The 67,497-nt window shown below is 43.8% G+C and overlaps 3 protein-coding genes and 1 pseudogene across 3 annotated transcripts; 3 read left to right on the forward strand and 1 right to left on the reverse strand.

Moving 5' to 3' along the window:
* Window positions 1–17,034: 17,034 nt before the first annotated feature.
* LOC112890540 lies at window positions 17,035–23,718 on the forward strand (annotated as a pseudogene).
* Window positions 23,719–26,581: 2,863 nt separating this feature from the next.
* LOC112888783 (kinesin-like protein KIN-14L) lies at window positions 26,582–40,382 on the forward strand. The gene is made up of 23 exons (XM_025955105.1): window positions 26,582–26,791; window positions 27,587–27,710; window positions 27,972–28,058; window positions 28,161–28,331; window positions 28,793–28,899; window positions 29,690–29,821; window positions 29,946–30,124; window positions 30,491–30,652; window positions 30,814–30,905; window positions 31,227–31,378; window positions 32,024–32,197; window positions 32,886–33,032; window positions 34,629–34,814; window positions 35,528–35,599; window positions 36,316–36,371; window positions 36,467–36,683; window positions 36,792–36,983; window positions 37,100–37,318; window positions 37,632–37,982; window positions 38,059–38,157; window positions 38,402–38,542; window positions 38,629–38,787; window positions 39,776–40,382. The coding sequence occupies exons 1-23, from the start codon at window positions 26,582–26,584 to the stop codon at window positions 40,205–40,207; spliced, it is 3,861 nt and encodes a 1,286-aa protein (XP_025810890.1). The 3' UTR covers window positions 40,208–40,382.
* Window positions 40,383–41,669: 1,287 nt separating this feature from the next.
* Window positions 41,670–44,551, forward strand: LOC112888556 (mediator of RNA polymerase II transcription subunit 6). Its single transcript, XM_025954789.1, has 5 exons — window positions 41,670–42,095; window positions 42,181–42,355; window positions 42,565–42,634; window positions 43,789–43,898; window positions 44,159–44,551. Exons 1-5 carry the CDS (start codon window positions 41,839–41,841, stop codon window positions 44,315–44,317), a joined length of 771 nt encoding a protein of 256 aa, XP_025810574.1. The 5' UTR covers window positions 41,670–41,838; the 3' UTR covers window positions 44,318–44,551.
* Window positions 44,552–56,951: 12,400 nt separating this feature from the next.
* On the reverse strand, window positions 56,952–57,960 carry LOC112890541. Its single transcript, XM_025957417.1, has 2 exons — window positions 57,613–57,960; window positions 56,952–57,524 (listed from the first exon to the last, which is right to left on the reverse strand). The coding sequence occupies exons 1-2, from the start codon at window positions 57,958–57,960 to the stop codon at window positions 56,952–56,954; spliced, it is 921 nt and encodes a 306-aa protein (XP_025813202.1).
* Window positions 57,961–67,497: the final 9,537 nt, after the last annotated feature.

The following is a 67,497-nucleotide window of genomic DNA, read 5'->3' on the forward strand; positions in this document are numbered from 1 at the left end:
AAATGCCTTTTCCAAATCCAGCTTGAGGACTATTAATATCTTTTTGGAATGATGACAGAGATATAAATGCTCCAAAGCCCAGGCCACACAGTCTTGTATTATTCGACTTTTGATAAATCCATACAGGTTTTGGTGGACAATTTGTGTAATCACTTTCTGCAGTCTGTTGGATAGAAGTTTGGTCAGGATTTTCATGGAAGTGTTTAGCAAAGAGATAGGCCTGAAATCTGAAGCATGAGAGGGAGCATCAACTTTGGGGATTAGAGTAATATGGGATCCATTGATACTCTGCAAACATAGAGAACCAGCATGGAACGCATGACAAAGATGATAGAAGTCCTCCATAATTATTGGCCAACATTTTTTTCACAAAATCTGTATTGAACCCGTCTGGACCCGGTGACTTATCAGATGGTAAAGCCAGGACCACCTGGTCAATTTCCTCATGAGAAAAAGGATCTTCCAAAATGGACAGGTTTGGATGCTGCTGCAGAAGCTGAAAAATCTCTGAATCCAGGGAGCATGGTTCAGAGATACCCAGCCTGTCTTTGAATGCCTCCCATAAAATGGTTGCCTTCAAATGGCGTTCTTGTACCTCTTGGTCATTTGCATCCACCAGTGTGGTGATTAAGTTTCTCCTGTGTCTAATTGTTGTATTAGCATGAAAGAACTTTGTGCCCTCATCTCCAAATTTAACCCATTTTATTGTGCCTCTCTGTTTCCAATAAATCTTTTGCTGATGCAAAAGGTCCAAAAGCTTGTCCTCTAGGATGGCTTTAAAGTTCCATTCTTCCATAGAAAGGTCCCTTAATTCTTCCATAACTTCCAAAAGATGTAACACCAGCTTTAGATTGGATATATTTGCTTTAAGGCTGGAATGTTGTGCTTGCCAAGTTCTAAGGACTCTTCTCAAAGTCTTGAGTTTGGCTGAAATTAATTTTGCTGCATCTGTATGCTCTGTTGGGACATTCCAAGCATGTTGTACTACAGTCATAAACTGTTCATGCTCCATCCAATAATTTTCAAACCTGAAGATCCTGCTTTTTGGAATATTGGTGCCAATTGAGATTACATAGGGAACATGATTTGAGGTTTCCATCACCAGAGGAGAGACTGAAGTATTTGGGTAAGAAAGGGACCAAGAAACCGAGGTAAAGAACAAATCTAAACGCTCCAGCAGTGGCTCAAATTGTCTAATTGTCCAAGCGAACCTCCTTCCCTGTAAAGGCAGATCCACCAGCCTTAAAGCACTTATAGCCTCATTAAACAAGAACATTTCATCATAAATAAATGATAACAAAAGAACTTTTTAGCCAAAGATGACCCCTCCAACCGAGCACTACTTCTTAGACTTCTTCTTTGCCTGCTTATCCTTGTCATCATCATTGGGAGCTGGTTTCTTGACAACTTGTTTCTTCCCACCAGGGGGAGGTAACTTCTTTTTCTTCTTCAGATTCTCTTCTGTTAATTTGGAAGGTTCCACTTTACAGAATTCAGCACCCAAATTCTTAATCACAGTGGGTGACAATATGGGTGGCTCAGCTGAGCAGCCAATGCAGTTCTTGTCAGGGCAAGTAGACTTCCTAAATCCCTTTTTCTGGTTTTGCATTCTGATAGTTCTTCTAGAGGCATTGTCCTTCTCTTTCAGCTTACCAGCTTGGGCTAACAGCTCCTTTGACCAGGGGCCAGTGGAGGGAGAAACATGCTGGGGTGAGCTGGGGGTGGAAGGAGCAGAGAGGGAATCTATATCAAAGGGAGCAACTTTTGAAAGCTGGCCTGGTGATTCAACTTCATTGAGGGTTCTTTCAACTTGAGTGAGGTCCGTCTTGTCCAAGTGTGAGAGACAAGTTGGTGAATCCGGGCCTGTTTAGATCAAAATGCAAAAACGCAAAATTTCACTGTAGCAAAGGAATCTTGCTAATTTGAAGTACTAAATGAAGTCTATTTACAAAACTTTTTGCATGGATGGGTTGTAAATCACGAGACGAATCTAATGATGCTAATTAATCCATGATTAAGCAATAATTACCGGATGATTACTGTAGCATCACTGTTGCAAAACATGGATTAAGTAGGCTCATTAGATTCGTCTCGCGATTTACAACCCATCCATGTAAAAGGTTTTGCAAATAGACTTCATTTAGTACTTCAAATTAGCAAGATTCCTTTGGCATCTTTGCGTTTACAGCTTTTTTGCATTTTTGCGGTAGGAACTAAACAGGCCCTCCATTTTAGGACAAGCAGATGGCAAGCTGTAATTGAGAGTTGCCTCCCCACTTGAGGGACCAGCAGACTGAGCAAGGAGATTGACAACATCAGATGAGAGAAAACTATTAGCCCATTCAATGCTACCAGGATTCATGAGCATGGCTGTGAAGAAGGGGGCCCAAAAAGCAGGCACTTTTATAGCTGGAGACCCAGGACCAGGGGCAAAATGCTGGGCCCATGACTTGTAAATGGTTGCAGGAAGCCCATCTGCCACCTTTTGCTTGGACCTGCTGAAGAACACAGGGTCCGCCTCAGGTTTAGAAATTTCAACAAAACCCAACTGCATCTGCTGATCAGGATTGCCAAAGTTTTCTTGTTCCAATTCCTGGTTTTCTAGATCCATTAGGTCATGTTCCTGTATTTCATCAGGCATGATCTGGACATCTAGGATAAAAAATCTGAACATCATTAATATTTTGCTAGTCATTGAGATCTATATCAGACTTGGGGCCACGGGACTACGCACATGGTATAGACTTTCTAGAATAAGGGATGAGATATATCTCATACCTTATGCTTGTTGTAAACTACTCATACGAAAGTAGGACATCCGAGTAGCACTTAGGTAGGAGTCTTAAGCTCATATCTAGCTAGGATTCTTTGTAACCCTATCCCTCCAGACTAATAAGGGCGGGCAGGGACCCCCTCCAAACGAATCAACCCACATCAAACCCTAAAGCAATACAAACCACCACACAGGATGTAGGGTATTATGCTCCTTGCGGCCGAACCTGTCTAAATCTTATGTTCCTTGCACCTTCGAGTTCCTGATCTCGGTGGCACCTCACTTGAAACATACCATCTCGGGCTATCCCTCGGTGGGCTTGGAGGTAAAATACCGACCGATGGCGCGCCAAGTAGGGGTGCTCGTCGACGATCCGCTGGAGAACTCGATGGCATCTTTCAGCTTCGCCAGCATCGTGCTCCATGAGGGCACGACTTTCGTCTTCGGCTCCTAGGTCTGCATCGCCAATGGCTCAGGTAGCTTCCACAACCACCTGGCCAACCCTAGGAGCCGGAGGCATCTGCAGCAATCCCATGCAGTGATCTCGGTGAGCTCGTCGACAACTTCGCCGAGATGCTGCTTCCTGACCTCGCCAGGGAGATCGAGGAGGAGTCCGCTTTTGACGCGACTTTAACTCATGCTACACCAGGTTTCCTCGGATTAGATCTAATCCAATCTGAGAAACAGCGTACCCGACTCCCACTCGGGCTACATAACGTGGCCTCCGTCTACCAGGGGGCATACGGTTCGAGTCTCTTTTCTCATTGGAGGAGGACTTGGATCATCTTCACAAGATCGGAGGAGGAGCCACCGCTTGCCGGGGGGCGTCCTCGATGAGTACTCGGATTCAGATGACGACCCTGAATCTTTTTCGGGTAGTCATCTGGTTCTGACCATTACCTCAATGCCGCTGGGCCGGTTCGTGTACTGGAAGGGCATGGAGCCCTCCGAACTACTAGACCACGACTCCCGCCTTATGGCCTACACACAATAGTTGCCTTTTCAAGAAGGCAAGCCCCTCTCTCCCATCGTCGAGGAGGAAGGGGACAAGACCGAGCTAGTCGAGTGCTCCTCCAACGGTGAGTACTAGTCAGATTGCGACGTCTACATGGCTTCCATCCACGACCATGTGGACGACGACGAGCCTGGAAGAGAGTACGACGACGAACTACTAGCTTAGTTCTCCGCCGACGAGCACATAGCAGAAGGATCCAAAGGGCGAAGAACGCCAAGCGTGCCAAGCGCAGGCGGAACGCAGAAGCCCGCGCACAGAACCCACCTCACCGTAGGAATCTCCACGATGCTTTCGCCGCAATCGACGATTGTGAGTACAATACTCCGATTGGGAACATCGCTGAAGCAGCTCTCCTAATCCAGCGGCTACCCCAACTCCTAATCCAGCGGCTACCCCAAAACCTAGAGACTAAAAGGCTGATGCAGCTAACTTAGCATGCCATCGTCCAACAGGACCAGCGGGATCACATGCCATCGATGCAGCGCAGCCGCTCAAGATCTGAGCGCCACGTGAGCACCATCCCTGCGGTCAACAACACCCTAGGAGGTGGACCTCACCCTCAGGGGGACGACAATCGCCAGAACCAAGGTGTTCAAGAAAATCAGAACGCTCGACCATCCGTGCGCAACTAGAATGAACAAGAAGTACAGCAGCCTCCGCGTGGGCGAGGCAACCGCCGGAACGTGGGAACTGTCGGTGTTTTACCGCCATGCCCACCGAGGGATACCCCCGAGGTGGTGAGTTTGTAGGTAGGGTGTCGCCGAAATTAGGAACTCGAAGGTGCAAAGGAACACAAGGTTTTAGATAGATTCAGGCCACTGAGAGCGTAATACCCTACGTCTTGTATAGTTTGTATTGCCTTTGATGATTATTGTCCCCGAGGGGGTTGCTGTCCGCCCTTATATAGTCCGGGGGCAGGTTTATATGGAAATCCTAGTCGGCTACAAGCCCAAGAGTCCTACCCGAGTACTTTTCGGATAGTCTCCTACCGTGTTCGACTAGTCTAACTACTGTACGAGTAATCCTACTACATTACGAGTAGTTACAACAGATGTAGAGCGTGGGTCATGTCTCATCCCGTATCCTAGGAGAAATGTGCCATGTGGACGGTCCCGTGTGCCCGGATCTAACAAGCCCCGAACTCTTCGTAGCTGAGTAGTGCAGGTATCCGAGTACTTCTGAAGGCGTCTTCGAGTTCTCCTGAACTCCATCTTAAAGGTGCCCTTCGAGTACTTCTTTGGCTGCGTCGAGGCTGTGAGGTGCTCATGCCCCGAGTAGTTGTCCAATCTTCTTCATATGGGGTGCGATTGAACTCGCACTCCATATGGAGTAGCCCCCGAGCCTTAGGTTGACTCGTAGAATCAGGCTGAGGGTCAATTTAATCTTCAGTCTTCTGTCCTTATCTTCCAATATATTTGAAAAATAAGTCGCTGATGACACGTGTCCTGCAGCCCCCAAGCCTTTGAATCCAAATCCCTAAGGTTTTGGAATAAAGGATCCAAAAAATCGTGGCATGCAATATGTGATGGCAAAGATTTGATGGTAAATATGGGCAGATTGGTATAGTAAATTTGAAAACCTTTTCTTTCGGGATAAGTTCCCTGAAAAAAGGGTGAAACAAATAACATCCCCAACAAACACCCAAAATACATCTCGAACCAATCTTTATACCCTGATCAATGATTAAATAAGACATCTGGGTAACAGATTGAACAAACCCCTTATTTCGGAACAAAATCCCTAAAATAATGTTAACAGGCCCATACCCAAGATAAATCTTAAAAAGCCTTTTGATCGGACATTGTCAAGTAGATGTACAGCATCCAACATGTAAGCATGAGAGCTATCTCTCAAGGCAAACTGAGTGCCTTGTCGCATTAAGCCCCCGAGCTAGGAACATAAAGTAGTCATAGCATTATGGTGACGCTAGCCCCCGAGGCCAGGCATTGAGCAAGTAGATGCTGGTGCTTGAGCAGTCGATGAAGCCATCTAGTCGGAATTGATCCTGACTAGAATTTTAGTCAAGATAAGTAGTCAAAATAGTTGAACAGGTGTGGAACCAATCGTAAAAAAGTAAAGTTCTTGTCATGGGAGCAGATCGCTTTCAATAACATAGTGTACAAGTCGAAAACAAGTAATATGTTACTGAAAAATAAGGGAGCGAGGTCCCGTCAGCAAACTTGCGCGTCGTACCAGTTGTAAACTGGTAAAATGATGCAATACTGGAAGTATTAGCACAAAGGCCCTGCAGTAATCCAAGAAACTAGTCATACACTAGTAATTAGGTACTGGAAGTATGGGAGCGAGGCCCCTTCAGTAAACTTGCGCGTAGTACCAGTTGTAAACCGGAAAAACGGAGTTGTACTGGTAGCATCAATCTCTAGGCACCAATAGAAAGTGTCCCCAGTTGATCAAGGGTGAAACCGACGTAGATGTTCAATATTCCATGAGTTTGGTACCTCCTGGTCATCCGAGTACTGTAATCAATAAGATCCAGGGCCTGTGACCTTGTGCACAATGAAAGGTCCTTACTATCGTGAGTTAAGCTTGTGAAGCCCTGTATCATTCTGGATACGTCGAAGAACCATATCTCCAACATTGAAACAGCGTCATTGAACGTTCCTGTCATGGTAACGACAAACTCCTTGTAGGTAGCGGGCCGACTGCATCAATGCATTGCATCGGATTTCCTCAGTTGAATCAAGTTCAAGATGTCTTGCACTGTCAGCCTCGCCTTCCTCAAACATCTCCAGTCGTGGGGACTTCCACATCACATCAGCTGGTGATACGGCTTCAGACCCGTATATGAGAAAGAAAGGTGACTGGCCTGTGGCTTTGCTTGGTTGTGTGCGAAGCCCCCAGACTACTGATGAAATCTTGTTGATCCACTTGCCGCCCTTTTTGCTGCTCTCGTCATAAAGTTTTTTTCAGTCCATCAAGAATCAAGGCATTGGCGCGCTCAACCTAGCCATTGGCCCGCGGATGAGCCACCGATACATATTTGACTTCAATGGAGCTGCGTTCACAGAAATCCCAAAACTCGTGCGAGTGGAAATTGGATCCCAAATCTGTGATAAAAGTGTTGGGGAAGCCAAAGCAGTGCAAGATGTCGCAGACGAAAAGTAACCACTCGATCAGCAGTGAGCGTTGCGATTGGTTTGTACTCGATCCATTTTGTAAACTTGTCATGGCCACCAACACGTGCGTGAAACCTCCTGGCGCAGTTGTGAAAGGTCCAATCATGTCCAAGCCCTAGCTTGCAAGTGGACATGAAGGTGGTATGGTGATAACGTTATGAGCCGGAACATGGGGCTGTTTACCAAAGAATTGGCAGTTGGTACACCGGCGGACGAGTGCTTCGGCATCTGCCAAAGCAGTCAGCCGGTAGAAACCAGAACAAAATGCCTTGCCGACTAGTGTGCGAGAAGCCACATGGTTCCCGCACATTGCCTTGTGAATCTCTTGGAATATCTCTTTGCCTTCCTCTGTGCTGACACACTTTATGAGTATGCCTGAAGCTGATCTACGCTTATGCAGATTGCCTCCAACTAGAACATACCCTTTACTAAGCTGTAGGATGCGAGTAGCTTCAGCGCTTTTTGGGTTGATGCCGGGGGGTAGTTTGTGCTCCTGGATGTAGTCGATGAAGGCCACCCTCCAGTCGACCTCGATCATCATGACCAGGGGCGGAGGACGCGACAAAATCAAGGTATTGCCGAGACAACGAGCTAAGAAAATATCATTTCATTGTTACTGCCTTTTTGTCAAACACCACAATTCCTTTTGCTAATATGTAGCCAAATGCACAATTGGTCCTCGAAGTTCAGATCCAATGATTCAATTTGAAATTTGGATATAACCGGAAAAATCAAACTATCGTTTCATTCTTTAAAACAATGCCTGTATAAGTCTAAGTACCTTATTTAATAAACTTTATGATGTTGGGGAGATAAAAGCTTGAGAATAAATTATATCTTCTCAAGCAAAACTTAATTTTTAACTGATCCAAGAAAAAAGACTATATTCTCAGTTTTTGGGAGCACTTACGTATTGCATAGACAGGCAGATGCACTTTATAAACAAATGTAAAGATCTTAGTTGGAAGCACAATGCGGAATCACACACACCTGCAGCCACCGCCGCCTCTGCGAGTCTGCGTGCAGCCGCTCGTCCAGCAGCCCGTCAAGCGCGTCCCCTTGGCTGACCTTCCTCACGGGTCGCGGCCACCAGCGGGAACTGGAAGTACCCCGACAGCGATGGCTCCTGCTTGGTGTCCGGCCAGCACCACGCGTTCCGCCGGCCGGAAACAATCTCCAGAGTCTGGGTCGGCGGGTCCTCGAGGTCCACGGGCACGAGCGTGCCACCGAGCACCGGCGGGCGGTGGCGTCGTAGGCCCGGCCTCCGCCGGTGGCGTTGCTCCAAAGCCTCCGCGCCTCGGCCGGTCCTTGATCGCCTTGTAGACAGCGCCGGCAGCGGCGTGCGAGCCTGCGAGGTCAGGACGGGAGCACGGGAGCAGGGAGTCACGGTGGGGATTGGGGAATTGGATAGGGTTACTTTTTTTTTAGTTGGGCTGGGCCGAGCCGAGGTATTGCCCGGGCAATACCTGGCAATACCAGGCCCTCCGCCACTGATCATGACCTCTCGATTGGGTTTCTTGGGACTGACCCTGAACGTTGGAACTTGAGTCTGGTGCTCTGATGGAAGGGTGATGCAACTCATGAACAAATACTCCCGGTGGGACGTTAGCACAATCAGAACCTAGTTTGGAGAGCACGTCCGCGCCCACATTGTTGTCGTGGACCACATGGTGAATCTCCAGCCCCAAGAACTTTTTCTCGAACTTGCGTATTTCCATGATATAGGCATCCATGGTGTCCTTTTTGATGTCCCACTCCTTATTGACTTGTTGAACCACCAGTAAGGAGTCACCATAGACTAGTAGTCGCTTCATGGCTAGGGAGATTGCCAAGCATAGGCCCTGCAACAATGCCTCGTACTCGGCCTCGTTGTTGGAGACCTCGAATAGTATTTGGAACACGTACTTGAGCTGTTCTCCTCTGAGGCTGATGAAAAGTACTCCCGCACCGCCGCCACCGAGCTTGAGTGAGGCGTCGAAGTACATGACCCAATGCTCCGGCTGGTTAGTTGGGGCTTCCACTTGGTTTTCTCGCCACTCCGCCATGAAATCGACTAGTGCTTGCGACTAGATGGTTGTCCGGGGCTTGAAGACGAGTGTAAGGGCTCCCAGCTCCACCACCCACTTGGAGATGCGCCCGGTAGCGTCCCGATTGTGGAGTATATCCGCCAATGGGAAGTCAGAGACCACCGGGATATTGTATGCATCAAAGTAGTGGCGAAGCTTCCTGGAAGTGATGAGGATATGGTAAAGAATTTTTTGAATCGTTGGGTAACGAACCTTAGATTCAGAAAGGACTTCGTTGATGAAGTAACTAGTCGCTGCACCCCAAAGGCATGGCCTGCTTCCTGTCTTCCACCATGATTGCCGTGCTAGCGACGTGAGTGGTCATGGTGACGTAGAGCAGCAAGTTCTTGCCTAGTTGGGGAGCCGTCAGGATGGGTGGCGACTGCAAGTGATGTTTGAGGTCTTGAAGCGCCTGGTTCACCTCCTTAGTCCACTTGAACTTGTCGTGGTGCTTGAGCAACTTGAAGAAGGGTAGTTCCCTTTCTCTAAGTTGGGAGATGAATCGATTCAATGCTGCCATGCAACCAATGAGCTTCTGGACGTCCTTGATTGTCTTTGGTACATCCAGGCTATAAATGGCGTCGATCTTCTCTGGATTTGCTTCGATCCCACGGTGGCTGACAATGTAGCTTGCCTTGAGGGACGCCAAAGACGCACTTTGTCGGGTTGAGCTTCCATCAAAAATATCACAAGCTGTTGAAAGTCTCCTCGATATTAGTGATGAACTCATCGTGGGATCTGGTCTTGATGACCACATCAACCACGTAAGCTTCAACTTGCGGTGTAGTTGATCCGCAAGGCACAGTTGGATGGCCCGTTGATAGGTGGCTCCTGCGTTCTTCAACCCGAAAGACATTGTAGTATAAGCATATGCTCCAAAGGGGTGATCAACTCCATTTTGATCTGATCTTCCTCCTTGAGAGCTATCTGATGATAGCCCGAGTAGCAGTCGAGGAAGGAGAGCAAGACGCAACCAGTCGTGGAGTCGATGACTTGATCGATGCGTGGGAGCGCGAAGGGGTCCTTGGGGCAGTGTTTATTGAGATCAGTATAATCCACACACATCCTCCATTCATTGTTATTCTTTTTTAGTACAAGTACAGGGTTAGCTAACCACTCGGGGTGGTATACTTCCTTAATAAAACCAACCGCGAGTAGTTTTGCTAATTCTTTCTTGATGGCCTTCCTCTTGTCAGGGGCGAAATGTCGTAGTCATTATTTCTTTGGAGTGGCATTAGGATCGACTTTCAAGCAATGCTCGATCAACTCCTTGGGCACCCCTAGCATATCCGCTGGTTTCCACGTGAATATATCACGGTTGGCCCTAAGGAAGCTAACGAGCGCGCTTTCCTATTTGTCATATAAGCCGTCTCCAATTAGAGCAATCTTGGACGGGTCGCCCTCTTGCAGTTGGATGGTCTTGATGCCAATGTTGCTGGGGTTAGGTTTGACCCTCGACTGGCTTGGCCGTTGGTTGGAGATCTCCATCTCTATGTTGGTCAGCTTCAGCGCGGCCGCGAGTACTTCTGCAGATGGCTCTGGCACGTGTGAAGTTGTGGCGTACTTGATCGCCTCCTGGTCGTAGTCATACGACTTCTTCAGGTCACCATGGAGTGTGAGTACGCTTGTCTTACCTGGCATCTTGAATAGTAGGTACACGTAGTTGAGCACGGCCATGAATTTTGCTAGTGCCAGCCTGCCAAGAATGGTATGGTACGACGAGTCGAAATCCTCCACCTCGAACTTGATGTACTCGGTGCGGTAGTTGTCTTTTGTCCCGAAGGTGACTGACAGGACCACTGACCCGAGTGGTGTAACCGCGTTCGTAGAAGGGAGCTTTGCTGGGAGTGAGCATCTTGGAGATGTCCAGTCCCATCTTCTTCAGAGTACTCGCGAAGTGCAGGTTGAGGCCACTCCCGCCGTCGATGAGTACTCGGGTGAGCTGTGAGCCCGCCACGACAGGGTCTAAGACGAGCGGAACTTTTCCCAACTCGGAGAAGTTGGTCCATTGATCATCCCTGGAAAAGGAGATCGAGACCTCGCTGTATCTTAGAGGCCTTATCGTGGCTGGCTCTACAGAGAGTATTTCGCGCAGGGTTAGCTTCTACACGCGCTTGGAGGGGAATTCGCCGTCCCCATCGAAGATGACGTTGACAACATTCTTCGGATCCTGGAAGTCTTGAGCCCTCGACTTGTTACCTCCTTCTTCGTCATCCTCCTTGTCCTTTCGCTTTCCTGCTTGGGGGAGGGGTGGAGTATTGAGTGATTTTTGTATGGTGCCGCACTTGAAGATCGTGTGCCGCGTCTTCGGGTGTAGCGGGCATTGTTTATGCAAGACTTGCTCGTAGTCCGAGTGGTTATTCCCTGACTCCCTACCACGCGGGTTTCGCTCGACAGCCGCGACCTCACGGTCTGGCTTGCGCCATCGGGGGTTCCCCGAGTGGTTCCGCTGGCTTTTGTCAAAGTGGCCATTGCTGTTGCCTTATTTGTTGTGGTTGCACTTGGAGAAGCGGTCGTTTTCCTCATCCTCCTGGTCAGCCCACCTTGCCATCATGTCACGCAGCTCCACAACAGTAGTCGGGCGGTTTCACCCAAAGTCGTGGCACGTGTTCTTCAAGAAGAGGCCATGTTGGAAGCAACGGATGACATCCTCATCGGTGATGTTGGCAATGGTGGCGCGCGTCTTAAAGAAACACCATATGTAAGACCTTAGGGTCTCGTTGATCTCCTGCTTCACCTAGGACAAGTCGTGGCGAGTGCCCACTCTGATCATGGATTCCTGGAAGTTACCGATGAAGTTTGGCTTGAGGCTTTCAAGCCACCTGAGGGGTGCGGGCACCAGAGCCACCAGGAAGTAGAGAGCTTTTGTAGAGTTGGATCCCCTTGAAACTTCGATGGCAACGGAGTAGCAACGAACCCACTGGCGTGGGTCCTGCTTACCGTCGTACTTGGGGATTCCGACTGGTTTGAAATCCTTAGGGTAGGACTTATCGGTGATGCTGGTGGTGAAGGCGAGGAAATGGTCGCTGTCGTCGTCATCGTGGTACCTGCCGGGGCGGTCCCTTCTTCTCGCTTCAATAACAAGCCGCACGTCGCAGCTCTCGTTGATTTTCTGCCTGAGGTCGATCGTGGGAGCATCATGGAGGTTGGCCTTGACTGGATTTTGGCCGTGGTGCCTTGCCCCATGTTGGTTTCAAGGGGGTTGTTGTACTTCTTGTTCATTGTTGCCACGTGCGGATGGGTGGCCCTCATTGCGCTTGCGATTGTCGTTCCTCCGACTCCCATGGCCTCCTCCAGGGGTGCGACTAACTAGCACGGTATCACCGTGTTGCTCAGACCTCGAGAGCTGATTCCGAGTGGAAGATACTGGATATTGCCCATCGAGTTGCACGAGCGCACGCTGGGTCAAGTACTGCAAACTTTGTATCTGAGGATTTGATGGGAGTTGCTGAGCTAAGAGTGCTACTTCTGTGATGGTGCCAATCGATGTACGGTACTCGCGATCCACGGCTACTACAATGGCATTGTTGAGATCCCTTGGTTCGCGGGCGCGGTTTTGCGCGTTGCACCTGCGTTGAGCGCGCTTGGCATTCTTTGCCCGCCGGATCCTCCGGTGCTCCTCGTCTTCATCTTGAGGAGCGACTGCTGTGGGCTCGTCGGCTGAGACATCCACGAGTTGTTCGTTGTCGTATTGGGTGCCCAGCTCATCTTCTTCTGCGTTGCGAAGGGAAGCTATGCAGACTTGTCGATCCCGTGAGTGGTTAGCCTTGAGGCTGTAGTCGAGTAGCTCTGTGCTACTCTCTCCTTCTTCCACGATAGGAGAAAGTTGTCTGCCCTCTTGGAAGGGTAGTTCCAGCGTGAAGGCCACAAGGCAAGATTCGTAATCGAGTAGTTCCGAGGGCTCAAAGCTCTTCCAGTATACGAAATGTCCTTGCAGCGTTGATGTGATGGTTAAATCCAGAAAGCTACCCGAAAAGGTTTCAGTGTGGCCGTCGGGTTGCGAGTGGATTTCGAGGGCGGGGGCTGCCCGACGGATGGTGGCTCCCTCATCTTTGAGTCCTTTTCGGATCCGGCTTAGAGATGTATGTGAAGTACTCTTCGTTGGAATTCGAGTAGATGTCGAAAACAGGGGCCTCCCGGCCAGGGTGACGCCCACATCCTTGATTTGGAGCAATAGATCCAAATTCTCCTTCAAGTCGGAAAGGGACTTGGATCATGAGGTGTTGTCAGATCAGTTTGGATCCGGTCCGAGTAGATCTGGTGCATCACGAGTGGAAGTCGAGTTGAAAAAGGACATCTTTTCGATCTGCTGGGCTAGATCGGGAAATAGCATGTCGTCGAGGTTGTCGATGAAGTCATCTAGATCGCTGCTTGGGGTCAATGAAGTGGCCTTTGGCTCCTTGGACTTGGCCAGGTGGCTGTTGAAGCCACCCAAACCGTTGGCGACATAGATTCAGGAGCCAAAGATGAAAGTTGTGCCCTCATCGAGCACAACATTTGTGAAGTTGAACGATGCCATCGAGTTCTCCAGTGAATCTTTAATGAGCCCCCCTATCTGGTGCGCCAGCTGTCGGTGTTTTACCGCCACGCCCACCAAGGGATATCCCCGAGGTGGTGAGTTTGTAGGTAGGGTGTCGCTGAGATCAAGAACTTGAAGGTGCAAAGGAACACAAGGTTTTAGACAGGTTCGGGCCGCTGAGAGCTAATACCCTACATCCTATATGGTTTGTATTGTGTTTGATGATTATTCTCCCCCAGGGGGTCCCTGTCCGCCCTTATATAGTCCGGGGGATAGGTTTACATGGAAATGCTAGTCGGGTACAAGCCCAAGAGTCCTACCCGAGTACTATTCGAGTAGTCTCCTATCGTGTCCGACTAGTCTAACTACTGTACAAATAATCCTACCGCATTACGAGTAGTTATAATAGATGTAGGGCGTGGGCCATGTCCCATCCCGTATCATAGGAGAAGTGTGCCACGTGGACAGTCCCATGTGTTCGGGTCTGAAAAGCCCCCGAACTCTTCGTAGATGAGTAGTGTAGGCGTCCGTGTGCCTGGTTCTGACAGGAACCCAAGGCAAAGCTCATTCTGCGGTGGGCTATAGCCACCCTAGAAACCTCCGCGACATGCCCACCGATAATTTAAGGCAGAAGATCAACGAGGGCCTCGACGATCATGAAACCATTGACTCGAGACACTGCGAGCTCGGTGGCAGCCCTCGCGACATCGACGACAGTGATCGCTTCCCGGTGTTCACCCGCAACATCACCTCCCGCGACTGCCTGAAGGAGTTCAAGCCAGTTGGCATCTCTAAGTACGACAGCAAGCAGGACCCATGGTACTGGATTCATTGCTACTCCACCGCCATCGAAGTATCAGGCGGCTCCAACACCACCAGGTCATCCACTTCCTGATGGCACTGGAATCCGCACCGCTCACCTGACTCAAAAGCCTCAAGCCAGACTCCATTGACTCCTGGGAGGACCTAAAGAAGGTCTTCATCAACAACTTCCAGAGCTCCATGCTCTGAGTAGGTATTCGCCATGACCTGTGCCAGGTCAAGCAGGAGGAGAACGAGACCCTAAGGTCCTACACCCGGTGCTTCTTGTGATGCGCGCCATCATTGCCAACATCATCGACAAGGACATCATCCACTGCCTCCAGAACGGCCTCGCCGCGAAGCACGTCTACCACAACTTCGGACGCGACCGCCCCAAGATCGTCGTGGAGCTCCGCAACATCATGCAACGATTAGCGGACCAGGAGGACGAGGAGAACGAGCGCTTCCCCAAGCGCAACAATGACAAATGCCCTGACAAAGGCTAGCGGGACTACTCGGGATCCTCCCAAAAGCGCAAGACAAGCAATAAGGTCGCGACTGTTGAGCGCAACCCACACGGCAAGAAGTCAGGGAACCAGCAGGACCAATTCAAGAAGATCCTGTGCAAACAATGCTCGATGCACGTGAACTCTAAGCATACACTCTTCTAGTGCATCAGCCTCCGCAAGTCCCTCAAGGCCCCTCCTCCCGACCAGAATGCAGATGGGAAGGATAAGGAGGATGACAAGGAGAAAAAGTAGGGGCCCCAAGGTTTCTAACACCTGGCGAACATCGTCAATGTCATCTTCAGTGGCGACAGCGGCTTCCCCTCAAAATGCGTGCAAAAGCTCACCTTGTGCAAAATCTTTTCTATTGAGCTGTCCATGCAGCGGCCCTTGAGATACAGCGAGGTCGCAATTACTTTCTCTAGAGAGGATCAGTGGACCAGCTTCTCCGAGCCGGGAAATTTTCGCTCGTTTTAGACCCCGTGGTGGCGGGCTCACATCTTACCCGTGTACTCATCAATGGTGGGAGCGGTCTCAACCTGCTCTACGCGAGTACATCGAAGAAGACAGGGCTGGACATCTCTAAGATACTCACTCCCAGCAAAGCTCCATTCTACACGTCGTCCTAGGAAACGCGACTACCCCGATCGGCTCGGTGACCCTACCAGTCACTTTCGGGATGAAGGAGAACTACTAAATGGAGTACATCAAGTTCGAGGTGGCAAACTTTGAGTCATCGTGCCATGCCATCCTCGGTAGGCCCGCCTTGGCCAAATTCATGGCCATACCCCTCTATGTATATCTGCTTCTCAAGATGCCAGGCAAGACAGGAGTACTGACCTTCCGTGGCGACTTGAAGAAGTCATACGACTGTGACCAAGAAGCAATTGAGTACGCCTTGAATACATGCGTGCCAGAACCTTCATCTGAAGTCTTCGCGGCCGCGTAGCAGCTTTCGCAGTCGAAGGTGGCGATTTCAAATGTACCCCCACAGAACAAGCTGAGCCAGTCCACGGTGAAACCCAACACCAACGATATTGGCCTCAAGTCCATCCAACTGCAGGAGGGCGATCCATCCAAGACGGCCCTGATCGATGCAGGGTTGCACGATAAATAGGAAAGCCCGCTCATCGACTTCTTTAGGGCTAACCAAGACATATTTGCATAGAAAGTAGCAGATATGATAGGAGTGCCCAAGGAGTTGATTGAGCACTGCCTAAAAGTCAACCCAAAGGCCACCCCAAAGAAGCAATGACTACGTTGGTTTGCTCCAGAAAAGAGGGAGGCCATGAAGAAGGAGTAAGCAAAACTACTCGCAGCTAGTTTCATCAAAGAAGTTTTTCAACCAGAGTGGCTGGCTAACCCTGCACTTGTCTTGAAAAAGAATATCAATAAATGGAGGATGTGTGTGGATTACACCGATCTCAATAGGCACTGCCCGAAGGATCCCTTCGCACTTCCAAGCATCGACCAAGTCATTGACTCCAAAACCAGCTGCGTCCTGCTCTTCTTCCTTGATTGCTACTCGGGCTACCATCAGATTGCCCTTAAAGAAGAAGATCAGATCAAGATGGCGTTCATCACCCTGTTTGGAGTATATGCCTATACGACTATGTCCTTCAGGTTGAAGAACACAGGAGCCACATATCAGTGAGCCATCCAACTATGCCTCGCCGACCAACTACACCGCAATGTTCAAGCCTATGTGGATGATGTGGTCATCAAGACCAAAACCCACGATGAGTTCATCTCCGACCTCGAGAAACCTTCAACATCCTGCGCAGATTCTGGTGGAAGCTCAACCCGACTAAGTGCGTCTTCGGCGTACCACAAGGGAAACTACTCGGTTTCATCGTTAGTCACCGAGGAATTGAAGCTAATCCAGAGAAGATCACTGCCATCAGAGACATGGGATCTCCGCAAACCATCAAAGATGTCCAGAAACTCACAGGGTGCATGGTAGCATTAAAAAGATTCATCTCACAACTTGGGGAACGGGGACTACCCTTCTTCAAACTCCTGAAGCGGCAAGACAAGTTTTAGTAGATAGAGGAGGCAGCGCAAGCTCTGGAGGATCTCAAGCATCACCTACAGACACCCCCCATCCTCACAGCTCCACGACCAGGGGAGAACCTGCTGCTCTACATCGCCGCGACTACTCACATCATCAGTACAGCGATCGTGGCGGAGCGTCCCGAGGAGGGCCATGCATTCGGCATGCAGAGGCCAGTGTACTTCATCAGCGAAGTCCTTTATGAATCAAAGGTCCGTTATCCTTCAATTCAGAAACTCCTCTACACTATACTCATCACATCTAGGAAGCTGCGCCACTATTTCGACAAGTACAAGATCTCAGTTATCACTGAATTCCCATTGATGGATATACTCCACAATCGGGACACCACTAGACGCATCTCCAAGTGGGCAGTGGAATTGGGGGCTCTCAACATTAACCTCAAGCCACGAACAGCCATCAAGTCGCAAGCACTAGTTGATTTCATGGCAGAGTGGAAGAAGAACCAAGTTGCGGCTCCAGCCAACATGCCCGAGCATTAGGTCATGTACTTTGACGGTTCACTCAAGCTCAAAGTGGGTGGGGTAGGAGTCCTGTTCATATCACCTAAAGGGGAGCAACTCAAGTATGTCCTTTAGATCCTCTTCAAGGTATCCAACAACGAGGGAGAGTATGAGGCGCTACTACACGGACTAACATGGCAATCTCTCTCGGCATTAAGCGGCTACTTGTATACGGCGACTCCTTGCTGGTAGTTCAACAAGTCAACAAGCAGTGGAACATCAACAAGGATACCATGGATGCGTACGTCATGGAGATACGCAAAGTGGAGAACAAGTTCTCGGGCTTAGAGATCATTCATGTGGTTTGAGACAACAACGTAGGAGCAGACATACTCTCGAAGCTGAGATTCGACCGGGCAGAGGTTCCCCCAGGAGTTCGTCCACAACCTACGTCACCCATCCATCAAGAAACTAGATCCAATGATCATCGACCAAGTTCTGCAAGAAACTAGTTGAGAGGTCATGGTGATCGAGGTTGATTGGCGGGTACCCTTCATCGACCTTATAAAGGACCACAAGCTACCCCCCGGTGTTGACAAGAAAAGCGCTAAGGCTGCACGCATCAAAAGGCGGAACAAACGGTATGTCTTGGTCGGTGACAAGTAAGCATGGATTAAAGACCGGAGTACTCATGAAGTGCGTCCCCACCGGGGTAGGCAAAGACATCCTCCAGGAGATCCACGACGGAACCTGCGGCAACCATGCAGCATCAAGAACACTAGTCGGGAAAGCTTCTAGATCAGGATTCTACTAGCCAATGGCTTGGCAGACACCGAAGACCTCGTCCGTTTGTGTACCAATTGCCAGTTCTTCAGCAAGCAAGCTCTTGTCCCGGCGCACAATCTTATAACCATACCACCCTCATGGCCATTCACATGCTGGGGCCTGGACATGATTGGGCTTTTGACAACAGCGCTAGGAGGTTTTACTTATGTGTTGGTAGCCATCGACAAGTTCACAAAGTGGATCGAGTACAAGGTGATCACAAAGCAATCCGCGGACAGAGTAGTCAACTTCATCTGCGAGATCTTGCACCGGTTCGGCTTCCCCAACACCATCATCATGGATCTCGGATCCAACTTCCATTCATATGAGTTCTGAGAATTCTGTGAGAGAAGCGCCATCGAGGTCAAGTATGTTTTGATGGCTCACCCGCGGGATAACGGTCAAGTCGAGTGTGCTAATAGCTTGATCCTTGATGGACTGAAGAAAAGACTACAACGCGAATAGCAAAAAGCGTGGCAAGTGGATCCATAAGTTACCACTAGTCGTCTGGGGGCTTCACACACAATCAAGCAAGGCCACTAGGCATATGCTACATAGTTCAAAATACAATACATATGCGAGCATGGGTTATTTCAGGTGCTAAGTGCAATAAAAAACACCACTAAAATAGTATGAAAAAGTGTCGTACATAACTAAGCACCAACACTGGACGATCGTCGTGCCGGGGGGGGGGGGGGTGAACTCCACGGCCGGGGCGACCGACCTTGCAACAACCAGGGAGAACGTGGGCGAGTGCTAGGCGGCCACCATACAGGCGAGATTCACAGCGGCCGGGGAGAGCAAGGGCGAGTGTTGTGCGGCCATGGTGCAGGCAATGCTTCACGGCGCGTCCTAGCAGTGGTGTGCAAAATTGAGGGCGAGCTTTGCTACTGTCACGAGTGAGCTCTTAGGGGGGGGGGGGGGGCTCGAGCTCGGATGCCACCGCTCCATGACCGAACTCGCAACAGCAGGAAGGTCGGGAGTGAGTTCCGCAGGTGCCGTTAGGGAGCTAGGAGGCCATGGCGGGCTGGCTTGAGCGGGGTAGGCATGGAAAGGGAGAAGACGGGGCGGGGGTCATGGTCCACATGGCAGGACGAGGCGAAGAAGATAAGGATCCATGAAAAAAACTTAGAAATTACACGTATAGAAGATGACACGTGGGTCCCGTAGATGACACGTGGGTCTTCTGATTGATGTGTCTAACGGTGTTAAAATATCATCCATCTCATCCTCTCGATCCCTTGTATCAAAAGCTATAAAACTAGGATGGACTTATCCCAGTTAACCAAACACGAAGTAGGATGATCCCATCCAAAAAAGACGGAACTATTTCATCCCACCTCATCTCTAAATTAAACACATGCTTAGGCACCATACAAGAATAAAAAAAATACGAACAAAGGACAAGTATGAATATGAATTTGAAAATTGGACAAGAAATTTATCATAAAAATGGAACTCTAGAGCAGTTAACAACTTTCTTCACACATATGAATTGCATTACCAATCCTAGCCCACTGATTGTCAGCCAGATCCGTTTTAATCAAGGAGAATCTTCCCATATCGTAGCCAAATCAGCTTGTCTCGCCACCATCCCCCAAACCACCCAAAAAAGATATTATAGCCTAGAGTGGAGTTTACAAAACTTTTTTTAAAAAATGACTACAGTTTCAGCAATACCATGATTTTGAAAATTACTAGATTTGTTACATCCAAACACCTTGTAGGTTTCAAAACTACAGCATTTTAAAAAAAACATTGCATTTCTCCAAAACTCTGGAAAAAAACTTTATATCCAAATTGGGGCTACTGGTTTTTAGGATAAGACACGGTTGTCTCTCTAATCTACTTTACACATACTATTGCTTTCCTCTGTTCTTCCTACTGCTCATCCAAATGCCCATTCCAGCACCATCCCCCAAATTAAACCACTAATTCTCTATTTTGCACATGCATTCATATCATGTTTCTATCATTTTTCTATTCCTTCAGTTTTTCAATCATGCGTGTCAAAGGGGGCCGGGCCTTTGAGCCCATGTCATGCCTCCCTCCAACAATTAGTATTGCTAATATTACCAACGTCAATATAACACTGTGCCTTCTAATCACCATCAATTCACCAGATTAAAACTATGCAATGCACATAGTAGTACATAAATACTTGTTCCAATATAGAAATCATGACTCTCTCTCTCATCTAATAGGACTAGGCTGCTGGCAGGAATATATCATTTTATTTGCGAATGTTATGGCTCTTCCTAAGCTGGCAATCGATAAAGTGAGGTAGGCTGTTTTTCATCGTCAGGTTCACTGGTCACTTTTTCCGAAACACAGTACAGGTTCACTGGTCACTTTGGAATCCAAATAATTGTGACTTATTTTCTCATTAAATGAATATGCATATTATCATTATTAATTGATGCATAATATTTTTGCAAGATTTTGATGTTAACGCAATGAATCCAATAAAATTCTTTAAGCTCGCTATTTTTAGAATAGTTTTTTCCACGAGATTTGGAAGTTGGGTATATTTTAAAGTATGCATTAATACTTAAGGATTTTGGACTGATCTGGTTACAATTTTAATATATCCTGTAACATTTTACATCTGGCCATTTCAAGAGTTAATTAATGCTAAGGGATTTTGGGATGCCTCTTAATAATATCTTCTCCTAAAAAAACGTTAATAATATTCCAAGAGATTTTAAGGCTGGCTATTTCTCAAAACCTACATTAATACTACCCGATTTAGAAGACTTGGACTGATCTGGTGACAATGTTAGTATATAGCGTAAGATTTTGGGTTTGGCTATTTTTTAAGAGTGCATTAATGCTACAAGATTTTGGATATTTCTGATGATAATGTTATAGTATATCTGAAGAGATGTTGAGGTTGGCTATTTCTAAAAAATAATTAATACTACATGATTTTGGATTGATCTTCTGACAATGTTTCACCATCGAGATACTACATTTCTTCATTTCTTGTCCCTAAGCTAAAAAACATGAATACCATGACGTTAACAAACAAAAAAAGAATCTCACAAATGCATATTTATATAATTAGCTACCACCCTATTAGAGTATATTGCTATAGAAAGAGAATGAAATCTCTCTATATAATAATAGCTCGCTGCTCAGAAATGCTGTCATCGAGCCTGAATCCATAGCCCATGTAAGTCACTAAAATTGTATTCAGAAATGTTTATACATTCATCGTAGAAATTAAAAAATTATAATTGTCTAGGTTGTTTCTATTTCTATGCGATTTATCACTGATCTAATCAACTTATGGTGGCACAATCGCCCCGGGGGCAGCTGAAAAACACTAGGCTATGTTTTCCTAGCTTTAGCCCACTGACCTATTCGATTTTCGGGAATGCTAATAAAATACACCTGAGCGTTTCTTTGCCCCCTCAAAACCTAAAATTTGCTTCTACCTCCTCTCATCAATCCAAGGACTAGCGAGCTCCTTCTTTGCATCTAGCAAGGTCTTGGCGAGGTTCGGGATTGGGGAGTTGGGGGTTTGGGCTTGGACAAGCTTATCTCCATTACTGAGCTTAGAGGGAAGGAAGGTGGCGGCAGGCCGGCCAGACCGTGGTGGTGGACTGGTGGGTGCAGGAGCTAGTGGTGAGGCAAAGTGGTAGTGGCGTCGTCACTGGCTGGTGCAGTGGGGGACGGCAGTTGGACGAGGCTAGGGCGGGGGGAGGTCATGGAGAGGGGGATAGCCCGGCGGGCTAGGGTCTCGGTTGGCACGAGAGGGAGCTCGAAGAAGAAGAGACCATCAGGAGGAGGAAGAAACACGTGGTCCATCTCATCGCGGTCCAAAGGCCACGGAAATCAGGTGCTGGGCACCAAGAAATGCTCGTGTGCAGTGTATTAAGACCCATGTTTTTTATTTGAAGCTAACTTTGTATGACCAAGATCTGCCAATGCATGCGAATAACATGTCGTGAGATCTTCTATTACCTTTAGAACGACTGATTCAAAGCCAGTTTGGGTGCGGTGACTTGATGAAGATTTGGTAACATATATAATTGCACTTGCAAGTGCCAAGCCATTGCTTTAATAAATCACACTAAACTGTTTTTTACTGAAACAATCTCGGTGAACTTTAACATTATCACATATGACAAATAAGTACATATTCAATTTTTTTGGCGATAAAGGACTTATTGAGTTTTGGTTACATATATCCTATATGCATGTTAATTAATTTGTAAGTCATTTATAGATAAGTGGCACGGTGTCAGAGTTTCTTACTTGTACATATAATAAGCAAACACTCTTGAACTATTTTATTTACTATTGCACTTATGTTATTTCGACAGGTTGCTGAATATTGTTCAAACACAGATAAAAAATCTGTGCTTACCGGTGGTATGGCAACATTTGATGAGTATAGATTCCCAGATTTGAACAGAAATGGCCAGCTAAGCTCATCAAAAATATCAGTGGCACATGACAATTCCCCTGAATTTAACGCTGTGCTCGCTGGATGGATGGTAAGTTTCAGGCCGCCTGTGCAGATGTAATTAATTTATAGCATGATGCTAAATTCTGTGTTTATTATTCTGTCCAGGTATGCCCATCTGTATATGGTGACAGCAAAACTCATTTTTTCACAGCATGGACGGTACAATTGGCTGTTCATCTTTTCATTTTGCTTACTTAACTATGCTGCAATTTTTATATGTGAACTTCGAATTTACTTGTTTTGCTCAAAACAGGCTGATAGCCATGGATCTACTGGATGCTATGACTTGGCATGCAACGGATCTGTGCCAGTGAACAATGCACCTATCACTCCAGGAGATATTTTAGAGCCAAATAATGGCCAGCTTAAGATCACAATCAAAATATTTAAGGTAAGTAGTCAAAGGTATTGATGCACAAGTATCAAATATTTCATATTCGTATTAATGTTTCTATATATAATGATATTTTAGTTCTAAATGCACCGTAGCTCGTGCTTCATTGAATTTGTGGAGTTGCACTTCTACATTGTTTGTAACATGTGAACAAGGTATGGCATGAATTAAAATTCATGTAAAGTAATGTCAAAATTTTAATCGGTAATTAATAGTTCCATATATAGAATCAGCATGCTCTTTCAGTGAGGCTTAATTATGTTGGAAAAAACTTGATGGGCAGCAAGATATATATTTACCTAGTTTTTGTAATCATCATGTAGAACAAAGATGATGGCGATTGGTGGCTATACTTTGTGAATAATAATAATAATAATAATAATCTTAGGCCAGTCGGATTCTGGCCAAAGAGTTTGTTTGGCGGTTTATCAGACCATGCAAATCTTATTCTTTAGGGTGGTTTCACACAATTTTATACTGGAAACGCTAGTCCTCCGATGGGCAATGCGCAATGGCCTGGTAAAAGTTCAGTATCTGTTCGAGATGTAAAATACATGGCCAAGGTTACAAACCTGCTCCATGGCCCGCTGGCCTTAACTCTTGGGTATCCCATAAGCAATGCTACCAAGTTAGTCCATTTCTTGATGATATGTTCTATTATGGAGGACCTGGTGGTTGTACTGTGTAAAGGACTTCTGAATAAATGGCATGTGAATAATAAAATAATTTTAGCTTCTTCTTTTGGCACTATTATTCCAAAAGATATACTTCAGCAAGACTTAATTATTGTCGGCTTTCCTGTGGTGAGGAGCTGCTACCATTCACATGCAACATGATCACCTCGGCGCTGCCCCGAATCCAAACGTTGTGTTAAGCTATTGCCGGCATTCAGAGAACAGGCAACCTGCAGAATCATGCATCGTCAGACATGCAGATTCAGGTCTGTAGCGGCTGCTTTTCCGAATCGGCGCTTGTTCACAAAGATATAGCACAAAGAGTACTGAACAATCTATTGAGCCATTTGACTGCCCATCGCTTTGCTTACAATTTTTGCAATCGGTAACCCATCAGCTCTCTTCAATCAATAGAGTCATGCATGAAAGCATGTAGCACGCCTCCCTGTTCCACTCAACTCACCACCCAAGATTTCTTGCCTCTACCATGAGGCTTGGAAAATTGCATCTAAAATTCCAAATGCGCTAAGCATCTACCCGCCTACCGGTGCCCATCGCCAGCATCATCCCGCCAATCGTTGATCCCTTTGTAGTTTCAGCACACGTATGGCGTATACAAAACCTCGGTTGGACAGGGTAGTATATACGGACTTTTCATGCTTAGAAATAAGAACTCTCATGTATTTTCTCTGCAAAGAGTAAATTCCACCTCAAGAGAACTCTTATTATCTTAGCCTCATTTTTCATTTCCTTTTTAGTTTTCATACACAAGAAAGAGAGAGTGTGGCCTACTTTTTACTTGCTTAGGCCAATATATCCAATTCAAACATTATAAACATTAATTAAATATTTTTTAATCCTACCTAGCTTAACATTTATATAATACTATTTCACCATATGCAAAACCTAGTTCAACATTTGTCACACAAATATTGAGCTAGTTCTCAAATTGTTGGACATTTTGCAAAATCTATTTCATTATCTAGAATTTGATGGATTATTTCAAAATTTTAAAAGTCTTTGATTCAAAATTTTGGAAAACATATTAATATTTTTGAAAAACTACTTCATATTTTTTTTGCGGAATGTTGAAATATTATATCTACACAATGAGATAATAAATCGAAAATCTTGAACTATATTAACATTATTGAAATAGATGCATTAAAAATGTTTTTTTTAAAATAAAATATACTCATATTTGATCTCATTTTGTTTGTTTATTCTAAGCAACATGGCGGTTCAAATGGAATCCATAACATTCTCACAGTTGAGAGAAAAAAATGTATTTCATGTTTGGGATTTAAACTGTCGGTTAATCGCCCATCTATCCTTTGTAATCAAATGGTTAAGTTCCACATTTACTAGAAATGATTGGTTGATTTGCTCTCCAACTTCATCTGAGCCACCCATCTTCAATAACACTAATGTTAAACAACAAAAGGTTTATAAAATCACTTATAGAGTTCCAATAAGATGCACCGTTTGCCTCCACCCGTCTCCCCTCCTTGGTGCTATTAATTACCACATCGTTGTGCCGGTGTCTAACCCTAGCCCGACGGCCACCCTGCCTGTCCCAACTTCTCCTTTGAAGTCAACCAACGTACTCTTGTCTTTGTTGGTGCCAGACGTCCTCCTATCTCCTACAGACTAGGTTGCCTAATCCTTCTTTCTGTCCACTCCAAGGAGTTGTAATAGCCTAAGAACTCCGGTCTACCACTTGATGACTCCAAGTCTCCAACATAGTCACTACTTTTGTAGTGATTTTATTGGAAAATGCTACCATATACCTCATGATGAATCACGACGAAGGGAGCCAATTCGGAGCGAATCTGGACAAGCTGTTGACATCACATTCGCCATACAAAATATTTATTTTGATTGTTTAGGCATTTGAACAACCTTAAATACTAATTAAATTGAATAAATAGAAGATAACAAAAATGCTACGAAATGCCCCCCCTACATTGACATTGCTCTAGTACCAAGTGAAAAGTTCAGTTCATAATTAGGTGTTGTATTATGAAATTAGAACATTTTTGTGACAACTATTTGGATGCTAAAATTTGGACAATGCCAAATCTTGGCTCAACTTGTCTGGTGGCTTGCTGGTTGAATACGACTGGAGGGAAAGCCCGCGAGACAGAACATGTGCTCGTGCCACGGATAAGATGAACCCAAAAGAAAATGCCAACTTTTGTGTACAACACACGCTCATCTTGAGTTGCCCAGGAGAACAACTGTACCGCCTGGTGAGAAATTGATAGACGCACCTCTCCAGTGGCAAGTGGCAACCATGATGTTCATCTAATTTTTTTATTTCTCAAGAAAAGAATTAGTTGGCAAAAGGAGAGTAAAAGAATTAGACATCGATATAAACTTTGCGTTTAAACTCCAAAGTAGTAGAAAGATTTTCCAACACGTTCCATTTATTACTCCAAACAGTTTCCCAAGGTTTGTCAAGGGGTATTAATGACCCCGGAGGCAAAACACCGGGTACGCCAAGCAGTTACTCCCTTCACGACTTCACTCCTCTGCGCCCCCACTCGTGGACCCCGCCGATTTCAAACCACGGCCAGAAACGAACAGAAACCGATGCCGGAAAGCTCCCACCACGACCATCAGCCGAGGTGGGGGGGTCACCCGAACAAGGGGAAGGAACAAAACGAAATGCGAGAGCGGAAAAATTTCTGGCCCCTGTCCTCCGCTCTCTCCCCCCGTTCGAAGCGATAGATAGAATAGAGGCGGGCGTCTCCCTCCCCCTCCTCCGTCCACCACCACCACCACCACCACCACCACCTCCTCCTCCTCGGCCTCGCCTCCCTCCCCTCCCCAAAACCCCCTCGCGATCTAGGGTTTCCGGCAGCCGCGGCGCCAATGGCGGACATGCGGGGCCGCTGGTCCTGGGACGTTCCGGGGTTCGAGCCGCCGCAGCCTGCGACGACGGCGGCGGCGGCCCCGACCGCGATGCCGCGGGCGCCGCCGACGGCCATGGTGCTCCGCCCCTCCTCCGGGGCGCCCCGCGCGCCGCCCGGCGACGGGGTGCTCGTCGCGGACCGGCTCGACCAGCTCGCGGACAGCGTCCAGGTGCTCGACTCCCGCCTCTTGGGTTCTGATTCGGTGACGGCGGATGCTCGTGGCGTGTCTGGGTTTTGCTCGATTTGTTCGCGGGAGCCGCTGTGAGCTGGCGTTGTAGCTTGTTAGGTGCTGGAGTGCCGCCGTTGATGAAGCATTTTGCATCGGTTGAGCGGGAAAATTGAGATGACTTCGTACAGTTCTCTTTAGCAGGTTTATGAATTAGCATGAGTTTACTGACTCAGATGATTTGGGCTTCTGGTGGTTGCGGTGATTTGATGGAATCCATTTTGGTCGATCTGTTTGGGCCTTAGTGAAGGTATAATGGTGGGTCTACAGCTTGCTATGGTGGTTCTGTTGCAGATGAATGTTGGGAAATTTAAAATTTGTTGGATGTGCGAGCTAAATTGGAGCGTGTTTGATTGGCACTGAAGTAAGTTCAGGGGATTAGGGAGCCCATGTGCTTCAGTTACTGATGTGGTTGGCCATTAGTGATACTGTGATAGTGTTGTGGGCTTTAATATTGTTCCATTGGACTATTATGTGATGGGAGGACAGTGTTAGAAGTAATGTACGACCTGATCTCAAGGAGTGAAGTAGTGCAGATAAGTTATAGAGCCCAAAGAAGAAATTCCTGGGCAACACTGTTATCCTGTTTTGTATGTTTACTGCCATGTTTTAGCATGATAGTATCACATAAAAATCTGATCTATTGTCCTTGGTAGTGTATTTATCCAGTTCATGCTCTTTATCTCTATGTTGCCATCTACTCATTTATGGCTAACTTACATTTTTAAACTCTTGTAGCTTGCTAGAGAGGACTGCTTGGAGCTTAGACAGGAAGCTAGTGACCTTCTTGAGTATTCTAATGCAAAACTGGGCCGTGTCACCCGCTATCTTGGATTCCTTGCTGACAGAACTCGAAAATTAGGTAAATTCACTCTTCATGTCTTTCAGTAAACTGAAGCATTATCCTTGTTTCAGTAAATTTAGTTGATTAGCGCACCGTATGGTATTATGGCTGGGTTACCTTTTCCCCCCTATTTGTATACCAGCCAGTTGTACAGGTGCCAAGGAGGTGTATTGTAAAGTGGCAACTCTCATATTCCCAAACTTATGCTCTCTTTTGGGTTATCATCCTTGTGTTTTGTATTCTTTTGCATTGTTTTCTGAGATTTTTTTTCTGGTTTAGATCAAGCTGCCCTTGAGACTGAAGCTAGAATCACCCCTTTGATTCATGAGAAGAAAAGGCTTTTCAATGACCTATTGACCTTGAAAGGTACTCCACAATGTTCTAGTATTGTTCCAGCTTAAAAATATCTTTTATATATGGCATATTTTAGTTGTCTGTGATAATTTATGAAATTTCAACATCTTTCAGGCAATGTCAAAGTGTTTTGTCGTAGCATGCCACTATTTGAAGATGAGGGTCCATCAGTAGTAGAGTTTCCAGATGATTTTACTATCCGTGTAAACACAGGAGATGAATCTCTAACCAATCCGAAGAAGGATTATGAGTTTGATAGGGTATATGGGCCCCACATTGGGCAAGGTAAGAGTAGTGGAGTGGGGTTCTAAATATCCTTTCTTATCGGTAGCTGCACAGCAATGTAGGGTGCAATTCAAAGGATCTACATTGTGCAAAATCTTCATTGAATACTATGTTGTCATACTATATTACTGTCAACCACCAGGGAAGATCTGCAGCAGTGGTCTATTGCTGGGGCTAAAGGAATCTCCTTCCTCCTTGCCCTGGCCCCTACAACCACCTAATTTTTGGGTGTCTGGTCTAGTTCTGGTCTTGGTGTTTTTTCTTTAAGAGAGAGAGAGAGAGAGAGAGAGAGAGAGAGAGAGAATTTGTACTTTTAGGGAGTGTTACAGTCCCTTCATATCTGTAACCCTTTGGGGGGTACCCCTTCTTTATTCTTAATATAATGATGCGCAGTTCTCCTGCGCTTTCGAGAAAAAAATATATTGCTCTTACATTTTTCAGTCATTCAATTTTCCTTTCAGGTGAACTTTTCCACGATGTTCAACCATTTGTGCAATCTGCCCTGGATGGTTACAATATTTCCATATTTGCATATGGTCAAAGCCGTTCTGGCAAAACACATACACTGGTAAGCATCACTTTTTTGTGTCACATTTTGTCCCCTGAACTCCCATAGGCCATACTAGAAAGTTCATTGCTTGGGTTATTTTTGACACCTTCGCGCGTGCCACTTTTTAACCTGCTCTTTTGGATTGAATCATGTGCAAATTGTCTTTTAGCACCATATTAATTTCTTACTTGATAAGACAGATACTGTCTTAAATGCTTCTTCATAGCGCAAGGCTACACAGCGTTTGAACCACCAAGATCCCAACTTAAGACCATGAATTGTGGGATCTGACGCAATCCGACACTCTTTGATTTCATACTACAATCAAAGTTCGTTTCCTGTGTTTAAACAATGACATACTATAACTTGGTCTTTTGTAAATTTATGCCCTCTTGCAAAAGAAACATATTTTAAACAGCTACCAGAACAAAACAGTAGTGTTAATTGCTTGCACAAAGAAACATAGCAGACTTCTGAAGTGGCACGTTACGTTGGTTTGGTGGGTAAATGTAGTAAGTTATGAGCTGCCATGGGTGATGCTAAGGTTTTTTGTATTGGTTGATGCTACGGTTTCTTTATCCGGTGATGCTAATGTTTTAGAATTACTTTGTTTGGGTAAATCTGATTTCTACTCCTTGGATATCTATACCATTTTGTCATTTAGTATCAGTATTCTACTTGAAGTCAGTCAGCACTTTACACACACAAAGCACTGATATTCTTACATGATTTCTTAGCTGTTTGCTGACATGTGTTTAAATACATGTGTGCAACATCTTTTACATAAATTTTCATGTTCTCTTTCCAGGAAGGATCTAGTCACGATCGTGGCTTATATCTGCGGAGCTTTGAAGAGCTGTTTGATCTTTCAAACTCAGATACTACTTCTACTGCGCATTTTAATTTCTATTTTACTGCCTGTGAGCTCTACAATGATCAGGTGCCTTTGAGCTCTACAAATATTCTCACTGATTTTCTTTATGCTATAAAGACATGTTGCTCCATGTTACTTTACTGTGTATGATATAATAAGGAGCTAAGGTTGTGTATTCTTTCCAACACAGGTTAGGGATTTGCTGTCAGAATCTAGCAGCACTGTCCCAAAAGTTCGAGTGGGTGTTCAAGAATCCTTTGTGGAACTTGTCCAAGAAAAGGTTGAAAATCCACTGGAGTTTTCTGGGGCACTAAAGACAGCACTTCAAAACCGATCAGTAAATTCGCCAAAGGCCATGGTTTCTCACCTGTACGTGAAACATTTCTTGTTTGTTTCTGTAGAATGCTATCACTGTATTATTATGTATCCTTATATTTTTTTTGAGTTTACTTGTTGTTTAACTCCTGATATAATTATTTTAGCATGTAATGATTCATGCAATTAGGTGACAGACTTGCCAGCTCCATTTGCTTGCTTGATAATTTAATAATGGCACACTTTCTCTCCGGCAAATAAAAATGACGCTCTTTCCTGCTTGCTTGTTAGTCACTTTTTTTCCTCAGCAGCTGGTTATAGGCTGCTAATACTATGTTTTGCAGTGTTCTATTTCCTTCAGCGTCACCTGTCTATTGAAATTTGAGTTATTTAGTTTGTTGTTTAAATTGTTCTTTTCAGGATCATTACCATTCATATACACTACAGAAACTACGTAACAGGAGAGCATCTGTACAGTAAGCTTTCTCTAGTGGATTTGCCAGCAAGTGAATGCTTGCTTGAAGAAGATGCCAATAGGGACAATGTAACAGATTTCCTTCATGTCTCGAAATCACTTTCTGCGTAAGTAGCTTGATTTGAGACCATATTTCTTCTTTTCCGTTTGTTATAATAATTGGCCATTTGATTCCTAGTAAACTGGACCCTTGTTATGTGGCATACTACCTTTGATGGCGCATTCTTTTCGTTGTATCTAAAGCTGCCCACATCTTTTGTTTGCATAGGTTGGGTGATGCGTTTGCCTCTTTAAGCGCCAAGAAGGAGCCTGTTCTTTCAGGGAATTCAAGAATCACACAAATCTTAGCTGACTCACTAGGTAGCACCATTCTTGGGCTAATACTTTGTTTTGATGCCTTTCTGCTGTAAAGGTGTTGGAAAAAAATTTTGTTTGATGAATTGGAGGTAATTCACCCAAATAATGGAAAGGAACAAAATGAAAATCTAAGTACTGTCAGTTATTGAATTAGTTAATAAAAATTTCTTAGCTTCTTTATTCCCAAACATAATGCACCTTTGTTGTGGAAAACAGTCTTCTTTTGGCTATGGAGTGCTTCTGCTCCTTCGTTAGAAGCAGAGGCATAATGTAATCTTTGCCCTCTGTTAGCGCATGTATTTTGACATTCCTTCATTGGTGCAGGAAGTAGCTCGAAGATCTTGTTGATTGTGCATGTAAGTCCAAGTGCTTCAAATTTGTCAAGAACTTTGTCCACACTCAGTTTTTCTGCAAGAGCAAGAAATGCTGAACTGAGCCTTGGCAATCGTGACACAATAAAGAAATGGAAAGATGTGGTATGATTCTGAATATTTTGATTGATATCTAAATTGTTCCAATAACCTGTGTTACTGATACACTCAATCCCACATTTTTTTTCTGTGCATCTACATGTTAGATGCAGTTGGCTTCGTGTCGCATTTTCTTCTTGGTTGCTCACAATTGGCATGCTATTGTAAGAGTTGGTAGTGCTCGGGAGGAAGAAGAGAGGGGAGGTGGGAAAGAAGAGCCATTGGGAGCTATGCTGGCCATGATAGATTCATTATAAGAGATGCACCATGCCTTTTGCCCAGGGTGTGTGTGGGGGTGCGTGTGTGTTTGTATGGCTATTTTAGCCTTTCTACTTCTTTCTTAATGCAATGATACGCAGCTCTCCTGCGTATTCGAGAAAAGCCTTTTGCCCATTTCTTTGCTTTTCTCCATGGGATCAGATGGTGCATATTATTATTTCTGGTTGTGTTTTGTTAGTTTTAGTGCTGCATACACATCCAACATAGTGGGTAGAATTATTAAAATAATTTTTTTATTAACATAAATAATAGGCAGCTTGATCCTTGGATCTCATTTGTTTGCCGAACCTGGCACCCACATGCAAGTCTGGCACTGCGCCAGCATCATTCAAAGTATAACTACTTGTAACCACCTTTCTGGTTCATTTACAGGCAAATGATTCTCGCAAAGAATTGCATGAAAAAGAAAAGGAGGTTCTAGACTTGCGGCAAGAAGTTCTGGGGTTAAAACATTCTCTAAAAGAGGCTAATGACCAGTGCACACTGCTCTTCAATGAAGTTCAGAAGGCCTGGAGAGTTTCTTCTACACTCCAAGCTGATCTCAAGGTTGCTTTTGATTTATCTGCAGCGTTTGCTTCTGATTTTATTAAATAGTACCCAAGACAGTCAATCATGATGCAATTAGAAATTCTTCTGTTGAGTTATCTTAAGTTTGGATGATAGTTTGTCTGAGCTCAGAGATTTCAGCGTCCTGGGAGTAGTTGATTCTAATATGTTAGCAATCTTTTTTTCTCTCTCTCAAACCAGTGTGGAATCTTTTTTCTCTCAATAGATGAAGCAATGAAACATTGTTCTGAAGGTATATATACTGAATCGTAATTGTATGTTCTTGAGGAGCAAGAAGAGGATTTGTTGATCTTTCTTTAGGGACAAGCTTTATATGAGCCATTATTTTTTCCTTGTGCTGGTCATATCTTGTATGTACCTTTTCATTGGATCCTGTGGGTGCTAATGTTATTATCAGTATATTTCACTAGGCTCCTTGCCTGCTATTCCCTGAGAAGAAGGCCTTTCTTGTTTAAGTGGATAGTCATATTTGCTTCATCTTCACTCTTCATTCTTACACCTGTTACTATGCATCTATTAAATCCATGTAATATGATGCCCTGGCTCTTGGTTGCAGTTTACTTAACAATACCTTCCAGACTTGATATACAGTATTCCATCCATTTCTTTTTGAGTTCTTAAATATTGAAGATACTTGACATTTTAGTTGTCTCGTTATTTGTTGCAGTCTGAAAATTTAATGCTTGCTGAGAAGCACAAGATTGAGAAAGAGCAGAATAACCAGCTGAGGGATCAGATTTCTCAACTTTTGAAAGTTGAACAAGAACAGAAACTCAGGATGCAAGAACGTGATTTAACAATTCAGTCACTACAGGTTCAATTTTATCAATCTGTATATTTTTTTTCTAACAAGTATGTTCATTGAATCATGTTTGGCAGAACTTACTTATTTTGTATTGCCTTTTCTTCCTGTTGCTTATTTATAAATGTTGTAGGTTTTTGCTATTATTTTTCTTCATGATTGCAAACATGCATTGTGACATATATCTGACATGTAGTTACCTTCACTGTACTGTCAGTCTATTATATATGGTAATATGAGAGCTCAGCAAATATTAGTTTTGTGGTTTATATGTGGGCTGCTCAATCTCTGATTAATGTATATGTCAGGTAATCCACGGAAATGGCAACCATTGTTTACATAAAGCAACCTATAATTGGTGGGAACAGTTTAATTTCAATTTAGCAAGTATTGGCTCCATAATGAAGACAACCATGGGATGGGATCACATCATTTCCTGATGAGGGCTTTTCGGAATGCAGCCATAAAATCTATACTCCCTTTTTCCAAGACATGCTTTGTGCCACATTTAATAACTCAGTACCAGCCTCCTCGAATTTGTTGCTTTTCACCGTGACATTATCCTATATGCCTATTTGTCCTGTGTCCAAACATACCAGATTTGAACTCTGCTAAGATTATGTTTTGCCCAAGTGACTTTTCATATATTTACTAGTTGGGCATAAAATATTCAAACTTGAATGCTACCTCTTTCTAATAGTTCTTTGTTCATTAGGGACAGTGATTAGCAAGAGTATTGTTATTGTTAGCCCCTGCTCATCATGCCTACTCATCAGGGACTGCCAGTCAAAATTGATTTTTAATTGGGGGATGGCATTATAGTCTTCCGATCAAGATTCCGCCCTTAGTGTTACTCACTTGCACTGTTTGGAACTGATTTGAGCATGGTGCCATGGTTAGCGGCCAATGTTATATCTTCGTAAACCTGCTGGAGTGATTGTGTTTCTGCTAATTGTTGTAATATGTCTGAAGCATATACTTTTTACCATTACATGATATTCCCTTATTGTTATGGTATGGGACAGGGATCAAAGACATAGGTTAGGCGTGTACTGCTCACGCAGTTACTATATCACATGGTACTGATCTGTCTAACAGAGAGGCAGAGTTGGGGGGTGATGGTAATGCATTAGTTGCGTGGGGAGGGGGCGATGTCTCGGTTTTGGTGGGCTCAGCTCGGGCGGTGCAGTGCGACGTTGAATGGGAGCGGGCTGTTCTTGGCGTGTGGCACTATGGTCAACCCAATCGGCAGCTCTATTTGTCCACGGCAATGGATTAGTTGGCCTCTAGCGCAATTGGATTCGGTCAAAACCGCGTCCAGGCAAAACCAGTTGGAAATCCTGCTTAGGGGTTAATTTAAGCCAGTATTAATAGGAGGGATTAAATTGAGTCAACAGTTTGATGAGGGAGTGGGATGGACAAAGTGAATAGATGAGGGGAGTAAAATGGCTTTTTTCCCTATATAAGAGACAACCTTGTTCACAACCTAAATAGTTCAGAGCCTCCAAGGGAGGGCAAACTGGTTTATCTTGCCCTTGTTCTTTGCGATCCCTAGTCCTACCATGTCACTTATGGCTTCCATTTTTGTTTCTTTTATATAATTTGCAGGCAAAACTCAAGACCATTGAATCTCAGCTTAATGAGGCCCTCAATGCTAGTGACGCTAGATCAACTATTGGGTCTGAAGCTACTTCAGTTATTTCTTCCCCAAAGGTAACGGAGTCAACTGCTGACTCATCGTCAGTGACCAAAAGGCTTGAGGAGGAATTGGCAAAAAGGGATGCCCTTATTGAGGTATAGATACTCCATGGAACCTTTCGCTAAGGCTTGAAAGTTTGAACGATGGGCATATTCTGATTGCCAGTTAATGTACGCCCATATAGAGTGACCTCAATTTGGCCACCTTGAGTTGTTTGAAACAATCGTTGCATGATAGAACAGAATCTGCAGATAGGATGGGTTCACTGTTTGGAGCAACTTGCATTGCGAGTTGAGTAGTAGAAAAATTTGTTATAGATGTTTTTGTTTTGTCATGGTATCATCCTAAGTGCAATATTCTTAATTGTTACCTAATTTCTGAATTGAGAAAGTATGGCCTGCCAGTTTTATTCTAACTGCTCTATTTTTTACATTTACTTTGCTATCTTCAGCTATAAGTTTAGAGATCTGTTCACACTGATTTATTTTAAAACCTTTGACTGAGTACCTAATCCTTTTTCCTCTAACTTTTGCTGATATTTTCCCCTACCTTCGGCCACTTTTGTTTTTGAAAATTGTTGCCATGCTTGCGCGATCGATTGTGACTGCTGATGCATGATCTGTCCATTATTTATGTTTAGGTTAACAAAATTCAAGTTTCCTGTTGACCTCCAGTTGAAACTTTGATCTAAGTTTCCTGCTGATGCATGATCTGTCCATTATTTGATCTAAGTTTACTTTGTATCTCCTTCATTTGTTTTACCTCATTTTCACATACCTTTCTTTTTCTGCTGCAAAAACAAATGCAGAAATTGCATGAAGAGAATGAGAAGCTTTTTGACAGACTTACAGGGAAGTCGGGATTAGGAAGCGCACCACAGGTTGTCACAAAGTATTCTTTATCCCTTTTGTTGTGCTCTGCGTTCTTAACTTCCTTTTCAATTACTTGGTTGTTTCGTGGGACTGCTGTCCTGCATGCGTCTGTGATTTTTGTAGGACATCTTGTGGCAACTTTTTTTTGTTAAGGGACAATAATTCAACATTCTAAAGTCTGTAGTTGATGATCAATATCATTCATTGCTTATGATGTCTAGCTTCTACCCAAATTTAGTTTATGAAGAATAGGTGTTCAGCATATTCCCTTTTGTTCATTTAATGTGATGGATTTAGTAAAGACCTATTTGGACATATTAGGAAATTGCCCCTAGTTTGCCTACTGCTGCTTGTTTGTTTCTGCAATGTTCAGTAAACTTGAATTTCTGACTGAACAATTTTTCTGAAACTTTATTGCGCGAAGCTTATTAGGGTGTAGATAAATAGCACCGGCATGAGAGTTGTAGTTGCTGCCTTCTTTTTTTCCCACTGTCAAATCTCAAATCTCATCTTCTATATGTAAAGTGGACAATACTTTCTTTATAAACAGTGATAGTGATAAAGTTTCTTCTTAGCATATGTGAATATGTGACCTATTAGTACTTGTGTTCCCAAGAAATTTCTACAGTTTCTTCTTAGCATATGGGAATATGTGACCTATTAGTACTTGTGTTCCCAAGAAATTTCTACAAGGTTCTCAGGGATTTACTGACTACTTTCATAGGCTTCAAGCCCTTCGGCAAACAAGCCAGCTAATGCTCAAGGAAGGGAGATAGGCAGGTAATTAACTGCTACGTATACAATTAGTCAATAGTACTGAATGTAAAGAGCATTGAGAGATATGATGGAGTCAAAATTTACAACTCTATCTGCAGGAGTGACAGCAGCAAAAGTCGATCGCCAGATGTGTTTGCATCAACGGCGTCTCAGGATAAAACTGAAATCAGTGGAGCTATTGTGAAATCAAGCAATGAGCTAGCAAAAACTACACCTGCTGGGGAGTACCTTACGTCTGCACTGATGGATTTTGATCCAGACCAGTTTGAGGGATTTGCTGCAATAGCTGATGGTGCTAACAAGCTTTTGATGCTGGTAATGAATACCACCCCAACAGATAGTATCAATATTGGATTTTATTTTTCTTCTTTCCAATTTAATGTTTTCCAAGCACAAGCAATAGTGAAAACGTTTTCTGTGCAGGTTTTGGCTGCAGTTATCAAAGCTGGTGCAGCTAGGGAGCATGAGATACTTGCTGAGATCCGTGATGCTGTGTTTTCATTTATTCGCAAAATGGAACCAAGAAAAGTTATGGATACTATGTTAGTTTCAAGAGTCAGGATATTATACATTAGATCTTTGCTTGCTAGGTCACCAGAACTACAGTCCATCAAGGTATGTTGATTCTACTCTTTTGTTTATATTTAATTTTTCGAAGAACTCTAAGCAGCTATGTTATCATTTTGTATTAATCATAACAGTATATGTCTCTCTGACCTTGTTTCATAAAGGTCTCTCCAGTTGAGCGTTTCTTGGAGAAATCAAATACTGGTCGAAGTAGAAGTTCAAGCAGGGGAAGTAGTCCTGGCAGGTCTCCTGCTTACCACCATGATTATAGTTCCCGAACCGCCCTAGTTGATGAACATGTGCATGGTTTCAAGGTGAACATTAAGCAGGAAAAGAAATCGAAGCTCTCCTCGATTGTTCTGAAGCTTCGTGGTATTGAGGAGGTAAAATATTGTTCCTTGAATGTTGATTGTAGATAATTCTATTAGCCTCTTCTTAATCTTAGTTGCAGCATTTTTATGGAACTAGTTTACACGCCACTCTTGTGGACCTTCGCAGCACATATATGTTCCTTTGAGATCCTATGCTTCATTGTTTCCAATGTAACCATGTCCTAGTATATGGATTTTAGGTAGTTGTAGTGAAGTCAATGTGTTGAGCTTCAACATGGTATGCTGATCTATTGATAGCACCATCTGGCCTGGCATTTATTTTCCTTTTGGATCAGTCTATTGCTAATGTCATAATAATGGACAGGAAACTTGGAGACAACATGTGACTGGAGGGAAACTTCGGGAAATTACTGAGGATGCCAAGGCCTTTTCAATTGGAAACAAGGCTTTAGCTGCTCTCTTTGTTCACACACCAGCTGGTGAATTACAGCGCCAAATCCGTGCATGGCTTGCTGAGAACTTTGAGTTTCTATCTGTAACTGGTGGAGATGCTGCTGGTGGAGCTTCAGGACAGCTTGAACTGCTGTCAACTGCTATTATGGATGGATGGATGGCTGGCCTTGGTACAGCACAGCCCCCCACCACTGATGCTTTAGGACAACTTTTATCGGAATACACAAAGCGTGTCTACACATCACAACTACAGCACTTGAAGGTTTCATTTCCTGGACTCGTCATCTGGTCGACCAAATTTATTAAAGTTGTTTATCTTATCCTTCACAATTTTTCAGGACATAGCTGGCACATTGGCAACGGAGGAGGCTGATGATCCTGCACATGTCAGTAAACTCCGTTCTGCTCTGGAGTCTGTTGATCACAAAAGGAGAAAGGTGCTTACCTGAATCCGCATGATGCCCTCCATTTTTCATCTTTCCACCTGTTGCACTTGCCAGATCTGTGTGCTTCGTTTAATCAAATGATTTCTGACTGCATCTTAAATTTCTGATTCTCATGCAATCATAAATTTAAGCGATGATGCATTCTTTCTGTAGCTTCACATGCTTCTTTTTTTTTTTGTGGTGTGTGTGTGACATTTGTACTTAAGTGATCCCAATTATTCCGTGCTGTTATCAGATTATGCAACAAATGCGAACTGACACCGCCTTGTTAACCAAAGAAGAAGGTGGTTCACCTATTCGAAATCCTCCTACTGCTGCTGAGGATGCGCGATTAGCATCTCTCATATCTCTAGATAACATCTTGAAGCAAATCAAGGTCTGATACTTTGTCCATGCAGATATAGTTATCTAGCTTTTATTATGTTTGCTAACTTGTGGTGCTTGTTCATTCTGTGACACCAGGAAGTAATGAGACAAAGCTCTACAAGACCTATGAGAAAATCAAAAAGGAAATCTCTGCTAGAATCATTGGATGACCTCTTGGCACAGATGCCTTCTCTTCTTGACATAGATCATCCATGTGCTCAGAAGCAGATCATGGAGGCTCGGAAAGTTGTAGAGGTATGTAGATAGTACTTTGGAATTATTGCTTCTGAATTAATAGAATCAATATCACCTTTTAGGTCGAGTGGCCACTACCTAATTTTATTAAGAAAGCTAGAAACATACATACTACTTTTGAAAAATATTATGATGACATGATGAAGGTATTTATCTGGTTATCCCTCAATGAGTTTGTTTTCCCTACATCTTCTTTGCCATTATCATTTGTGAGTAGAACCTAAGCGTGCCCGTCGTACTTCGACTTTTCAGTTATCTACTTACCTTCTTTTTTTTTTCCTTCTTCCCAACTTTGCACATATAATCTACATTGATGAGTCTCTGAACAGGAACTAGGATTTGACATTACATGTATTCTGCATCTTATATTATGCACGCATTTTGGCACTCATGTTTACATCCCAATTTGCTAGAATTATGGTTATTTGGCAGCACATTGGCAAATATATAGCCCAAGCATATTATTTCCTCCAAATCTAGGCAGTCTTTTCCAGTTTGAAATTAACTTTCAGAATCTGGAAATTCGAGAAGCGAGCTATTTTTTGTGAGGTAGCATCCTGCATCCTGCATCCTGCAACAATTACCCCATTCATTAATGTCTGTCACAGCATCCACTAGACTTTTTTTTTTACAATTGCAAAACTGTTAAATATCTATCAGCCTGTGAAAGTACAAGAGATTGCCTCATGTCCATGTCTTATTCGCATTAGAGACCAGAAGAACAACAGTACACCTAAATAAACGCACTCAATATTCAATATATCAGACAATTAGAACTAGCTAAAGACTTCTAGCAGATATTAGACTAAGCAATAACTTCACTATGTCACTCATGAATAAAGCTTATTGTATATGATTTTCGCAAGCTTTACTACAAGCATTTTTAATCCAAAGTCTCCATACTATCTTTTCTTTAAAGAATGTAATTTTCACAACAACGTGCAGTTCAACCCTATTTTGACGTAATAATGCCACGTATTTGGTGCAGTCATTGGAAGAAGACCCCGATGATCCTGCCCCGCAGTCTAATGCATTGGGAGAAAGTGAGGTGGCACAGTGGAACGTCCTGCAGTTCAACACGGGAACAACTGCGCCTTTCATCATAAAATGTGGAGCAAACTCGAGCAGTGAACTGGTGATTAAGGCTGATCTGCGAGTTCAGGAACCTAAAGGTGGCGAGGTGATCCGTGTCGTTCCAAGACCATCTGTTCTTGCAGACTTGAGCTTTGAGGAAATAAAAGGTGTGTTTGAGCAATTGCCAGAGGCAGTCAGTTTGCTTGCCTTGGCCCGAACAGCCGATGGTACAAGAGCCAGGTATTCAAGATTGTACAGAACCTTAGCCAGCAAAGTGCCGGCCTTGAAAGAGATCGTTGCGGAGATGGAAAGAGGTGGTGTTTTCAAGGATGTCCGGTCATCGTAGAGTTAGTTCATTTGTAGAGTTATATGATGTTGTATATGGATGCCATTTGAGGGCATCCCTTGTAACTGTTTTTGTTTATACTAAGAGGAAGCCTATGTTGTAACACTATTCTTTGGCAAGAGATATTCCTTGCCTGTGCCTGTGCCTGTGCCGCCTATGCCTGTCAACTGTCATGCTACGTGCTCCTTCCATTTTTATTTACATATTTTTATTTACATATCGTATTAGATTTATCCTAAATCAAGGTTATATAAAAAAATATAGCAACAACTATACTATCCAACATGTGTACTATCAATGTATACTTTGATTTAATGAAACAAATTTGGTAGTGTAAACGTTATTATTTTTTTCTATAAATTTAATTAAAGTTGGCTAAATTTAATTTAGGATAAATCTAATACAACATGTAAATAAAAATAGAGGAAGTATGTGTAAGATCCTGAAATACAATGTAGCTGCAGTTGATAAATGTCTGCACTGCTGTAAGTCTGATTACTTTCCAGCTTAGGCGTTGTTCGGTTTTCTCGGGATGGGCGGGTGGAACGGAGCAGCCTGTATTGAAAACCGGAGTGTTCTGGAGAGGATCGAAACCTGGTCTGGCCGCTGCCGAACGAAGCCTTAAGGAAGTAATGTTCATTTTGATGTTGTAATGGGCAATTTTCCCGGTGCGCTTTCACTGACTGCTATTCCGGACCCCCGTTTACGAGGGAGACGTTGATCTTTCTGATCGGCAACTTGGATATAGTGGTATATATATGTGAAAAATAATAGCACACTTAAATGTTCGCATTCTGTTGAGCAGAATTTACTTGTGCATATTTATGAACTGAACGTTATTGCTTTGACAATAAAGTTCTATATTTTTCTAATAAACGAACGTTCTGTTTTTGTCTTCAAAGTTCTATATATTTCTCAAGGAGAAGGATGTTCCATTTTTATCATGGGATGAGTTTCAACGCGCCGCTCATGGTTATACATGAATACTATACCGCTGTTCACAATATTGGTTAAATTACCCTACCTATGACTGAAATTTTGGTACATCTATCTATGACATCTATACCGATCTGTTCGGAGGGTGTTAGCTTCTCTCCTGTTCCTAATATACCACATAAGCTCTTCGTCCAACCAAATAAATCTTCATTTTTTAGTGTGAACTGGGGATTGAGTGCAACGTTCTTACCATGGTTAGTCGTTTTTAGCATTTGCTCGCTCCGTTTCAAAATGTAGGCTATTTTAACTTTTCTACATTCATATATTTTACTATACTTCTAGATATATAATATATCTAGATATATATAGTAAATATTGTGAATCTAAAAAATCAAAATGATCTGCATTTTAAAACGGAGAGAGTAATAATCTTAGTCAGCATCTGATCTGATAAAGTTGTATTATGAGACGTAGGTTTTCAAAATTAGCTCATCTTGCAGTAATTGTTGTAGACCCGAATCCTCACGTTCGGCGCAAGCGCTCTCCTGCCTGGGCCATCACCTCCCCGTCTCGCCGCCGCCGCCACTCGCCTCACGGGCACCGCCACCTTCTGCTTACTAGCAGGTTGCAACCCGTCCGGTTCGGTGTTCCGAGGGCGCTTATACTAGGGGTACAGAGAGTCCCCGAGCGGAGCGATGTCGGCGACGCCGCTGCCCCCGCCGGGGCAGCCGCCTCCGCCCCCGGGGACCGACGGCGCGGGCGGGCTTCCGCCCCCGCCGGGCACGGACATGACGGGGATCTGCTTCCGCGACCAGCTGTGGCTCAACAGCTACCCGCTCGACCGCAACCTCGTCTTCGACTACTTCGCGCTCTCCCCCTTCTACGACATCACCTGCAACAACGAGGCCCTCCGCTCGCGACAAATCCACCCCCTCGACATGTCCCAACTCACGTATGATCCTAGCTCGGATCCCCATCTCTCACCAATTCGTCGGAATTTTCGGGGATGTTCGATCCGTGTGGTGCGGTGGTCGCAGGAAGATGACCGGCATGGAGTACGTGCTGAGTGAGGTGATGGAGCCGCACCTGTTCGTGATCCGGAAGCAGAAGCGGGAGAGCCCCGAGAAATCAAGCCCCATGCTCGCGTACTACATCCTTGACGGCTCCATCTACCAGGCGCCACAGCTCTGCAACGTCTTCGCCTCACGCATAGTATATCCTCTCCTCTTTTTCCTATGTTTTGCAAGGGGATTGTAGTTTCTGCTTTTTTTCTGATTATCAATGCGATCAAATGTGCTGTGAACATTTTTTTGTTAGCTGAGCATTTCATCTTGTGGACATTTTCAGTAGACTGTGCTAATGGAATTGTGTATTTTTGGTCCTAGGCGAGATTTACCTGAACTGTTCTTGTAACATTGCAGAGTAGGGCTATGCATCATATATCAAAAGCCTTTACTGTGGCATGTTCAAAGTTGGAGAAGATCGGGAATGGTATGATCCTGGTGCCTTACCTGTTCTTTACATTACTTTTCTGTTTGCCTGTTTCTCACATATCGATGGTAAAAGTGTCTCATCCCCATGGCGGTATACTATTCCTGGTTAAAGAAACTTGATGTCTTAAATGGCACTGAGGTCAAATCTTTGGCCAAATTTTTGTTCTCTCTCTAGCGAGATACTCCCATGGAACAATCAACTGGTCTAATTCTTCATGGTTTCTACTGAATCAAACATTTGCCACCGCCATTACTCACAGAAAAACCTATGATGGATTCATCATGTGTATAAACTTTCAAATAGAAACATGTGATACTATCTCTAAAGTATCCGATATTTCCGATTTATAAAATAGCCCAGTAAAATTGCAAAAGCAATAGTCTACAAAAGAATATCTCAATCTTACTCAGTTTTACGACAGCACCATCAAATTGAAATCCATGAAATCTGTAATTTCCTAAAGAACATGAGTGTTAAATTAGTTAGAGATGCCCAAATTGGTTTAATCTGCAAGCTGTGCTCATCTGTTTACACCAATGTTTTACAATCTGGTTTCCCAACAGAAAATAGGTTACCTGTCAGTTTCGTGTTACTGAGTCGGTGTGTTTTCTTTTCATTTTTATCGATTTTGTTGGCTTTTAACCTTCTAATAGTATTAGTTGCTATGTTTGATTTGACAACAGAACTTAAACTCTCTGAACCCAACTTTAGAGAGCATGGTACAAGAGCAGCAGTTCTGTAATTCTTGTTATCACCAGATGGAATCCTGGGTGCAACACAGTGAGTGCTGGCAGTAGTGAAACATTTTTGTAGGTGCGGCTATAGTTGTTCCATACTTGGCTTAACCCTAACTTGCTTGGGAAAAAGGTTTTGTTGTTGTCCTTGTATGGTTCATTGCAAAAGCCTGTATCAAACTATCAAAATACTGGCTTTTGCAATCTTTGGCGGTAGTCTGGAACTGAATTGTTAACTTGATCTATTTGCCTATTAGTGCTTGGCTTGGCTATTGGAGCTGAAAACAGAAACAAAATAGTGGGTGCAACTTAGTTTTGATGCAAAAGTTTCTTTTATCTTAATCCGTTGGTCATTCTTTGCATGTTGCTTCACTTTGAAAAAAGTGTCACTAGGAATGTTTGTTTTATACATTGCAGTGGAAACCGAGTCTGATGCAGCAGCCTCTGAATCAAAGACACAAAAGGAAGCAATTGACCTGAAGGAACTTAAAAGAATTGATCATATCCTCTCATCCTTGAAAAGGAAGGTAATATATTTCCTTCTTCTGCAGTTAATAACTTAACACGTTATGTGGGATTGTGGTTCAGGGAGGAAATGTCTTCTGTTACATGGTCACTTGGTACAGATGATAATGCTAATTAGACAAAAGAGTAAATGTCGTGTAGATATTCCTCCTTGTTAACTTCTGACTAGAAATTGTAGGGTAGTTGTTGATCCCGTTGACCTGTTGTCTCTTCCTTTGTTGATTAATCATATTTTTAAAATTCTAACACAATTTCTTTGCAGATAGGCGCTGCCCCTCCACCTCCACCTTATCCTGAGGGCTATGTCCCGCCATCAGCAGAACAAGAGAAAGCACCAGATGATGTGCTGGCATCAGAGGCACCACCTCAACTTGACCCTATCATTGATCAAGGCCCAGCAAAAAGACCAAGATTCCAATGAGAAATCTGTAGCTTAAATACAGCTGACTCGAGAACTGCTTGTATGCTTTAAAGTCGCAGATGCTGACTTTGAATTCAGTCATGATGGTTATTTAAGGGCTAAAGACAGAACTAACCCCCTTACAGGATACTCTTATTTCTGTACGTTTATGGGATAGACTGTAGATTGCGAAGGACATTTGATTCGGTGTTATACTGTTGTTGTTGACTTGTTTCCACTGAGATCTTTATGACTTCATGAGGTGGCTATAGTTTTTCCTTTTCGCAAATGCGCCAAGGCGCCATGGCTGGGCAACCCAATGCGCCAAGTCATGACCTGATAACCGATCGCCATCCGCAACTTCCACTTTCTGCTGATGTGGATGACGTTGTTAGTTGTTACCCTTAGTTATTTGGCTCCCGAATTTTCTACTTGTTTTTGTTAAGAGTTAATCCTGATTGGAGTGTATCTGCTTAATGTGTGACCCCTTTATCTGTTTGCTGACGTTATCCTGATATTTTCCTTAGAATACACTGTTGTACTTTAACCTACAGATACCAGCTTTAGAACTTAGGTAGCATTTGGTTCACCGAAATGTAACGTGATTTGATCATGGAGCGCTAAAAAGATCATGTTATCGTTGTTTGTTTTAGCCCTCTCTTAATCGAGTCCTACCATCGTCATCTCTGAGTTTTCGCTCCACGCTGCGCGGACTCCGCACCTCCGTATTTGCCTACGCCGCCACGCGGCAGAGGGCAACTCCATCCATCTCATCTGGCAATCCGGTTGGCTATCTATCAATTGTCTCCTCCCCGACTCATCTCCGCCTAAGAAAATCATCTTCCACCAGCCTAGATCTGAGGAAGAAGAGCATTCCTAGATCTAAATGAAAAGCACAAGGCAGCAGGATGAAGAGCATAAAGGCTCCATGCCTAGGAACAGCCACACGCTCATGGTCAGAGCGATGATTTGCCCTGATTTGTTGTAGCTTGGTTCGCTTGATCTTGCTCCAGATGGAAGTTGCTGGGCCATGGAGATTGGATTTTTTTTTTCTGCATTTGATCATGCATGTACATATTAGTTTTCTTCCCAATTATCAGTAGTTTTCTCTTAAAATTATATCGCTGCTTCCTTTCTATTCAGGCTCTTTTTCTTGTTAAGCGGCTATGCTTTTGTATTTTAATCGGTTCTGGTTCTGCAAAGTTTGACGGAGCAGAGTATCGAATAACATTATAGACGGCAACCAAACAAAGTGCATAATCACCGTTATATAATCAGATATACAGTGATCTAATTCCCTTTGCATTTGCGATACCAGTTCACCAACCAAACGCCACCTTAGAAGGGTTGCTAATAAGCTAGGATGACCAAAGCTACCCGCGGAGATACCAGATACGGGTAGATCGTAGGCTCATGCATGCATGCTCATGGCAGCACGGTCTGTTTTGGCATTTGTTTTTTCTGACATCTCAAGATCCGAGTGTGATCAAGGATAGGTTTAGCTTTTCCATGGAAAAAACGACAGGTTTAGCTTATTAGCTATTGCACGGACACAGTGCAGTATGTTAGGATCACAACGATACAGTGAATGTCTTTAAGAAGGAGCTTTAATGCAGAGAACAGATTTTGTCTAATAGTTTAAGTGATGGGAAGATTTCTAGTTTCTACATATTTTCAATGTTATGTTATCCAGCCATTAGATCTAGACCTGACACCTATTAGCCACTATGTATTAATGTATCAGTAATATCAGAGCAATCATGTTTAGCCTTTGGTCTGGATGCGCACATAGAGATATGATTTGTTTAGGGTTTTGCAATATGTTCATATGCGATATATAGATTGATGCATGGTGCGGGATTGGTACGAGTTGATAGCATCACGATGACTGTAGATTGGTTCGTGTTCTTTCTCTACTGTGCGCACGATATACCCATACCAGTTGGAATCACCATCTGGGCTAATTGTGCAAACGAGAAGAGATTGAACTGATGTATCTAAGTCATGTGTTGCGGTCTTCTCCGATGTACCGGTAGCGATGGTCAGTGTGAGCGATCTAGTGAAAATAAGGGACATTATGAATGACCCTGAATCGGCTTGATTGGATGAATCCGATGAGATTTTCGTAGCGATTCTATAGGCACGGGACATTGCAATCTGTTGATAGCAGCCTCTTCATACCCCTACGGTAGAATTGTTCTGCGTCTAACTCGTTTTTGCAGGGTATGAATGGTATGGCTTCAATACCATGTGATGATCTGTGTATAATAAGTTATGTGACTTGCGAGTCACAAGTTGAAACAACCGGGTTGAGGTTGTCCCATTATTGTATAACGGTCCGCGTGTAGACATTTGATGCTTGATCCCCTCATGTAATTTACTTTACTAATGCTATTAGATGTAATAGCTTAGTATTTGTCCTTAGAGGCTTCAAGCATGATGGCCATGATGATCACCACAAGACAGGAAGGATGGCAGTGGAGGTCACCGTGGAGCCATAGCGATGGAGCCTATTGTGATGCAAAGGGTCGTACTGTTCATAGTATAATATGATTATATGCCTGTGATTTTTATTTACCTGTCATACTATTCTCTCATCTTTCGTATGGTTTATATGCTTTTAATCATGATAGAATAGCTTCCCTCAACTTTGAAATCCTTTTCCAATAGCTACACCTATTAAAATTTTGATCGTTGTGTGGTAGATTTACCAAAGTAGAGTACCATCAACTAGGTGGGTGTCAGACATTCACTAGCAATAGTATTTGTTTACTCAACAAAACTATCAAACTAGTTTTGGGCTTTAGGATATGGAGTTGGAGCTGAGGCATTGGATGCCACCCAACAAACAAGAGTCATATAGAGATATGGATGCCACCCAACAAACAAGAGTCATATAGAGATATGATTAGCAATTTGTTGTTTACCTATGTCACTGACTTTCTAGCAATGAAGCCAAAACTCACTAGAATTTTAGTGAATATGGATCCTGGTCCCCTATATGTCATTAGAGGGAAAACGATGTTAATATAGTGGGAGTCTTTTATTAAATTTGTTAATAGAAGCATTGCATAAAACTTAGTGCTAAAATTTTATTATTATTTTAATATTGTAGATCATGTTTGCCAGTAACACTTCCACTTTCAATTTGCAATCTATTATTGAGAAAGAAAAGTTAAGTGGAATGAACTTTATTGATTGGTACCGCAACTTGAGAATTGTTCTCAGGCAAGAGGAAAAGGAGTATGTTCTTGAGCAACAATACCCTGATGACCTCCCGATGGTGCAACTGCTGCAACCCGCAGAGCTTATGAGAAGCACTGCAATGATTCGCTCGATGTCAGCTGTCTTATGCTTGCCACCATGTCCCCTGATCTATAGAAGCAGTATGAGCATGCCGATGCTCACTCCATGATGGAGGGGCTGCGTGGAATGTTTGAGAACCAAGCTAGGACTGAGAGGTAAAATATCTCAAAGTCCCTGTTTGCGTGCAAGCTAGCAGAGGACACTGCAATGATTCGCTCGATGTCAGCTGTCTCATGCTTGCCACCGTATCTCCTAATCTATAGAAGCAGGATGAGCATGCCGATGCTCACTCCATGATGGAGGGACTGCGTGGAATGTTTGAGAACCAAGCTAGGACTAAGAGGTAAAACATCTCAAAGTCCTTGTTTGCGTGCAAGCTGGCAGAGGATAGCCCAATCAGTCCTCATGAGTAAATGGTTACATTGAGACTTTAAAGAAACTTGGTTCTGAACTCAAGCCTGATCTAGCCATTGATATCATTCTCCAATCGCTCCCGGCGAGTTATGAGCCTTTTATCATAAACTTTCACATGTATAGTATGGAGAAAATATTGGTTGAATTGCATAGTATGCTAAAAACAGCGGTGGAGAGCATTAAGAAAAATCCCACTCATGTGATGGTGGTTCAGAAGGAGAAAAAAAGAGAAAGCATGGGATGCCTCCTAAAGGCAAAGATAAAGGAAAGGTTTCTAATGAGCTCTCAAGCTCTAAGCAAAAACCAAAAGTCAAATGTGGTCCTACTCCCAATGATAAATGCTTCTATTGCCATGCCAAGGGGTATTGGTCAAGAAACTGCAAGAAATACTTGGAGGATCTGAAGAAGAAGGAGGAGGAGGAGGAGGAGGAGGAGGAAGGGGAGTGAGACTTCCATCTCAGGTATAAATGTTACAAATTTTATAGAAATTAATATTGCTATATTTTTCAGTGAATCATGGGTATTTGATATTGGGTCGATGATTCACACTTGCAAATAGTTGTAGAGACTTCAAAAGACTAGAAGATTTGCAAGGGGCGAGTTGGATGTTCGTGTCGGCAATGGAGCAAAGGTTGCAGTCATGGCGGTCGGCACTTATCACTTGTCGTTACCCTCTGGATTAGTTTTGAAATTAAATAATTGTTATTGCATTCCTGCTTTGAGTAAGAACATTATTTCTTCTTCATATTTGGAAGAAGTTGATGGTTATGGGATTGTAATAAACAACAAGTATTGTATAATTTATTATAGTGATATACTTTATGATCATTGCCCATTAGTGAATGGATTGTACATCCTTGATCTTGAAGATAAATCTGTTTATAACATTAATGCAATTAAAAGGCTTCGACCGAATGATTTGAATTTCACTTTCATTTGGCATTGTCGCTTAGGTCATATAAATGAGAAGCGTATAGAAAAACTCCATAAAGATGGCTTATTGAGCTCATCTGAGTTTGAATCATTTGACCTATGCGAGTCTTGTTTACTTGGAAAGATAACTAAAGCACCCTTCACTGGTCAAAGTGAGAGGGTAGTGACTTGTTGGGACTTGTACAAACCGATGTATGTGGACCAATAAGCTCAGTAGCAAGAAGTGGTTTTCAGTACTTCATCACTTTTACTGATAACTTTAGTAGATACGGATCCATCTACTTAATGAGGCACAAGTCTAAATCATTTGAAAATTTCAAAGAATTTCATAATGAAGTACAAAATTAATTGGGCAAGATAATTAAATTTCTGTGATCTGATAGTGGGGGTGAATATTTGAGCCACGAATTCGGTGATCATATGAAACAATGTGGAATTGTTCACAATTGACTCCGCCCGGAACGCCTCAATGGAATAGGATCTCAGAACGGAGGAACCAAACCTTGTTAGACATGGTTAGGTCGATGATGAGCTAAACTGATCTTCTACTATTATTTTGGGGTTATGCTCTAGAAACTACTGCGTTTACACTAAAAAGGGTTCCAACTAAGCTTGTGAAAAACACTCCATATGAGGTATGGACTGGAAAACATCCTGAGTTATCTTTCCTCAAATTTTAGGGATATGAGGCTTATGTCAAACATTTGATGCCCGGTAAGCTCACCCCAAAATCAGATAAGTGTTTTTTTGGGGGTATATGAGGAAAATCAAAGGATATTATTTTCACAATCAAGCGGAAGTCAAAGTATTTGTTGCCCGCAATGGTGTCTTCTTGGAGAAAGAGTTCTCTAAAAAGGAGTTAGTGGGAGCAAGGTGCAACTTGAAGAATTCACGAAGTACCTGAAACGGTTTCAGACCCCACTGAACCTTCACCTTCACAGGATGAACAAAAAGTTGTACAACCCGTTGTGGAACAACCAGCCACACAAAGGTCTGTAAGGGCACATCATGCACCTGAAAAGTTCACGCTTCTAGCCACGGGGCAGCGTGACGTATTGTTATTGGATAATGATGAGCCTAAGACCTATACAGAAGCAATAAGGGGACCAGACTTTGAGAAATGGCTTCGAGCCATGAAATCCGAAATAGAATCCATGCACGGAAATTAAGTTTGGAACTTAGTTGATCCCATTAACGGTGTGAGACCAGTGGAGTGCAAGTGGATTTTTAAGAAAAAGATAAACATGGTTGGAAATGTTCATATCCATAAAGCGTGATTGGTGACGAAAGGGTTTAAATAAATTCATTTCCATAAAGCGTGATTGGTGACGAAAGGGTTTAAATAAATTCAATGTATTGACTATGACGAAACATTTTCGCTTGTCGCAATGCTAAAGTCTATTCGGATTCTTGTAGCTATTGTTGCATTTTATGACAATGCAATATGGCAAATGGATGTCAAAACGGCTTTCCTGAACGGAAATCTTAGTGATGATGTGTATATGATATAGGCTGAAGGTTTTATCAATCCTAAAAATGCTAAAAATATATGCAAGCTTCAAAAGTCCATTTATGGGTTAAATCAAACATCTCGGAGTTGGAATATTTGTTTTGATGAAATAGTTGAAGCGTTTGGCTTCATCAAGAATGAGGAAGAGCCTTGTGTTTATAAAAAAAGCTAGTGGGAGCGCGGTTCTATTCTGATCCTTTATGCGGATGTTTATGCGGATGACATATTGTTGATCGGAAATGATTTTCTAATATTGGAAGCTACAAAATCTTCATTGGGAAAAAATTTCTCAATAAAGGATTTAGGTGAGGCTGCATATATTTTCGGCATTAAGATCTATAGAGATAGATCGAAAAGGCTAATTGGATTAAGCCAAGATATATATATATATATTGACGAGTTATCGAAAAGGTTCAATATGCAGGATTCAAAGAAGGGTTTTCTACCAATATCACATGGTATCAGTCTCTATAAGAGTCAGTGTCCCTTGACACCTGATGAGCAAGAGAAGATGAGTGCGATTCTATATGCTTCGGCTAATGGATCCATCATGTATGCTATGCTTTGTACACGCGCTGATATAGCCTATGCTCTAAGTGTTGCAATTAGATACTAGTCAAACTCAGGAGAGACTTATTGGATCGTAGCTAAGAATATCCTGAAGTACTTTAGAAAAATTAAGGATAAGTTCCTAGTCTATGGAGGTGAGAAGGAGCTCGTTGTAAATGGTTATAACGATACTAGCTTCCAAACTGATAAGGACAACTTTAGATCGCAATCTGGTTTTATGTTCTACCTCAACGGAGGGCAGTGAGCTGGAAAAGTTCCAAGTAAGAAACTGTGATGGAGGCCGAGTGCATAGTAGCTTCGGAAGCTGCGAACGAGGTTATTTGGATCAGAAAGTTTGTTTCTGACTTGGGTGTTATTCCTAGTGCGTACAGTCTAGTGGACCTTTGTTGTGATAATAGCGATGCCATTGCATAAGCTAAGTAGTCTAGATCACACCAAAAATCCAAACACGTACTACGGTGCTATCATCGTATTAAGGGGGGTGGAGAGGGGCAGCCACCCCGGCCCCAAATTCTATGAGGCCCCACCCTAGGTATACGTAGAGTATACTCCCTCCATCCCAAAATAAGTGTTGTTTTAGAAAATTTCAGACAAATTATTCATCCTAAGAAATGACCCTGTTACTCCTCATTACTTCTAGCAATTGTGATTAAAAATTGTGTTATTTATTTGATTTTCTGGATTCTCAATGAATGCATATGCATTGGAACTAAAAAAGTAATATCTACTAAGTATTTTATTGGCTCTATGCGTTTTTCTATACAACATTTTCTTGGTACTTGGTATTGCTTTAAATAGATGGATCTCATTATAAGCTAAAACAATACTATTTGTGGGATAAAATTTGAATGCTAAAACAACATTTATTTTGGGATTGAGAAAGTAGGTATTAGCCTATTAGGCAAATCACAATGGGGGTTTCATATCCCTATTTCCAAGAACGCCATATCATGGGGGATGAATGAAACACTATACCTCAATGGAGAGTTTCATTTCACTATTTCCAAAACTAACCAGTGTAATTAAATGCTAGTTGATCTATTGGCGCACGAGATCCCCCATGAAGCAACGGTAGTGACAGTGGTCGTTTCACGCCATTTCCAGCGTCTTAGAAACGAGTTAGCAGAGTGTCATAAGGATGAAACTGGTTCTTTCTTTTCCCTTATTAAATTACTGCCACATCATCAAAAATGCTGACATGTTATGGTAATTAATGCCATGAAACTCGCCATGAAATCCTATTATGATTAGCGTTAGCAGTCACGTGTAGGATTCAGCGTTCTGCAGTTTCCAGAACTCCAATCGTTTTTCCTTTTGTGCCCGCTCACGCGCCGCCGGAGCCGGAGAACTCGCGATCGCGCGCGCCGCCGCTGCCGGTGACCTTCCACGACAGGCAACGGCAGCCACGGCACGGCCCACGCAAGACGCGGACGCAACGGCCGAGCCGACGGGAGGCCAGAAGTCCAGAACCCAGGACGCATGCACGCAAGACGTTGGACGTAAGTTCAATTCATCTATCATGTTACTATGTTAGTCTTAATTCCATCACCTTCTCTCTCCCATGAATCATGATTGCATAATGCAGTAAGTGTAAGTAACCAGTAAGTGTAAGTAACCAATTGATCGCATACTGATCAATCTTGTCTCTTTTTTTAAAGAAAAATTACATTCATGATCATGTCATCTCGACCCTTGTGCGGGAATTAGCGAATCAGGATTCAGAGCTATCAGGTATTATATTCATGGAGTTATTAATGTATATGTTCCTGTTTTGCCCTAAATTATTGACATGTATGACTAACTTGTTTCATCTTTAGTTTTTGCATAAAGCAATATTTTGTCATCTAGAAAATAACCATCCGGCAATGGGAAAAGAAAGAAGAGGAAACAAACAGATGAGTTTATTAAATCCAGTTACTGTGGCCTCAGCTGAAAGAATCTTTTAAAGTTGAAGCTGCTGAAGAATTATCTGTGGTCTAAAATATCTAAAAAAGGTTAAATGGTTTGGCAAGTTTATGCATCGAGAAGAAATTATTGGATGAAATAGATATTAATACCATCGTCACAGACTTTGCATCTAGAAATGTTACAAGAAAATTTTAAAGTTATATATATAGATTGCTTGATATTAATAATTTTTTATACATTTTGAGTGTTCACTGGTACTATTTTATTCATATATTATTTATTTATTTATTATTATTGTTAAAGCGACTTTAGTTTTAAGTCTTGCCCCGGCCCCTGAAATCTCAGGACGGGCCTGGGTCCCTACCCAATTAAGACCCTAGCCATGTCTAATCATAACCAATTAAGTACGGCTTGAACTTAACTATCACCCAAGCTCCTCATCGCTGCTCCATCATTGCTCCTCGCCAGCACTCCCTTGCATCAAACCGGCCGCTCTCCTGATCTCCTTTCTCTCCCGTTTTCAGAGAAACTTGTTACTGCTAATTAATTTCTTTTACCAAAACACAATCGAAGATGTAAATGCTCACATACACACACAAACACTAATATCTATGATTGCTCAAAACCGCTACCATGTACCATCCTCCTAGAGCCAATATCACAATACACGCAAAAAAACGCCACTACAGCTTGTTAATTGATAGTGGTCGACTTCTTAATTGATAGTGGGGGCTTGTAATTGAAAATTTGTATACCCTTAATTTGGTTTTGATAATCAATGTCATCATGACTAAATAAATTGAGCGTAGCTCAGTTAATTCCTTATGATAGAATCTACCCACCCGGTTCAAGTACCTTGACTGTATGAGTACTTACATTTTACTGGATCTATTTTAGGAATTAACGACGCTATATATTCTTTCAGTGGTAGGTGACGTACCTGTCGACAGTGAGGTACTTGCGACTTCGTCAATCTCAATATCTGTTTGTTCTCTCGATGATGCTTCTAGGGGCCAGGTGCGCTCTCGTATATTCATAGGGATGAGTGTACTTCATCAATCTTAAATCTGATGACCAAGGCTCTCGGAGGTGCTCATGTATATACGTGCTCATGTATATACCGCATTCCGTAAAAAATAAATGATCATGATGAATAATATGCACTAAATGATCCTATCATAGCTTAGTGATATTTGTGTGCTAAGTGATAATATGGTCGGGGAATAACAACATTTGCTAGTATACATGGATGTGATGCAAGATGATGACTTGGCTGAGCAAACGCCTCAAATGGACATGTTAAAGGCACTTAAAGATCATAAGAAGATCCAAGACATCAAAGAAAAGAAGTGATCGAAGCCCGTGACACAAAGATTGAGTTGAACTAGTAGAAGCTTCAAATGATGCTCCAGCGTGTACAATTAATGTGCACCAGATGCTTCACACTAGATAAATTAACATGAGAGCTCGAAGATGCATAAATTTAGTGCTAAGACAAGTCATAAGATGTTCTGGTTATGGGAATTGAGTTCACCGGATGCTTGACATAGGACAATCAACAGGAGCTTTGTAGGTAGTTAGACACACAAAGGAGAGGCATGAAGACCTCAGACCTCATCCGATAGTTTAGGATCAATGGATGATCCGCCGGTGAGTTGGCCAAGAGTTCAAATGACTAGTCCAACATCTGATAAGTTTTGTACTCACCGAATGTTCCAATGAAGATCATTTATTTTGTTAACACCAGAACATCCGATGAGAATAAATTTCATGATGCAACAATTAGTTTTTGGGATGGGTCTAACCCCTCCACCAACCATTTGAACATACTACCTCCGGTCAGCATGACTAGTTCAAAAATAAACTAATCAAGATGCCCCACCGATAAATACAAAAATGGTGGTAGTAAATACTCCTTCCGTCCTAAATTATAATTCGTTTTAATTTTTTTATAAATATATATTTTACTATGCACCTATATGTACGCTATATCTATATATATAAAAAAATATAGAAAATCTAAAACGAACTGACTAATTTAGAATGGAGGGAGTAACATCGCAACCTATCAACTACACATGAATATCGACCACACAGAACGAGGTACGAAACACAACATAAGCTGATCGAACTGTGCATGAAAGTTGAAGCGACGCATGATACACACATTCTCTCCGTAACCTAATATAGTGCTTCGTGCACAACCTAATGCAAATCAATTAATAATCACACTCTTCACACACGCGACGCAGACGATCCCTCCCGTTCCCCGGCCTCATGATCCGCCACTGCTACTGCGGCGCTGCTGGCCCACGCACACGCAGTTCGCGTACGCGCCATGATCACACATCAATCAGGAAACCGGCACCTCTCTCTCGCCATAAAAAGGTGACGGGTACAGCGTGCTTCGCTACACCAGCAAATCCACCGGTCACTGCACTGCACTCCGATGCGTCCACTCCAAGTACCAGTCAGGTCGTGCTCGACTCGAGTGCTCCAACTCATAACACAAAGCACCAAAGGTCTGTTTGGTTCGACGCCTCACTCGCCTAGCCTAAGGTTAATCTGTTGCCTAAGCTGTGGCACGTCTAGCGTAGTTAAGTTCAGGTACGTGTTTGGTTCATGACTACACCTAAAGTTAGGCATTTAGAAAAAAAATGTGGTAGCAGTTTGGATGGCTGCCACACCTACAGTTAGGCAATGTGTGGTAGCTGTTTGTTTTGCTACCACACCTAAAAGCCACTTAACCGTGATCTTCTGAAAATTGACATCAATGATTCCAAAAAAAAAGGCTGTGATGAGAGGACCTCCATGATGGTTCCCAATGCGAAGCATGCAGAGAATTATACAGACAATTCGAGGTCTGCTGAACTTATTCCAGAAATCAACATGATAGAAACTCCTAATGCCGGCAAGGAAGCAACTGCTCCTTTAGTACATGAAGTTTCTTCAAATTATGACATTAGTTTCAAAGCTCCTGATGTAGGCAATGGCGTTGAAAATTTTGACAACTCCCTGGACTTATTGTTCTGGTCATTTGGTCCAGTAGTTGATGCATCTGAAGACTTGCAAGCTGCTCAGGGGTTCTCTATGCTGCAATCTGAAAATGATTTTGCATTTGGTTTCCAAGGACCTGAAAAAGCAATGGTTTCCATCTCCCAATATGAGGTTCATAGTTTAGAAAAAAATAGCTCAAATTCTATATGTGCTGATGAAGTAACCATGAATGGAGATATACAAGGTATCAGTATATCGCCATCTCAGTCACAAGTTGAACTCCCTGGGGCCTTTCAAACAATCTGATGTAAATGTAGCATGACATATGGTCATATGGAAATCCTCATACAGAAAATGAACAGCAGCCTTAGACCAAAACTAAAAACTCTTCTTTGTCAGTCTAGCATTTAAATAAATGCAAAATTATTATAGTAAATAACAACAAACAGACACAAGTGCCAAGGATGATGTTTCTTGCAAGCTCACCAGAGATGCAAAGCTCAAAAAACTAAAAGCTGCCAAACATTAATTAGCAGCTGTATCAAATAACATATAAGTTGGATACTAATGTAGCACTGTCCACAAAAGATCGTACCATTAGCAAAAGTACGTGAGCACCACCATACTATCATCATCTTAGTTCTACAGAAACTAGAGCAGCACCATAGTAGCATCATCTTAGTGCTAGAAACTATATGAGCAGCACCATACTACCATCATTTTAGTGCTACAGAAACTATATGTGAGCATCACCATATATCTTCATTAGCTGTCATATATCAGCCTAAAAGAAAATCAAAAGAACTGCTGTTGGATACACCATCCACCTTCAGTTAATTCTTGAATGAGTCTACAAATGCAAAACAGCTCATTTTAGCAAAGTGCAAACAATGAAAGTAATAATGTATGAACTGAAACATATATCACCTGGCACTTAAATAAAATAGCAGTCAAGCACATAGGGAATTACAGCCCCGAATCACTGAGAAATTTGAATACCCATGATTGAAATGTCATCTAAGCTGAACCGGATAGAAAACCACGCATACCCTTTTGATCCTTATGTGCTAGAAAAGTTCCCACCATCAGCTTTTGATCGGTAGTTAATGTCATATTTTCAAGCCTTTGCCACAAGATAGCATCAGAATTAGGCATATGTGGTGGAGCCGGTGCCGGCTTCTTGAGTTTTTGTTGAAGGGTCACCAAAGTAGTTGCAATCGTATCCCCTATTTTTGACAACCGACTTTTCGGTCTCACATCTCTCTTGGCTAGTTTACCCTCAGCTCTAGGACGCTTCATTCCAGAGCTAGATGAACTACCATCGGCAGTTTGGGATAAAAAGCTAGTTTGCTCATTTGTAGGAGAAGGCAAAGTGTCAGAATCATCACCTAGATCATCTTGAGGTTGAGCATAATTTGAAAAGTCATTGCATATGTCATCATTCAAGTCATTGTCTTCATCATCTTGTGTGTCATTCATGCAATTAGCGGCATCCATAGCAAGAGAACCGTCTGCATTGCTGTTACGGAACAATTCTTGCATTTCATTGTAGAATTTGATAGGCTTAGAAAGGAGCCTTCTTACTCTAACCTGCACAAAGTAACATATTACTTAGTTGTCAAAAGTTACATTAAAACAGTAAAATATTAACAAAAATACATTGAAAAAGTGAGAGCACCTGTAAATTTGCCTTGTCTAATTCAGAGATAATTACCATAGACCTTGTTGCATCAAAAGTGTTACCACTCTTAGCTAAGGCTAATGCAACAAATTTCCAATTTTCCTTGTAGTGTCTCAGATGTCTCTCAACTTGGGTAGCACTTACCCCTATATTGAATTGTCTATTCAATGCTTCTGCACACTTGAAGTGGTGCTGTTTTTTAAGCTTGAAACCAGCATGTTGATCCTTTATGAACTCAATGAACCAACCAAACATAAACTTGGTTTGATCATCATCCCAAGTGATGGTCCTCTCACGAGCGGAGCCATCACCTTCAACCTTTTCTTTCTCTTTTCCTTTAACCATATCTGTACTCAAGATCAACAAATAAATATATAGCAATGCAACAAAACAAGATCTGAATACAGCCGCTTTATATAGGTAATCAATAGCAACTAAATGCAACCATCAAATACAAGTACAAAGGGTCTGAATACACCATCCAATACAAGTAAATAGGTCTGCATGCAACCACACACGTCCAAATACAAACACACAATACAAGTACATAGATCCGAATACAAGCGCACATTTGTTGGGCTCAAATACATCAATTTCGATCCCATTCATCCCACATTTGTTGGGCTAACTGATCGCGCATATTTGCCCACAGCTGGTTGTCTATATTCATATCACCATGGGAACGGTTGCTCCTTGGAAGAGTTCCAAACCATGTCTCATCATCATAGACATAAATATCAGGACCCTCGTCTACTATAAGGTTATGCAAAGTGCAGCAAGCTAATACTATCTTTACTTAAGTTTTAAGAGGAAAAAATGACTGACTTGTTAGTATCTTAAATCTGTTTTTGAGTGTGCCAAATGACCACTCAACAGTAGTCCTAAGGGAGGAGTGACGAAGATTGAACAATTCCCTTGGATTCTCTGGTCGCCTAGTCCCCTGAAACTCCTTAAGATGGTACCGAACACCTCGATACGGAGGTAATATACCAGGTCTAGCAGCGTAATCAGCATCAGCTAGAAAATAGTGACCTACAATTGGATTTAGCTAAAGTTAGGTAAAATTTTTTTAAGGCAAAACACTAGGCATCACTTATGACTTTACTAAATACCTTCTGGAATTTTTAATCCTGAGGGGCGTGACAATGCATCTTGTAGCACATAGAAATCATGAGCTGATCCTTCCCATCCAGCCAAGACATATGTGAACCTAAGATCAAAGTCCACGGCAGCTAACACATTTTGTGTTGGAAAGTGTTTTCTACCTCTAAACCTATCCTGCATATATAGAGGAACCGATGCTGGGATATGAGTGCCATCCAGAGCCCCTATACATTTCTAGAAAAAATAAAAAAAAGTTATTCTATTAGTAGGTACTACAAATTAACGAATATAAGATTAAATTCTAATTACATATATATATGTTACCTTAAAGTATGGGTGGAATCTTTCTGGGCTGTTGGATATTTTTGGATGTGTCTCGGTGGTTCTCATGGTAATGACGTCGCGGGACAGAGTGCATAGAGCATCTAGAACAGCATTGAAGTATCTACTAACTGTCTCTCCGGAACGCAAAAATTCAAAGGCAACCGACCTATTTGTCCATCTATGACCAACAAACTTCATGAACATAGCAAGTTGCTCTTCAATAGAGACGTTCATACTGATGAGGACATCAACTACAACACAAGTACGTCTACGCCAGCAGCACCTTTTCCAGCAACACCAGATGCTTCTCCACCCCAGGCGCCACTTTCTTCTGGGCCAATCACTCGGGCCCGTGCAAGAGAACTGAACTTCGTCATGCTACTGAAGAACGAAGGCCCAGAAGAATAGATGCTGGCCCAACTGAGGCCCTTGCGTGGGCGCCTAGGGCTGACCACCACGAGGGGCTGCGCCCTCTCCTTGGCCGCCCCTTTCCTAGGGTTGCGCCCCTCTCTTTCTCTATTTAGATAGAGGCATCATTGCTTTCCAGACTCGAGTTTTGTTTTTACATCTAGCTTTAGCTACTCTCGAACACGCGCAAATACGCGCTGTCCTCGTGAGATTCAGAACTCCACCTTCGAGTGATATTGTGATTGCTCGCATCTTTTTCTTGTTCGTTCTTCGATTGCGTGCAGGAAACGATCTTCGTGATCAGGCTGATCTTGCATCAACAAGGTCGGTAACCACAGGAAGTTGGTTTAGCGATTGCATTGGCGCTTCGGGCTCGCTCGTCGTAGTCGGATCGTGAGGGTCATCTTCCACCAGATCGAAATTAACTCCACTCACCGAAAGATCGGGCACTCCGACTCTATCAAGTGGTATCAGCTTTCCAGGTTGATCGGTGAGTTTATCGAGTGTTTTTTTTCCTTCCTACAGTCCACAAAAACCAAAACAAAAATTTATTTTCAGGTTAGATCTTGTCCCAGCAACCTTTTTAGCCTCGCGCATTCTTTCAATACTTGCGTTGTTGAATTTGTGTGCTGTACACTTCAATTGTTGCTGGTTACTTGTGTTTTTGTTTTTTCTCATCGCCTTGTTCCTGTCTCTTCACACCTAGTGCGCCGCCCTTCCATCTTGCTGTTCACCTTCCTTTTTGCCCCACGCACGCCGCAACCCTACCACACACGCCGCACCCTTTTCCCCTAATCGCGCCCTGGTCACACGTGCCGTCGCGCCGCCGGCCCTGTTCGTCCTCCCGCACGCCTGTGTGAAAAGAAAGTAAAAAAAAAGGGAAAGAAAGCAACCGAAAAAAAAAAGGAAAGTCAAAAAAAAGAAAAAAAAAGAGGAACGGGAAAGGAGTCCGGGCACAGGACGGCCGCAAATCCCTCTACGCACGTCGGGACCGATTCAGACTCGATCGCCCCTTCCCCCCACTCCACCTCCACAAACGCGCCGTGACCGACTCGGTCACCTGCCCAGGTTATTTCCCCCCCCCCTTCCCACGCCGTGCCAGTTTTCATATCCGTATCTCTCTTTCTTGGTACCATATTCTGAGGTTCGCCTTACTCTAGAGAGAGAGAGAGAGAGAGTATCTTCTTTTTACCGGAATACCCCTGTACTTTCGGAAAAAGTGTGTGCCGTAACTTGCTGTTTTAGATCCTCTTTGTTCATATTATCGGTTTTGAGGACTCCTGGAAAAAAAAAAAAGAGAACAGCAAACAAAAAAAAAAGAAAAACCGAAAAATAGCTCTTTTTGTTGTGCCTTCTCCATCTTTGCCACCTTCCTTGCATCTGTCCTTTCGGTTTCACTTGTTTCCAGCAGCTTTTGTACGTGTGTTAGCACTATAATTCAACTTTGCATCTATTGTTTGATTGTGCTAATCCTTGCTTTGAGTGCAGCCTACCCAGAACTCCACATATTTCTACGACGAGCAGTTTTTGTTTCTCCAGGCAATCGCTCCTCCATTCTTTCGTGAGTTCCACCAGTTGGTTGCAGTTCGCCCCTGTGTGTGTGGTAAGAACGGATAAGAATTTGATAATAGCACTTTTGTGAGCGCATTACACCCTTCTAGTCGTAGGATTTGTTTTTGTGTTTGCGCTAACCATGGCAGGCGACGAAGGCACAGCGGATGAACAGCTGCAGGACATGCGGACACAAGTTGACGGACTTGCTGCGGACATCAAGACGATGCATGAACGGCTTGACTCGACGATCACGTCATCGACCGAGAGGTTCGATCAGCTCGACCTCGCTCAGACGGCCGCTAGGACCACTCTCGACACCATCGTGGCACGGCTAGACGCATTGAACGCAACGATCACAGAGTTGCAGCAGGATTATGGCGGTGACACGGAGCCGGAAGAGGGAGCTCGCCGTGGTCGTGCCCGCCGTGTGGTACGTCATCAACATAATGACCCATTTGCTAAGATTAAATTTAAAATCCCATCTTTTAATGGCAAATATGATCCTGCTGCATATCTTGATTGGGAACTAGAGGTCAACCAGAAATTTTCATGCCATGATATTCCTGCTAGTTCTCAAGTTAAAGCTGCTTTTAGTGAATTTACTGATTTTGCTTTAATTTGGTGTCGTGAATATAAGCAAAAACATCCCCCTCCCACCACCTGGACTCAATTAAAAGCTGCCATGCGACACAGATTTGTCCCTTCATATTATGCACGAGATTTGCTTGAAAAAATGCAGTGCTTTCGACAAGGTCAACAATCTGTTGAGGACTACTATCAGGAGCTACAAAAAGGTATGATTCGTTGTGGTTTGTTTGAGACAGACGACGCTGCTATGGCACGTTTTCGCGGTGGTTTAAACCGCGAAATTCAGGACATACTTGATTATAAGGAATATAATGATATGACCACATTGTTTGCATATGCTTGCAAAGCTGAACGTGAAGTGCAGGGTCGCCGCTCGAAGACATTTTCTAACTCTTTTGCAGGAAGAAGCCCGGCAACCAGCTCAGCGCCTGCCCTGCATGCGCCATCCACGACCAGCACTACACCGCGCGAGAGGCCGGCCAAACCTGCAGCACCCCCGTCCACAAGCGCTGCTTCTTCCACAGGACGTACACGGGATATTCAGTGCCATCGTTGCAAAGGATTTGGCCACGTGATTCGGGACTGCCCCAACAAGCGTACCTTGCTCATACGTGACAATGGTGAGTACTCGTCCGCTAGTGATTCTGAGGACACTCATCATACTATGCTTGCCACTGACCATGCAGCTAAGGCGGAGGTACATGTCAACCCGGGCGACGCCGATAGGTATGAAAGTCTTGTTGCGCAGCGTGTTCTTAGTACACAGGTCGCTCCGCCCGAGAAGAATCAACGACACACTCTGTTCCATACAAAGGGTGTTGTGCACGAGCGGTCGATTCGCATCATCATCGACAGCGGCAGCTGCAACAACTTGGCGAGTACCTTGCTGGTCGAGAAGTTGTCATTACCCACTCGTAAGCATCCGAATCCATATCACATTCAGTGGCTTAATGATGGTGGAAAAATTAGAGTAACACGGTCAGTGCGTGTCCCTTTCTCCATGGGTGCTTATTCTGATTTTGTCGATTGTGATGTTATTCCCATGGAAGCATGCTCTTTGTTACTTGGTAGACCTTGGCAATATGATACTGATAGCTTGCATCATGGTCGTTCGAATCATTATTCTTTCATGTTTAAGGGTCAGACAATAATTATACATCCAATGACACCTGAACAAATTGTTAAAGATGATCGTGCTCGAGCTGCTAGGAATGCTAAACAACTTGAACCATCACCATCGACTTCTAATTCTGAAATCAAGTTGAATGCTCCTGTTTTACTTGCTCAACGTGCTGATTTTGATGATCTCCGTGATGCTCACTTGCCCTGCTATGCACTTGTATGCTCTACAATGCTCGTTTCACTTGATGATGCACCGTCTTTGGATATTCCTCCTGCGGTTGCTAACCTTTTGCAGGAGTACGCTGATGTCTTTCCCAAAGACTTGCCACCGGGTCTTCCCCCACTCCGTGGAATTGAGCATCAGATCGATCTCATTCCCGGCGCACAGCTTCCGAACCGCGCACCATACCGTACAAATCCAGATGAGACGAAAGAGATCCAGCGCCAGGTGCAGGCGTTGCTTGACAAGGGTTACATTCGTGAGTCTCTTAGCCCTTGCTCAGTTCCTATGTTACTTGTTCCAAAGAAAGATGGCTCATGGCGTATGTGTGTAGACTGTCGCGCTATTAATAACATCACCATCCGTTATCGCTACCCTATACCACGCCTTGATGATATGCTAGATGAGCTTAGTGGCGCCACTCTTTTCACTAAAATTGATTTGCGTAGTGGTTACCATCAGATTCGGATGAAACTGGGTGATGAATGGAAAACGGCTTTTAAAACGAAATTTGGGTTATATGAATGGCTGGTTATGCCGTTTGGTTTGACTAATGCTCCCAACACGTTTATGCGTTTGATGAACGAAGTTCTAAGGCCCTTCATAGGATTGTTTGTTGTTGTCTATTTTGATGATATCCTTATTTACAGCAAGACTATGGAAGCGCATTTAGAACATTTGAGTGCTGTTTTTGATGCGTTGCGTGCAGCTCGCTTATTTGCTAACGTGGAAAAATGCATCTTTTGCACGCAACGTGTTTCGTTTCTTGGTTATGTTGTGACTCCGCAGGGCATTGAGGTGGACAGCAGCAAGATTGATGCCATTCGGGAATGGCCTACACCGACGACGGTTACACAGATTCGGAGCTTCCTTGGACTTGCAGGATTCTACCGTCGGTTCGTCCGTGATTTCAGTTCCATTGCAGCCCCTTTGCACGAGCTTACAAAGAAAGGTGCGCCATTTGCTTGGGGTGACTCGCAGGAGGTAGCGTTCAACACTTTGAAAGATAAGTTAACACATGCTCCCCTCTTGCAATTGCCTGATTTTAATAAAGTGTTTGAGCTTGAATGTGATGCTAGCGGTATTGGGCTAGGTGCTGTTTTGTTACAAGAAGGAAAACCGGTTGCTTATTTTAGTGAGAAATTAAGCGGTGCTAGCCTGAGATATTCTACTTATGATAAGGAGCTTTATGCTTTAGTTCGCACTTTGCAAACATGGCAGCACTATCTTTGGCATCGCGAGTTTATCATCCATTCTGATCATGAGGCTTTGAAACATATTCGTACCCAAACAAATCTGAACCATCGTCATGCTAATTGGGTAGAATTCATTGAGTCTTTCCCTTACATTATTAAACACAAGAATGGGAAGGAAAATGTCATTGCTGATGCTTTGTCTCGTCGATATACCATGCTGTCCCAATTAGATTTTAAAATCTTTGGCTTGCAAACTATGAAAGATCAATATGTTGATGATGCTGATTTTAAAGATATCTTAGCTCATTGTATGGATGGCAAACCATGGGGCAAATTTCACATGCAGGATGGGTTCCTGTTTCGCGCTAACAAGCTGTGTGTTCCAGCAAGCTCGGTACGTCTTTTGTTGTTACAGGAAGCACACGGAGGCGGTCTCATGGGACACTTTGGCGTCTACAAGACGCATGAGGTGCTGGCCGCCCACTTCTTTTGGCCCCGGATGCGCCGTGATGTCGAGCGCCTTGTTGCCCGCTGCACTACTTGTCAGAAAGCTAAGTCACGACTGAACAACCATGGTTTGTATATGCCGTTGCCTGTCCCTACTTCCCCTTGGCTTGATATTTCTATGGACTTTATTTTGGGATTGCCTAGAACTAAGAAGGGGAGGGATAGCATTTTTGTGGTTGTTGATAGATTCTCCAAAATGGCTCATTTTATACCATGTCATAAGACTGATGATGCTAGCAGTGTTGCTGAATTGTTCTTTCGAGAGATTATTCGTTTGCATGGTATTCCGAATACAATAGTCTCTGATCGTGATGCTAAGTTTCTCAGTCATTTTTGGAGATCACTTTGGAATAAAATGGGAACTAAATTGCTGTTTAGCACAACTTGTCACCCTCAGACTGATGGGCAAACTGAGGTGGTTAATAGAACTTTGTCAACCATGCTTAGAGCTGTTTTAGACAAAAATTTGAAACGTTGGGAAGATTGCCTGCCTCATGTTGAGTTTGCTTATAATCATGCAACACATTCTTCTACAAAGATGTGCCCTTTTCAGATTGTTTATGGTTATATTCCTCGGGCGCCTATTGATTTGTTTTCGCTTGATGCTGCGGACGCCCCACACATAGATGCTGTTGCCCATGTTGAACACATGATTAATTTGCATGAACAGACTCAACAAAACATTGCTGCTGCTAATGCTAAATATCAGGTTGCTGGTAGTAAAGGTCGAAAACTTGTTACTTTTGAACCTGGTGATATGGTTTGGTTGCATTTGAGAAAGGATCGGTTTCCTACTTTACGCCGTTCTAAATTGATGTCTCGTGCTGCTGGTCCTTTTAAGGTGCTAACCAAGATTAATGATAATGCTTATGTCCTTGACCTGCCTGCGGAGCTTGGTGTTTCCACTAGTTTTAATGTTGCAGATTTGAAGCCATATGTGGGCGAGGATGAGGAGTTGCCGTCGAGGACGACTTCAGTTCTAGAAGGGGAGGATGATGAGGACATCAACTACAACACAAGTACGTCTACGCCAGCAGCACCTTTTCCAGCGACACCAGATGCTTCTCCACCCCAGGCGCCACTTTCTTCTGGGCCAATCACTCGGGCCCGTGCAAGAGAACTGAACTTCGTCATGCTACTGAAGAACGAAGGCCCAGAAGAATAGATGCTGGCCCAACTGAGGCCCTTGCGTGGGCGCCTAGGGCTGACCACCACGAGGGGCTGCGCCCTCTCCTTGGCCGCCCCTTTCCTAGGGTTGCGCCCCTCTCTTTCTCTATTTAGATAGAGGCATCATTGCTTTCCAGACTCGAGTTTTGTTTTTACATCTAGCTTTAGCTACTCTCGAACACGCGCAAATACGCGCTGTCCTCGTGAGATTCAGAACTCCACCTTCGAGTGATATTGTGATTGCTCGCATCTTTTTCTTGTTCGTTCTTCGATTGCGTGCAGGAAACGATCTTCGTGATCAGGCTGATCTTGCATCAACAAGGTCGGTAACCACAGGAAGTTGGTTCAGCGATTGCATTGGCGCTTCGGGCTCGCTCGTCGTAGTCGGATCGTGAGGGTCATCTTCCACCAGATCGAAATTAACTCCACTCACCGAAAGATCGGGCACTCCGACTCTATCACATACTGTCTTGTAACAACCCACGAGACCTTAAATGGTCACATATCCTATGAAAAACGGCTTTACGCATTCGCAACTCACTAATACAATTAGACTCGGTCCCATTATACAAACGGTTGAGACGCCTTTCCCTTTCTAAATCTCTTTCTAGCAAAGAACCATATTTGATGTACCTCCTGGACAATCTATTTTCTTGCAACTTGTACCATAACATAACAACGCAGATTGCCATGCAAATAAGAATCCTTCTTCTTCGAATTTCATAATAATAGCAATACTCAAGATACAGCATTTTTTCACCCATCTATACAAATTATAAACTAATTAGAATGCATACAACGCATGCTTATACAAGTAGTGGAACAAAAATATACCTTGCAGAAGTTCCAATAGATTGTCCTGCTCAATAATCCCTGCTCAGTAATCCCTGAAAAAAGGTAAAAGCCACAAAATTAGTGAAGCAATTTGGAGCAAATCCATGGAGGTACTGCACGGCGGCGCACAGAGCTGGGCGGCCCCGGCCATGGCAGCGCCCCTGCCTGCACGCGGTGCCCCTGCCTGCCGCCGCCGCCGCTGGCAGCGGCCCCTCTGGCCGCAGCCCAGGCCATGGCCGAGCCCCGCGGCGCCTCTGGCCGCAGCCCACGCCGTGGCCGAGCCCCGCGGCGCCCCCGGCCGCCGCCCACGGCACCCCCCGGCCGCCGCCCACGTCGCGCCCCTGGCCGACGCCCACGGCGCCCACGGCGAGCCGACGCCCGGCGCCCACGGCGCGCCCACGGCGAGCACCCGGCCGGCGCCCACGGCGCGCCCCCGGCCGGCGCCCACGGCGCCCTCCTGGCCGTAGCCCACGCGGTGGCGGTGCCCCCCTGGCCGCCGTCCGTGGCGCCCCTCACCGCTGCCCACAGCGACCCTCTGCCACGGATCCGCGACCTCCCCGTTGCAGCTCGTGCCATGGTGCCGCCGCCGCCACGGATCCGCGACCTCCCTGCCCCCATCTTTTCCCCAACGAGGTGAGGCGCGACGGGATGTACCTGGAGGAGCTCCGGCGACGGCAGGGAGATGGGGAGTGCGGCGCTCGTTTCGAGCGCCGAAGGTTAGGCGATTTTTTTGTGAGGCGAAGGGGTGCCGGCCTGCCTAACTTCTGCGGCGCGCCTACGGTTAGCTGCGAAACAAACAGGCGCCTAACGAAGTGTGGCACGCCTAACGTTAGGCTGTGGCAAGTTAGGCGTCGAACC

Source organism: Panicum hallii, chromosome 4 (genome assembly GCF_002211085.1).
Source record: "Panicum hallii strain FIL2 chromosome 4, PHallii_v3.1, whole genome shotgun sequence".
Taxonomy (NCBI): Eukaryota; Viridiplantae; Streptophyta; class Magnoliopsida; order Poales; family Poaceae; genus Panicum; species Panicum hallii.

What these genes read in the sequence shown, in the direction of transcription:
- LOC112888783 (XM_025955105.1), top strand. Translation starts at nt 26,582, where the DNA reads ATGGCGGACATGCGGGGCCGCTGGTCCTGGGACGTTCCGGGGTTCGAG. An exon ending in GTGAGCTCTACAATGATCAG is followed by an intron (nt 29,822 to 29,945) that starts GTGCCTTTGAGC and finishes TTTCCAACACAG; the next exon opens with GTTAGGGATTTGCTGTCAGA. An exon ending in GATTAGGAAGCGCACCACAG is followed by an intron (nt 35,600 to 36,315) that starts GTTGTCACAAAG and finishes CTACTTTCATAG; the next exon opens with GCTTCAAGCCCTTCGGCAAA.
- LOC112888556 (XM_025954789.1), top strand. Translation starts at nt 41,839, where the DNA reads ATGTCGGCGACGCCGCTGCCCCCGCCGGGGCAGCCGCCTCCGCCCCCG. An exon ending in CTCGACATGTCCCAACTCAC is followed by an intron (nt 42,096 to 42,180) that starts GTATGATCCTAG and finishes CGGTGGTCGCAG; the next exon opens with GAAGATGACCGGCATGGAGT. An exon ending in TCTCATCCTTGAAAAGGAAG is followed by an intron (nt 43,899 to 44,158) that starts GTAATATATTTC and finishes ATTTCTTTGCAG; the next exon opens with ATAGGCGCTGCCCCTCCACC.
- LOC112890541 (XM_025957417.1), bottom strand. Translation starts at nt 57,960, where the DNA reads ATGGTTAAAGGAAAAGAGAAAGAAAAGGTTGAAGGTGATGGCTCCGCT. An exon ending in TAGACAAGGCAAATTTACAG is followed by an intron (nt 57,525 to 57,612) that starts GTGCTCTCACTT and finishes TACTTTGTGCAG; the next exon opens with GTTAGAGTAAGAAGGCTCCT.